Source organism: Haliaeetus leucocephalus, unplaced genomic scaffold (genome assembly GCF_000737465.1).
Source record: "Haliaeetus leucocephalus isolate CR32 unplaced genomic scaffold, Haliaeetus_leucocephalus-4.0 Scaffold217, whole genome shotgun sequence".
NCBI lineage: Eukaryota > Metazoa > Chordata > Aves > Accipitriformes > Accipitridae > Haliaeetus > Haliaeetus leucocephalus.
In genome coordinates this window covers 2,093,544-2,165,632 of record NW_010972653.1, presented here as the reverse complement: position 1 = coordinate 2,165,632, position 72,089 = coordinate 2,093,544, and the positions used below count along the sequence as shown (strand labels likewise).

At 37.5% G+C, this 72,089-nt stretch overlaps 1 protein-coding gene across 2 annotated transcripts; it reads right to left on the bottom strand.

Annotated features, from left to right (window-relative positions):
- Nucleotides 1-15,193: 15,193 nt before the first annotated feature.
- Nucleotides 15,194-56,312, bottom strand: FAM49A (family with sequence similarity 49, member A). 2 transcript variants are annotated; one of them, XM_010566652.1, is made up of 13 exons: nucleotides 56,261-56,312; nucleotides 54,392-54,460; nucleotides 36,187-36,266; nucleotides 26,726-26,847; nucleotides 25,668-25,773; nucleotides 24,488-24,624; nucleotides 24,326-24,403; nucleotides 23,937-24,053; nucleotides 23,762-23,841; nucleotides 21,214-21,340; nucleotides 18,509-18,579; nucleotides 17,153-17,259; nucleotides 15,194-16,129 (listed from the first exon to the last, which is right to left on the bottom strand). In XM_010566652.1, exons 3-12 carry the CDS (start codon nucleotides 36,254-36,256, stop codon nucleotides 17,196-17,198), a joined length of 972 nt encoding a protein of 323 aa, XP_010564954.1. In that variant the 5' UTR covers nucleotides 36,257-36,266; nucleotides 54,392-54,460; nucleotides 56,261-56,312; the 3' UTR covers nucleotides 15,194-16,129; nucleotides 17,153-17,195. The 2 variants fall into 2 exon arrangements, with proteins under 2 accessions (XP_010564954.1, XP_010564953.1); XM_010566651.1 differs by having other exon boundaries at nucleotides 15,194-17,259.
- Nucleotides 56,313-72,089: the final 15,777 nt, after the last annotated feature.

Here is a 72,089-nt window from a genome sequence, read left to right as displayed (position 1 = left end):
GGATGATCATCCTAAACTGGATCCCAATGCAGTTATATGGGTGAAATCACCTCCAGTGGAGCACTTCTTAACACACAGGTAAAAAGTTGGCTTGGTTTTATATGAATTCTGATTTTTGCGGGACTTCTGGATTATGTTTTATTATGCAACACTGAAACAGTAGGGTTTTAAAAGAGAAGATTCTTTTTCTCAAAGTATTTTTGAAGTAAGATGCTGCACACGTGTGCTTTACTAACTGATGTTCACAGGCAGGATTTCAGTTGGTTGGAGGGAATGAGGGCTTTGGTAGTTTTTGGTTTAGTTTTCTGGGAGGCTTTTTTTTTTTGCTGGTTTCTGTTTGAGATGCTGCAGCTCTGGTCACCTTGATAGAAATGGTGAATATTGATGCAAATTACATCTTCTTGTGATTGCCGGGAAATCAGGGAAGATGGTGAGCCTTTTACCACCATGTCCCGCTCACTGTGGTAAGATAGCGTTGCAGTAAAGAAGGGTATACTAAAGCTCTGACTAGCATTAAATAACAATGAATTTTGCCCTTTCCTATTCACAGTGTCTGTACTAAACAGAGCCAAAGCATGAAGTGAAAAAATTATTAACTGATCATCCTTGGGTTATGCCAAATTTAAGGAGTTGTGTGGCCCAAGAGGAAATGGATCTGTAGAGCAAAACTGTTGGTGCTGAGGACGTGATGCCCCCTGTATATGTATTTTGGAGGTTTTACTTAAGGCCAGATCTATTCTGGTGTCATGGACTGAATGCTCATTAGCACCTAGAGCTGTGAAGTGAACTTCTGGAGCACATCTCCTGGCTTAGTATCAGAGGAAAGGAGTTGTTTCATGTGCTCCAAGAGAGCTCCACCACATGGGCAAGAAAGTTGCTTCAAAAACTCCATCTCCCTGATCTAAATTAAAAAATTAATGCATACACCCCCAAATATATAGTTTAATTACTACCATGGGGCCTGGTGTATATGGATGCAAACTTTGCCGTGTCACTCACCCTCATCTTAGATCCAGCCGTGGGCTATTGTGTTTGCAAAAAAAGCCACAACCGTCCTGCCCCCACCGCACACACGTCTCATTTGCAAGAGAAGGGGTGGTAAATGCAACTCACATTTCCTCGACTTAATCTGCAGATTGGATATTAAGGAAGTGGGAAGTGTGTGTCTGATGACCTCAGGCTATGTCTATGCTTGAAAATAAAACATGCCACAGATTATACCTTGGCTCACACCCATACACGTAAGCTCTCTTCCCTCCAAAACCAGGGTCTCCTCAGGTAAAAGCCTTGCTTTCTTGTAATGAAGTTGCACATCTCTCTTAACCATTTCCTGCTTTTTTTGTTGTTGTTTAACATTTTTAATTTGAGAATTGAATAAAAACATCCAGCACAGCCAGATAAATCCTCTCTCTTCCTTCTGTCTTCAAAAGAGTGGCACTACCATGCTACTACAGCTTTTTGTAATCAGATTGACAAAACTTCCAGAAGCAGAAGAGCCTTATTATACACCCTGGCAAAGACTGGTGGAATGGGACATGATGATGAAATGATATTCCTATTTGGGAACTCAGTGTGGTGTACCCATCCCTTATTTAAGCATTCTTACTCTGAGGACCAGACCGCAGAGCGTGCGAGCACAACTTAAGTCTGCAGCACCTAACACTTGACCTCAGAGACCAATGCATCTCAAATCCTCCACACTTTGCACAAAACTAATACAACTCAAGCCTTTCCTGCAGATTCTATGTAATTTGCAAATTGCTTTGCTTCCCTGGCACCCATTAAGATGCTGCTGATGCCCAGGGGCCCCAGTCATCATTGCCTCTAGTGTTGGCACTTCTGTAGGTGCTGTGGTCTCTCTGTTAGGTAAAAATTGCCTTTTATCCTCAGCTCACGCTGAAATCTTCTCTGTCTTCTGCTATTTTTGACATTTTTTTTTGTTTTATAACACCAAAAATGGTGGTATACATTTGGTACACATAACACCAAATATTTCTACGCAGACAACATAGTTAAACAGGGTTCAAGTGTAAACTGCCAGTATTTTGCCTCAGAATGCAGTGCTTGGTATAGTCACATCCTCTACTTGGATAAATTAGAGTTGCTCATTAAATAGAGCTATTCTGATTTGCATTGGTCCAGGAGATGGTTTGATATGATGTGAAGAAAAAGTTCCTAAAATTTAGACACAGCATCCCGATGAAGGAATATATTCCTTGTATTTGGTATAGACAATTTCTTGATTTAAAAATCTCTGCATCTATAAAACGCCTGTCCATGGTCACTTTAAAATTGCACATCCAATACTTGTCCATATCAGGAGCATTAATTCCAGTTAGGAGTGAAGGCTTAAGAACTACCTCTTTAGTCTAACATCTGGATGTTCAGGGGGAAGTATTTATTTAAAATCCATTTGTCTAGTAGACACCTTACAGACAATCAACTTAGCATGAACATGGTTGTATAGACAAACCTGCCTATCAAAATCACACCCCCCCCCCCCCCCAAATCCAGGCTAACCCAATCACTTAAATGAATCTCATAAAGGAAAAACATACTGAGTCATCAGTAGTTCATTGCGTGAAGGAAGGTATATATCAAAAGAAGATTTGCAAAGGCCTGTCCTAATGCCCAGTGTTGTTCAATATATTTATAAAAGTCATGGACAATGGGCTAGAGAATACTTTCATTGCATTTGTAGATAATACTAGTGTGGGAAGGACTGAAAATGCAACAAAAAGACTCAGGTACAGCTTGCTACTGAAAAATGGTCCTATTTTCCCCAGGCCATTCTTTCCCTCAGACACAATCATTCACGTAGCAGTTGGAACTAATGTGACCAAAAAAACCCTGAAAGGATTAGTTTTCAGCTGCATATTGTAGACTGCAAAGTGACATGACACCTGGCTCTGAACAAGGAGTAGGGTGGGAATGCGTGAACAGAGCTGGGGGCGGTGGGGGAGATGCCCTATTCAGCCACAGACATTGTAAAGGGACCCTGCAATTGCACCCTGATAATACCCTGAAGGCTAGAAGTAGAGTTAAAGATAATCTTGACAAATGGGAAATTCACTGAAAATAGGATTAAATAGGATAGGAGCAAAGTACTGTACTTAAGTAATATAAATGACCATTGTAGGTGGATTACAAGATTGCAGTTCCCCCTTCGAAGTTTATTTTATTTCCATGCTGACTTCCAAGTGCACCATCTTGATCCTGTGCCTCTGTGCTACCTATGTGAATTTTGGGTTGTCTTTCCAGTTTGGTTATGATTAAGTATTAGGGCAAACCAGAGAGAAGGCTGTTCTACAAGTCAGTGAGCCGATACTCAACCCGCTGCCAATGGTTACTGCAGATAGCATCTGTAGTAATCCTTGTGTCCTACAATTGTTTCACCTACAGCCTCCAGTTTCTGCCTTTTCAAACAAGGCAGGAGAGAAAAAATTTGCTCTCACAAGCGAAAATCACAACCTAAACAGTATGGTTAGAAGGCTTCATGTCTCTCATGTTGCATGTCCACAGTTAAACCCAACGCTGAGGTCTTTCCTCAGTCTTCAGGTAGCCCTTACTCAGGTGGAAACCTTGTGGAAGGGCTCAGCTCACCAGAGCTCTCAGCTGCCTTCTCCAGGTATCATTCTCGCTTATATTTAGGCTTTATATTAATTTGCTTTTATAGACAGGCACCTCAAAGATGTACCTGTGCCCTTCTATCAACAGGGTACAAGGCCTATATAGTTTCCTACATTGCCCTCGTTACCTTCCCACTATGAATGAAGCAGTATTATGTATGTCTAACGTGAGATTTCTTTTCTTGGGCTTTTACCAGAGGGATAATAATTTATTTTCCTAGCATTTAGATTAAAGGAAAGCTATTTCTTTTTTTTGAAGAATTACCTTCTGATGTCATTTAAACTGATGGAATTACACTAGAATATAAACAATGCGCAAAAGAAGAAACTCAGGCTCCTAAGCTGTGTTTACATAGGCGTCTGAGTGAGGAAACCCTTTTTCTGAGCTGCACACACATCATTCTCCACGGAGCGTGGTTTGCATAAAGCTGTATTGTTCCGTCTTCCAACTCACTCAGAAGGCTTTTTGTGTTTTGGCTGTCTTCTCCCCCCACCCCCAATACACAGCCCATTTTTCTCTTTTTAGCCTTACTGCTGCTGTGTCCTGCTTCTTTCTTTGGCCTCTTTGCAGGATGTCGCAGAGCTCAGACTCCCACCTCTCAGCACAGGAACAGTCTCTCTCTCAAACCAGCCTGCAGCCTGCAGCCCGCAGGAACGCGCCCTTACATCAGCCCCGGCCGGGGACCGGGAGCTTCTCCAAACAGATCCCGAGACCCTCGGCTGCTGGCAGCAACGTGAACCGCAGGGTGGGGAAGGCCGTGGCTCACCATTTAGCCTCTGTCAGCAGTAACTCACACACCCCTGGTTTTGCTCTACAGGCATATAAAAAAAAACCAAAAAACAAAGAAAACATGGAACGTGTAATACTGGATTTAAGTTTGCTTCCAAAACATTGTGCTCAACAGCTCATGCTGAAAAGAGAGAAAGGTCTTCGCCAGGGAGGATCAAGGAGTGGTGGAGCCGAGATAAAGAACGGTTCGCAAAATTCAGCTCTTGTTTGGCACCCATGGTTATTAAATCCATCACTGTAACTATTAGATTTTCTTTTGTTCTTTTCTTACTTATTTTGACTATCTGCTGATAATAATTATATAGCAGCAATAAGAGAGCGAGAGTAACATTTTACCCATATTCAATTATGCCACACTTCACCTTTCTCAGAGTAAATTAATTTTAATTCATGGCTTTAGCAAACCACTTTTAAAGGGCACTCAAATAAGGAAGAAAAACAAATGTAATCTCTCTGTCTCCAGTGTACTCATGCAAGCCCTGTTAACCCACTGATTAAATGATCTAGCCTTGCATAATTATCCCTGTTATATGAACTGGTAAACAAAGGCAAAAACGTGGCTTTCCTAGTGAAAACCAGCACGACGGTATCATATCAATTAATTTCCATTGAAGCTTTAAAAATATTATTGTTAGAATGTTAGTATTTCAATCTGGATAAATTCTTACGTTTGTAATCAATTATGGTGTTTCAGCAGGGGATGAGATGACATGTAAGTCCCTCATATTTTAGACCTCATGGCAGAATTTGTACTTCATCCGCTGGCTACAGTTTTACGTAATAACACTTAATAAAATTGAACATTTTCCTTGATACAAATGAACGTATTCTGGCGTTTGTTTAAAGGCATAACTACAGAAGAGGTATAATGTAATACAAACCAAATGTCTGATGAACCATTTTTTTTCCCCACCCAACATCTCTGTCTTCTTGAACCACAGTTCTCTGGAGTGAGATTCAGAGTGCCTACGTGAAAAGGCTACGTCACTACTAATAAATTGAACGGGTCTAGTTTCTGGCTGGTGGGCTGACTGGCATGATCTGGCTACAACCATACCCTTATTCTTTCTCTGCCTCCAAACCAGCACTGTCACAACTGATGGAGCAAAGCCTCGAGCTGCAGGAGGACCTTCTCGGCTACGGGGCTGTGGGCTGGGACTGAAGCATGCCAGGCACCGAGACACTCTCGGCGCTTACACCCGTGCCCTGGCCCCATGCAGTGGGACAGCTGGAGTGTCTGCATTCCAGAAACGGCTTTTATTCACCCTCTAACAGATCTATCTAGACCACATTTCTTCAGCTCCTTACAGGCAATCAGCGTGGGGTACTATCAAAAGCCTCACGGAGGCAAATGACTTCATATTGCTGCTTCTCCCCTGCTACTTCTTCCTCTCTATTAAGGAAACTATACTGCTTTGACATGGTCTGACATGACCCGGTACCTTACTGGGCTCTTATTTTCACACCCCTTCCTGATTTTTAAGGGCAGGCACTTGCCTCACCTCCCCTTTAGAAGTAACCACGTGCAACTACAGTCTGTACTAAGCCAGTTCATCAAACACCTTATGATGAAGTTCATCAGGCCCAACCTACTCCAAAATACTGAATTTAGCTAAGGCTGGGGCACTGAAGCATGAACTCGATATTTAAGGATATTATTTGCAGCATATCTACTACTTGCTGTGGGATAATGGTGAAAAAACACTACCTAACGGACTGATCAGCAAGCAACACTGCAAAGCTTTTCTATTACTAGGGCTGCGTTTTCTCCTACCAGTATTGTCAGTGCTACGTGCCATTGGAAGCATCATTCTTTTCTCAGTCCATTTTAATGCTTCCATATCTTTAATATTTTATGTTGAGAAAGATTCTTTCTCTACAAATATCTCCACTAATATCAATCTAGAGTCACTCCACTAAGTCAGTGCAGCAGTACCTACGGGAGATAGTATCTGGTTTTAAGTATTCCAAAGAGCTGAATTGCTTTGAAGTACCTCTTGGTTTCATTGCCGAGTTCTAGAGGCTTTTTGTGGATCCTAAATATTTTCAGGTCCCCCTGTCCCTAGTTGTTTGTATTCGCCTCTCACGTTCTATTTCACTGTTTAAAGGGCAAGGAAAGTTTACTGAATGGAAAGACCTTGGAGTCTACAATATCAAACAGCGCAGTGACCTCAAAGGAAAACATATTTCATTAAAAAGAAAAAAGAGTTTCCTTGCAAATCCAGCTTGTTTTACCCACCCAGATCTGTCTTTTTGCTGCCTCTGTGGTAACACATGTTTTATATGAATCTATATTAAGATGAATTTTAACCTACAAATAACTAGATACAGCTATGCAGTAGGAGGGAATTCCTACAAGATGATGTAAAGTTTTTTAAGCAGTAAAATTAAAAATAGCACATAAAACCTGACCAGTAGATTTGGATCTGAACCAAGGCAACACATTTGGGAAACATTATCAAGTTTATCAGGGGTAACATATCACAGAAAATCTGCTTCTGTTTATACGCCATTTATTATTCATTTTTGACATTTCCCTTTTTTCTTCAACCTTTTTTACCCCTAAGCAAATATATGTTAGACTTAACTGAAATGTGAGATAACAGACTGGTCTTTTAATTTTCTTCCCCTATAAGACAAAAGCAGATCTGACTAGGAGTAAAAAAAATTCTATGAAATACAAGTACAGGAAAAAAAAAGTTGCCAGAGTAGCTCTGGTAATAAAGGAGAAATCTGCCTCACAGTGAAAACCAAGAAAAATTAAAATGCCTAATAAGATTAAACTAAGGGCCAAATTCTGTCCTTCCCTATGCTGTCTTGCACTTCATGATGTATAAATAGAGCATTACAGACTTCTGCTTCATGCAACATACCATATCTGTGATAAAAAGCTATTTTTTATATCTGGAACACATACATTAATAGGGTTATGCCAGTAGACTTTCTTGCCCATGATTGTTAGAATGTTTGCAGGTCAAAACAGTTTATAGTAACCAAGTCTAACTCAGGGAAAAAATACAAACAATGAAAGCAAATTCAGTCTTGGTAAATGACCCAGTCCCTCAATTTTACTTACACAAATTCTCACTCATATCATCACAATACACTTTAAATGAGAAAGAGCTATAACTTTACTTGCTTTTGATCTGTCTTTGAAATAAACTAAAATCATTAAAAGTCAGTTTAAACCTGGTATAAAGTCAGCCAAGATTCACGCAGTCTTTCTGCTGAACGTAGTTCAAGTTGAAGCTCAACTTAAATTTGAATTCTTTTATGTTAGTTGTTTGTCCATCAGTAGTTTTTAATTTTCTTCAATGGATTCAAATGCAAAATATCAACACGTCTTTGAAAGCTGTTACTGAACAGTGGTTTGTTCTGATGCCGAGATCTCCAGCTGAGGTGAATGTTTATTTTTCTTTGCTTGGATGAGCAAAACTTCTGGAGTGGTTTCAGGAGCAGATCTTTCCTCTGTGTGGTCTAGAATCCACACTTAGACCCCATCCTATCAGCAAACACTCCTTATATCTCAAAGAAAACAAACACAATAATGGGTATAAAATGGTGAGGACATTTATTTTAAAATGCAAGCAAACCCCCAGAATATAATAGTATAAATATATATTATTTAGTGTTTATTTGTTCTTTAATTTTAGTAAATGCTGCAGTTTGTAAGTAGAGGCTTTTTTTAGAATATGTGAAAAAACAGCTCTGTGATTTTATCAGGTTTTGCATACTGTTGCTGATGTAAATGCTTTCTTTGAGTATCTGCTAAATATTTCCAGTTGAACAATTATTTATGGTAATAAAAGATAACTGTGAAGATTCTTGTAATTACAACATACAATGAGTTTGCAGGTTCACACCCAGACGTTACTAAGGAAATTTTGGGTAAATCTCCACTACTGTGGCAGAGCATGAAACTCAAGTTTTGGCAAATGTAAAGTAACGTGTCTTAAAACACAGAATTTAGAAGATGTCTATTCAAAGTGGATACAGATGGAAGAGACCAGAGAGAGTAAGTCAAAAGGAGTTCCTAGTAACCCAGTAAGGTTGAACTGCTGAACCCTGTTGTGGAAATTAGCATCGCTGGTGATGCTGTCAGGTACCGGAGCGCTACTAGACAGAAAAGGTGATTTGTTAGCATGCATGAAGAAAAAGTTACAACTTGTAAGAATGAAGAGGTTTTGTTTGGGGTTTTTTTTTGGTTTGTTTTCAGCTTGGCAATTTGAAGGCTAATGACTTGAACAGGCTTTGAATCAGATCCTCAAAGATAAACTAAATGAGAATGAAAACCAAGTCATTTATTTATATTGCTACTTGTGTTGCCTCTTTTTTGCAGTTGCAGAAACCCCAGCACAGACACAGCACTAGACACTGCTCAAAGCAAAAAATTTCAGTTACTGGGAACAGATGCTTAGTTGCCTCTCCTGAGGATCAGTGTAGGAGTTGGCATTTCGTCCAAGGTAATAATCCAGGATCTCCATAGTCCGCAGTGGAGAGACAGAATCATTTCTGGGGGTGATTCAGTCCACCCTAACATACAAGTCGAAGAAAGAATGAGGGTCTTTAGCATTCTGTCTCTCCATAGTCTTTGGAGGACTGCACATAGGAAGACATAATTTGCTACCTCAGGCAAAGCCCATGGCTGTTGCAAGTGGTGTCTCTTGAAATGTCAAATGAAAATTAAGGTTGTAACACCTGCCACCTGTATTTTCAGGATGTCTGTGGCAGGCAGGACTCAAAAGTCTATGCTTCAAACAGCGCATCAGGTCAAAATGAACAAAACTGTGGAAGAATTCATCTGCTTCAAGTGGAGGCAAAAATATATTTTCTAATTTTGAAAAGAGATGATAAAAAAAATTAAAAATTTAATGCCATTAAAAAGAAGGCGAGAGGATGTCCTTTTAGAAGCTTTGATGCCAGTACTCTGACCATGAATTATTTTCATTCTGCTTTCAAGATCAGGGAGGTAAATGACCCGTCACTGCTAAGTCTAGAATGCTATCTTTCATTTTTATGCTTCTTGACCCATGAAGTTAATAAAAGATGTCGCAGACAATTCTTCCAGCAGAAGTTTCTAATACAATTATGATACAATTGAATGAACACCCTAGGAGAAATGAACTTTCCAAATACGCACAAAATCCCAGACTGACTTTCCACGAGGGCAAAACCCTGCTATTTCATGGGCCTTTTGTTTTACACAGAACTGGTCCCACTACTATCTGGCATGAAAATAATCTGAATTAAATTGAAGCCTGTACCTCTCAGAGCTAAAAACCACAAATGTTTGCTTGTTAGTGTTTATGGGCTGATTTTTATTAAGCATGGCATTTCAAATTGTTCTTGGGGTCAAAGAGGACAGACTTTTTTTTTTTTTTTTTTTAATTTTACAAGTATGAAAGAACTGAGGAATCTCAAACTTTCCAATGTGAACAGTGATCAGTGGCTTGGACACCTGTGTCAAACTCTACCAAAACTGTTCTGTCTTTTCTCAGCTCAGTTACACTGTGCCTCTTGATTCAAACTCCTTGCATACTCAGGTAACGTAATATCTATAACAGTAAACCCCCAGTTTCTATTTGGAAAATACATATATTAATAAGGACTACTGATAACTTGTTTGAAAAATAATCTTGTCTCAGAAGTAATATTTTTCAACAAAATAATTTAAACTAATTTTTAGATAGCATGGATTTGAGTACTTCCGCTGACTTCATTTAACCTACACTGGATTGTATTATTTAAAATTCTGGCCCATTAATCATGAATAACAAAAATAAAGAAAAAAAATGGTCTTATTGGCATATCTCAATTAAAGTAATTACAGTTACACAACATATAATCAGAATAGTGGGTCTCAATGTGAATGAGAAACCACTGAACAAAAGGAATCTTCATTAGCTTTTTAAGCTTCCAAATTTAATAAGGCAAATGTCACTTTGATAGGCTGTGTAAAACAAATGTGGCATTCACCTTGTAGTTTTAAAACACAGCTGCAAAGAATTGGCTAAGTCAGTGGTTACAAATAATCTTTCGTTGTATAAATATCATAGATATTATTATGAACATATACCTGAGTATGCGTAATCCAAATGTACATTTCATCTGATACACATAACAAACCTCCACAAAATTCCTTTAATTAGGTTGGCTAAATAACACAACTTTTCTTTCTCCAAATTAAAAATTTTCATAGAGACGTAATACCTGGTTCAGTCTTATATTGATATATTCAGTATCTTAGTAACTAGGACCATGTATCCCTGTTCGGTGAAGTTGCTCCAAGAAACCTAATTCAAGTCCACTGTAAGGAATGTTGTTTGGGAAGGTTTCTATTAAAGAGCCTTTGAGCTCTGATGCTGCATGCTATTTAAGTCTGAGTTTAATAGTTAAAGTGCCTGTAATTAATCACAGCCTTGGATGCAATACAAAAAAAAAGAAAAGAAAAAAAAAAAAGACATTAAATGGATTTTAACTTTTTTTTTCCCCAGCCACCCTAAACTAAATCAAACACAAAAGACCATAGAACTACCATATTTCACTATCAGACATTTTTTTATTATGAGTTTATAAAGACACAAATAGGAAACACATAGAAAGTTCCTGTGGAAAAAAATTAAAATCATATAAACCCATAGCATTCAATTTAGAAATATATCTGAAATTGTCAAACATTAATACTGTTGAAAAACCAGTGTAAGATCACTTTTTTCCAATAACCTACTCATAAATGTTACCAAAATGAGGTTCAGTTCCCATCTCTCTGAATTCACTGAGAAAACTGTTTACAAGAGCAGAAGGCAGATGGAGGCTGCATACAGGTGAGCTAAGGTGAGCCACCTCGCATTCTCTCACACACTGCTTTACATTACTCGATAAAGCCAAGCATCAAAGAGCAGAGGTTACAGCCTGAGGTGGGCTCTTAAGCAGCCACTGGAGTGGAAACAGGCTCTGCACAGTCCTGTGCTGCTGCCACAGAAAGGGACGTAAGGTTAGTAAGAGCTTAAGCTTCCTCCTACCATGGCATCCTAAAATCATGTCTGTAAAGAGACAAGATTCTTCAGTTTGGGTAGAAAACTTTCCTGGTCAAAGCCCTTCAGAAGTTCTCTGTACATCTAACATGATTTGACCTTCAGACATTGCCACGTCACACAACCCACCGGACAGGGTAGTTTCTGAACTGCACGGGGACTGCATCCATGTCAAGTCTCCTGCTTTATCCTTGTGTCATTATGGAATATCTAAACCAGTTGAGGTTGATCATCTTCCACTGTCCTCTTCCAACTTCTTTGTGTGTCTAGAGAAGATGGACAAACTCTTCCACAATTTTCAAGGCAGTAAGAAAGAGCTGTTTGACACATTACTAAAATCCATGGGAAATTTCTTTGAACCCTAGGATTTCACTGAAGTGGATGCAGAATCATGAAAGAGAACAATCACTGTAACAGCAATTTTGATCCAAGCCACATACAAATATTTTAACCTTTAAGTTCTGTTAGCAATTTTAAAATGTCAAGAGGTACGTCAAATTCTTAATACCCAAGCCTACATATTTAATTGTCAACAGCCCAAATACCCAAGACAAGAGAGTTGTATTAAATCCAGCTGGACCCCAAATTAAGATCTATTGAAAAATCGTGATATATCTTCCTCTTAAACTAGGGATTAGCACTTGGTTGGTCTACTTTTTAACTATATACTTATCGATTTTCTAGAACACCTACTGCACTGCTCATTTTAGTTTTAATTTCAAAGTAGTCAAGGGCAAGAGATCTCTGCAAGATTATCATGTTACATCATTGATCTGCAGCAGCAGAAGACTCAATTTGCTCAGTAATAAGCAACTTAGGTCAAAGGCCACAACAGAGAAAAGACAAAGGGTATTGCTTACAGCCATGTCAATCAAAAACAGCTCTACTGAAATCAATTGAGTTACATTTGTCTCAAATTGGTGTGAAAGAGAATTCTGTGTTTGCAGAATTTGGATTGTGTACCAGTCACGAATTCATCTTTATTAGTCTGTAGCAGGAAGCATTTACAGACTACTAACTTAAAATACTAGATCTGCTATATTGGATTTTTAACCAAAATGGTTTTATTCTCCTACTGGCAAATCAAATTCATGTCACTGTTTCAGCTCACTGGCTTCCATTGTGTTATCTACCACTGCTTCACGGTATGAATTCACAGATTCTGTAATCTTGCATTAGACAACTCCTCTGAAGTAAGAGAATAGTAATTAGTGTCCTACTTTTTAAAGAAAAAAAAAACCCACAAAAAACCATCTCTGCCAACTATTTGCAACTATTAACAAACTTTAGAATATGCCAGATTTTGTATTTCTTAACTTTTGATGTTCATAGAATCGTGCACTTCTAACAGTCCTAGAACACACGCAATTTTAAAAGCATATTCCTGACTATACAACCACAAGATGATTTACAGGAAAGATTTGGGAATTTTAATTTGACTTGTTCAGGGATCTGGTTGGAAGAATTGCATGGGATACAGGCCTGGAGAGAAGAAGAGCCCAGCAGAGCTGGATCATTTTCAAGGATCACCTCCTCCAAGCTCAAGAACGGTCCTTTCTGATAAACACGAAACCAAGCAAAGATGGCAGGAGGCCTGCATGGATGAACACGGAGCCCCTGACTCAACTCAAACATAAAGAGGCAGCATGTGGGAAGTGGGAGCAGGGACAAGAGACCCGGGAAGAATATAAAGACACTGTCTGAGCATGAGTGGTTGGGGTTAGGAAAGCCAAAGCTCTTCTGAAGTTAAATTTGGTGAAGGATGTGAAGGCCAACAAAAAAGGCTTCTACAGGTATATCAGCAGCAACAGGAAAGCTATGGAAAATGTGTGCCTGCTGCTAATTGGGGTATAGGACCTGGTGACAACGCAGAGAAAGTCAAGGAACTCAGTGCCTTCTTCGCCTCAGCCTTTAATGGTAGGATTTGCCTTCAAGGAATCCCAGGCCCCTAAGACCAGAGAGAAAGGCTGGAGCAAGGAAGACTTACTCTTGGTGGAGAAGGATCAGGTTAGGGAACATTTAAACAAACTGGACATACACGAGTCTATGGGACCTGATGGGATGCACCACAAATGCTGAGAGAACTGGCTGATGTCCCTGAAGGCTTATTTATCTTGACTTTAGCAAGGCTTTTGACACTGCCTCCCATAACATCCTCATAGACAACCTGATGAAATATGGATGACATAAACAGACAGTGAGGTATATTGAGAACTGGCTGAACTGCCAGGCTCAAAGGGGTTGTGATTAGCAGCACAAAATCCACCTAAAGGCCAGTCACTAGTGGCGTACCCCAGTGGCTGATACTGGGACCAATACTGTTTAACATCTTCATTAATGACCCAGAGGGTGGGACAGAATGCACGCTCAGGAATTTTGCAGATGATACAAAACTGAGAGGAGCTGTTGATACACCAGATGGTTGTGCTGCCATTCAGAGGGACCTTGACAGACTGAGAACTGGACAGGCAAGAATCTGTACCGGTTCTGGCCAAAACCAGATGTGGCATGAAAAAATGATGCAGTATTTCCCAAATGTGCATCCACCTAACTGGCACTGTATTTTTGTAGGAATATACTGATTCCATTAAACTTCTCAAGAAGTAAATGGGGAAGGGGGAAGAGAGATCATTTGATATCAAGAAATTATATCCTACTTTAATTCAGAGTAAATGTAAGAACACAAATTATCTTACATACTACTTATGTCTTCCAGTTTAAATTTAACTGAAATACAACACAGAAAGCAACACAGAGAAGACTTTTTGTTGCTTTGTAAATTTTAGTAGACATGAAAAACATTACATAGTTTATCTGAGTGATGTGGTCTATCACATACCAGTAAATATAATCTTAGTAACTATCCTTCATGACAGCCACTTAGTAGCAGCAGAAAGCTTAGAAGTCATAAATTACGTTTCAAACCCATTCATTTGTTTGCAGCAGCATATTCTAGTCTTTCAAGTTTATAACACCCTAAAATAATATTTTCTTCTACCACAAAACAAGCAATTTTTTTTAGGGCTGTTTTGACCCAAACTAGTCACACTCATTTATGCACATTCTGAAATGCTGTCATTATGAGGCTTAAATATTTATCATAATACAAACATGTATTCTTACATAATGATGAGCCAAAATAAGAAGAAACACTGACAAAATGGAGATCAATAACTTTAACCATTAATCTATATAGCTCTTCTTCCAAGAGCAATTAATTTGCACTTATCTTAAGATTAAATGAATCATCCTCTGGTGACCTTACTGATTATAAATGCAACCCGAGATGGCCACCATAGCCTAGGATGACTAATGTGAAGATATAAAAGCCACAGAAGGGATTCATGCCCTCTACTCTGTAAAGAAGTATCAACAATTTCCTCTGGTCAAGACGACAGACAAGTGCCAAGAATTGTCAGAAAAAGCCAGGAATTGTTTAAGTGACATGAGGTTATATTGTTGTGGCATACAAGTGAAACATTTTAAATGCTTTTTAAATAAACTATAAACTATATATATAAAGGTAAGCCTACTATATCTCAGATCCAAAACTTCAAATGAGATATTTCTCAACCTGTTTATGTTGTCTCTAAATATAGACAATCCCAGTGCTTACTGTACCAAACTTTTTATTATTTGAAACAAACTTCTGTACAAAAACATCAAAGCAGGCAAAGAAATTCAGTGACTTCGGCAAACAGCACATGACAACTCACGGAATGCTTTAAGGTTTACATTTTTATTATACAAGTGACAAATAGCTTTCCTCTGGGCTACTTAAAGATAAGACTTCATTGTTTGACAAATAATTGCAGGTAAGTGTGTATTAACTTCAGTTACCAAAGCTCAACAGAATGACCTGTTATCCACCTAGATTTACCTAACTGGAAGTGACTCTGAACACAGCAGGATTTTTCCTAATATACATTTTTAAATGTCGCCCATTAAAAATGGAGCTGTAAACAGTGGATTTACTACTGTGAAAAAGCAATGTGATCACTGCTTCCAGGAAAAGAAAAAAAACTAGCGTGATTTCCAATTCTGTTCCTGACAACAACATAGTGATCTGCTGCTACAACTGCAGATGTGTGACATGAACACTGGAGTTGCGGTGCTGTCCAGTACCACGACACGTGTAACATTGGTGCCTGTGGGTTCTGATCAGGCTTGAGAAACCTCACAGTGGTCGTTCTGCTCAGAAATAAACTCTAAAGCAATCCCTACTCCAAAGAACTTAGGATATTAAGACTGTTTAAGGACTGAGTTCAATGACTCAATTTGTCACAGCGCAGCCAAATTTCAGCAGACCAAATGCATCTTCAAAGTCTTAAGGTAATGTTTTTAGAAGTGATATGCATGAAAATTCCAGTGAGAGCACATAAACTCTGATTTACGTACACAGGAATAAGCAAATACAAATCTGAATCTGTGCACAAGCACTGGAGTTTTCACACATACATGCAAGCAAAGTACACAAAATTGAACACATTCTCAGAACATGACCTCTGCAAGAATATGTACAGCAACTGCAGACCACCCAGAAGACACACTTAACAGAGCATGAGCACTTTGCTGCTTTTGGCAAAGTACTTCTATTCCATTTACTGGAAAAATTACTAGAAAGTAAGAACAAACAACTCAGCAAGGAACTCAACTCCTTCAAGCATCAATCACATCTCAAAAACAAAGGAAGAGCAGTCAGCTGATATATATTTCTGTGTTGACTCTGAATCATCTAATGAATAATACTATCAAGGAACCTGATGGAGTGCCTAAGAACAGCTCAGCTCTTAAAACTTATTTATATCATCCCTAGTTTGATGAGGCCAGTTTGACACTAGGGAATTTTGCTGCTACAGAAGTGTGTTCTGCTTTATACCAGTTTATATCAGCAAAAAAATTACTTACTGGGTAGAGCTGTCTGAGAGATAATGTTCATCGTGATGTATTTACATTGACAAACCCTTTCTAGTTAAGTCAAGGCATTAGTATATTCCCTTTCCTTTCTAAATCTAATAACATTATATAGAATTTTCAAAATCTAGCAATTGTCTTAAAACACATTTTCTGTTTATTTATATTGAATCTGAAAAAGGACATTAATTTCCTCAATTGTTGAAAGGTACAGGTTATACTTAATAAGGTAAAATGACCTCTTTGCAATACCTTTTTGGATGTCAGCCAGCACATAATCCTTAAAATTAGGTGGATCTCCACTTATTACAGGAAAGACAACGTATTTTATGAGAGTGATGACTTTCAGCTATTCTCCTATTCATACAAGTCTGAGGAGATCCTAAAACTAACTGACTACAAAACTGTGCACATGTTCTTAAAACATATCCAGTGAACTTTACTTTCTCTTACACTAACTTTCTCCTTATTTAAAGTTCCTTTTCTGTGGTATCTTTGACATTTCAGTTTATTTGATTTCCATTTTGTCTTCACTACTACTTACTTCTCTGATAGAGAAGATGTTTAAAGATTAAAATGCACAGATAAACTGTCATAGCTGAAGTATCTAAGTAAAAAAGTATTTTAAAAGTCAAAAGATAAAGGCTAGCATAAAAACTTAGGCTGCACTATATAAAGTCAGTCAGGTTATGAACAGATTTATGTATTTTAGCAATGTGAAGAAAATGGTTATGTAAATACACACAAGTATTAACATCAAACCGTATTAAATTATGTAAACATACACATCTTCTGTGATCAATACAAACATCTACTTGTCTCAGGATACTACTGCAGCATAGCTCGAATTTGTTTTGAAGTAGATTCATCATTCAGGTGTTTTGTAGTGAACCTAGAAAGTACAAGTTAAAACAATACTTTATGAAATGAACAGGGATTAGAAAAGTCTGAAAACTTCAGTGCCTGTTTTTGAAATCACTGCAGTTCAATTACACAAAGGAGGAACTTACATGTTCCTCTAGTCACGGATCACTGGAATTTAACTGGTAATAGTCTGGTGCTCTTTATCTTATAAATACCCCTTGCAATAAATTATTCCCTGTTAATAATGGAGAACTGTGGCTACATCCTGGCTAAAATACTGTTTGCCATCTGTCTATGACATTGTCACCATTTTGGGCCAAAATTATCTTTTTTTCCAGTTAAAAGCCTCCAAAGAAGTAAAAATCATGCAAAGACATAGAAATAGGGTAGATACTAAAAGGACTTAGGAATCTAGATTTTGGCATAATCTATAAACCTAATTTTAAGCAGCTTTCTTAAATGTCCTGGGAGGACAGAAGAGCTTTAGTGTGTTTTTTTCCATGTAACCCCAAACATTCTCCAATGCTTATGTTCATAGGGAGATTGATTATCACATAAACTCAAAACACACCTGATACCTGTAGGATTTAACTCCACAGCGATTTTAATTCAAAAGACATGATAAGCAAATATGGAGGTGGTTATGGCTGTAGTTCTCACTCTATCCAAGCTAGAGATTTCAATACAGTTCTGAAAAACTTGGTACTAAGACTACCTTCTCAGCTTCAGAGAAGTGTCAGACCATTGTGTCTTGCTTCCCAAGACAGCACCTTAAACACTTAGCTACAAGATTGCGATTTAGGTTGCTGTTTTCTTGAAGTTGTATAATTTAGCAAAATTAAAAAAAAAAAGTCTTATTAAAAGGGAAAGAGAGAAGGGAAGTATCAAGGATTTGAGAAATTCTACTCTTTGCCTCTAAAATGTTCTAGCTGCTGGGGTATTTTATATAACAAATCTTAGCTCAGATATATCGTTTTCTTTTGAAGTATTGATTACCTTTTAGATGGCTAAGTTTTAGGTGATAAAACAAACTGTAAGTGTCTCTGAAGAAGGACATTATGACTTCCAATACTAATAGTCATTGCTTATCAAAGTGAAATGGAATTGAAAGAAATTAATATTACTTAAGAAAACCCCAGGTGATGAAGGCAAACCTGAAAGGACAATTCTCTTAATAAATTAAGCTTCTAAGGTGAAAAGTCTTAAATATAAAGAGACTGGGAGAAAAACAAAGAGGAATTTGTTAAGGCTGAATCGAGTAATTATGCCACACATACCTGAGAGCATTCAGAAGTCCCTCCACAGTGTCAGGTGGTTGTTCCTTTAAAACTTTTATGCATCCCTTCATCTGGGAACAGAAGCATGCCACTATTGAACAATAATATATGAATTGCACTAGCTGAAAACAAGGAGAAATTTCACCATAGACAGACAGGTTTTTTTCCTACTGAGTGTTAATACTGCTTTATATATGACACAATAAAAGCATTATAGCTTATTAAAAATTATCTTAAGTTAAAAACCTAACTTTTGAGAAAACATCTACTTCAGTAAGTGTTTGTAGATAGTAAATTATATATCAAGTGTATGTATTTTAACTTGCACATGATTTCTCCAATTCCAACTTAAAAAAATATCAAGAACAGCTGATATAAGCTAAAAATAGAGATTCTGGAAGATCGTTCCATGCCATTGCTGTTAGCAACTATCAGAAGACATGTTTCAACTTTGACTTTTATTTTTATGCTTGCATACAAGGAAGTAATTTTCAGTATTCAGTTTTTAGTTGTAAACCTAACTGGTCATAACTTATGATTTGTTTCATAACTAGTGGTTACAAATTTAATCTGAGATAAGGAGTCCATGATGTTGATTTTAAACACCACACTGAATGAACACCTTCACGGAGACTGTAAAAAAACGCACTGAAACTCTGTCCAAATTTACAAAAGGGGAAATGAAGCACAGAAAGCAGAGGTAGAACTCATTTGACCCACTATACACTCCCTATCTAGTCCATAGAGAGAAATAAGAAATTCCTCTAACCTATTCAGAATATAATCTCATACGCAATGAATCATGCTCCAGAAGTACCTATTTCTTCCCATTGCTATGAAGACATCTAATAGCTATCCAGAAATTAGTCTACATTAATTTCATCTTATTTAAAATGACAGATAAAGATATGGCAGTGTCAAGATTTGAACCTTCTAATTTTCCAAGTCACATTACAGTGCTAAATCCACATGCCAGTATTTTCTTTGCAGCTAAAGAGCAACTCTGCCTTATTATGGAAGTGGCTGATGAAATTGAAGTCAGGGTCCACGTATTTGCCAATAAAAATTATTCGGAAAATGTAGCTCAGCCTCCTGCACCATGACCAGCCTAACAGTCACTAATCATTGCTCATTTGGCTCATTTCTACCAGGAAGACAAAACTAGCTTTGCAAGTAGCAGATCAGATGAAATTCTCAGGGTAGCAGCCCATGTTTTGAAGTGACACAGTTACATTTCCTGAACTAGAGAAACTCAGGACTATATTCACGTCACTCAGTCCAGGTTTACACGCCCCATGAAATCAGATCAGACAAACTCAAAGGGGATAAAAATTCAAACCATTCTTTTCCATTGTTCTTAGAATCAGAATCCCTAAAACAGTCAAAAAAGAGAAGCTGTTAGGATGTTCAAGCTAGGAGCCTGTAATTAACAGCTTGAAATACAGTCTCCAGTCTTGAAAGAATAAGGAAAGGCTAATTTGTTCCACCGTCCCTGACATTCTCTTGAAATGGCTCCCAAGACTAATTTGTGACTAATTTGGAGAAAAGAACTGTTTTCCACAGTAAAACAAACTCATCATCTGAATTTTTTTTTTTTTTTTTTTAATTAGAGAGGAATCATCGAACTGATTAGGCAAATTAAAACTTGGGACCATGTACTCATTTTTAAAAACTGAGTCATACATCTCCTGTCTCCCATTTATATCTAGCTAACTTTCCTGTAAGATTACAGGGCTTTAGGATAAATGTGAGAAACAAAGTACACACATCATATGTTTGGTCCTATCAAAATTTTACTTGTGGATTGTCTCTGTAGGCAAGAGACTGAATTAGCAGTCAGGAAGTCTGCATTCAATTCCCGGGCTCTATCTGCTGCATGACCTTGAGCGAATCAGTTCACCTCTTTGTGACATATCTTTCCCTCTGTAAAACAGAGTCAAAGAGGGGATGTGGTAAAATACTGATATCTGCAGATGAAAAATGCTAACAAAGACTCAGTGTCATGGAGCACAATAATACATATATATTTTTTTCTTTTCTTTTGATGTAGGCTCTCTTGTAAAGGGAAAGACTTTGCATCTTTTTTCATGAATTACAGCTGATTTCTACTGAAAGATGTAGCGTGTGACATCTAGGTTTATAAAAAACACGTAGCAAAAATAAGAGTACGTTTTTGTGTGTGCTTGCAGTATCTCAGATGAAAAAATAAGGTTCATTTCCCTGTCACTGGTCATGGCAAAGCCACAACTGAAGGCTCATTATCAGCATTACAACAATAACATTTCAGTTCTGCTGCTTCAGATCTCGGACAAAAGGGAAAGAATGTCGAATATCTGCTTATTTACAACAGAACTACTGCCAAGATGAACATTTTAGCATAAATAAAGTACATGATTAATAAACAATTATGACTATAGAACTTATTCCAGGGTAGGTGTAATACAACATTATTTTAGTGTAACCATACAGTTGGCAGGAAAGCAGAGCTAAGACAAACGAGTATCTGTGTCTGGAAGAAAATACAAAGAACAAAAGACTGACCCTTATTTTAATTTCAAACAAAGTACACAGGTGAAGATAAATTCTAAATGTTGCCATTCAAAAGTAATTAAAATGATGTATACAAAGCTGTAAGCTTGTGCTGAAAAAAAGCTGCAGACTAGTATTCTCAAACCTACAGAGTATTAAAGAAAAGTCACTCTTACATCAATCTTTGATGTCTTTGAGAAAGCTCCCACAGGATGAACATGATCATACAGAATAATAACTCCCACCATTACTCGCATGCAGAACATAAGGGTCTCTTCACTGGTGAATCTACTCCTGTACTCTCTGGAAAACAGAACAAAAGAAATAAAGTTGACTTTTTACTGGTCAATTTTGCAAACTAGACTATAAGCACGTGAAATCTGAACTAAAACTGTATTTTAAGGTTGCAGATGCATCTTAGTAAAATTTTAAAGAATTTTGAATTGCATAAGGCCTTGTCAATTTAGAAGAATGGTTAGAAAGCAAATAGAGATATGTAAACCCCTTCTAATAACCCTTCACAGTTCAGATCCTCACTTCAGCAAAATGTCTATGACGATGGCTTCACAGAAGACTTCCACAGTTCATGAAATATAATGGAGACTGATCATACTTCTGTTTAATCTTAGAAATACAACATATCAGGACCTCAACGGAAAGCCACTCTTTTTGCTTAAACTCCTACTTTGAAACAGTTAACATTTAAGTAGGATCTAATTTCAGCAGCTAGTAAGTTCAGGGCTTCACCTAGGTGGATCATAGTCATTGCTCTCTCTCTCTCCCTATTCTAAGTCCATAGGCAAGCAACTTCAACAACCCAGGTTCACTGAGCATCTAAAATGTGGAAGCCTACTAAACAGGACTGGACTGAACAAAAAGTGTTTCTTTGACTTTTCAATACCAAAATAAGAATATGGATGGCACAGTGTCCTGGTTTTGGCTGGGATAGAGTTAATTTTCTTTCTAGTAGCTGGTATAGTGCTATGTTTTGGATTTAGTATGAGAAGAATGTTGATAACACACTGATGTTGTCAGTTGTTACTAAGTAATTTTTAGACTAAGTCAAGGACTTTTCAGCTTCTCATGCCCAGCCAGCAAGAAGGCTGGAGGGGCACAAGAAGTTGGGAGGGGACACAGCCAGGGCAGCTGACCCAAACTGGCCAAAGGGGTATTCCATACCATGTGACGTCATGCCCAGTATAAAAACTGGGGGGAGTTGGCCTGGGGGTGCTTGGGAACTAACTGGGCATTGGTCAGTGAGTCGTTAGCAATTGCATTGTGCATCACTTGTTTTGTATGTTCCAATTCTTTTATTATTATTATTATTGTATTTTTATTATTGTTATTATTATAGTTTTTTTCCTTTCTGTCCTATTAAACTGTTCTTATCTCAAACCACGAGTTTTACTTTTTTTTCTTTCCCAGTTGTCTCCCCCATCCCACTGGGTGGGGGGGGAAGTGAGCAAGTGGCTGCATGGTGCTTTGTTGCTGGCTGGGGTTAAACCACGACACACAGTTAAGACAGCCCCTATTGGCTCTAATCCTTGAAACCATCATCAGGAAATGAAAAATGAACTACAGCAGAGAAAACCAGAAATTATCACCATTTTTCTAACAAATATTATTTTGAGTAGATAATACATAGATTTGTCTGTCATTCATTGATTTTCAATATAAAACTTGATTTTTTCACCTAAATGTATCATTAAAAATTCTAAAATCTGTGCTATACTACCTCTCAATTTACAGTAACTTCAACTTTTATTCTTATACAGCATCATAACATGAACAGTTTTAAAGGCTACAGACATTTTGATGTGAAAATGCTTGATTGTCCCAAAACTAGAACTAAGTTATCAGATAATCTTCTGGTAGATGACTCACAACTTTCTGTTTCTCTACTTTTGCCAAAAAAATGAGCTGACACATAAGGTTACTTTTCAGTCACTACTTCTATGATCTCCCGGGATTGTGAGATGAGTCCCACCTCCTACATACACTTCTCCAGAATTTTCATAAACAAACACAATAACCTCAGGAGTTCTACCCCCTACATGGCACCATGAACAAACAATTCAAAGATGGGAAGACTACCTTGACTCTATCTTGTATGTGTTTCCCACTCAAAGAGACCTCTAACCCCAAAAATACTCAACTACATGCATACCTAAACAATAGCAACCCAACTGCCTCTATCTATGCTAGTAGATAGGAACACAGTTGTACAGTTTCCATATAGCTGAACCTTCTCATATCCAGAATAAGACGGCTGCATCCAAAAAACATCTACTGAAATGATCCTCAAAATAGTCCCTGTGTATCATTTGCAAAAGCAGTACTTGGAAGAGCCAGAATCTTGCTAATAACTGAGCAGCATGGGCAAACAAGAGACAGTAGCTGGCCTATGGCCCTAGTTAGAGAAGACACAGACACTGAAGCACAAGATTACACTTGTATTTTAAGCTTCTGATGAAATGCAGACTGACCACGTAAAGTCTCCCTAACAAAACTCAATGCTAATTCATGAAAAATATCATAAAGCGGTTAAAATAGGAGGCAAGGCTTTCTAATACCAGGTCATGCTTTGTATACAAAAGTGATAATAACTTAAGGCAAACATATAGGAATTCATTTGGAAAAAAACTGTGTTTATCCCAGATGGCTACTTAAAATACAATACAAATTCTCTCATACAAGAAAAACAAGATTTAAGGTAAAACTTACGGTGTTTCCAACATGACTTTACATACACTAGCCATAGTACTTAGACAGTCCGTTGTATTTTCAATTGGTAACGTTTTGTTCTAGAAGGGTTAAAAACAGCCAATGTTCAGTAAACCATCTTGTAAAATTAAAATCAAGAATGTCTGTGTTAGACCTTTTCTCCCCCATTACCTACTTCTGATACAAAATGTGTAGTTGCATTACTGAGTGTTTTCAGCATTGGTGTGGCTTCTGCATAAAACAGGGACATCCTATTGGCCATTTCATTGTTTACTTCATTCTCAATGTCTAGCTGATGAAAACATGAGAAAAAATAGTCAGTAAAACTCTTTAAAATCTTGCCAGCAGCAAGAAAAAGGTACAGTATATGCTCATGTCAGCAAGCAGATTGTTGCATGAATAGTTCCACTCTAATCACTTCATCCGGACTGCTGATTAACTCTCAGTGTGAAGGAGAGAACATGACAGCTAGCGTATCAAAAGAAAAAACATTACCACAAATGGTATAAATGTGTACTGATAAATACCTCAGTGTGAACAGCAGATCAGATTTCATTTACTTACATGCATGTTGTTTATTCTGTTGCGACTTATTGTCCGCCTGTAATAACTGAAGTCATTCTGAATTGCTGGGTTTCTCATCTTCAAGGAAGATAAAAAGGAAATAATCAGTTTCGGTTCAAAATACACAGAGAAAATCAGCATGTATTGAAAGACTTTGTTAACCTTGAGTTCATCAAAACGAAGAGTAAAATGTAAGATTTCTGCAAACTCTTTCGCTAGAGCCTGTTCCCGTTCCAGGTGCTGAGTTGGAGTATAAGGTGGGCACGTCAAGGACTCCAGTAAGCTCTGCAGGGCTTTCTCTGAGTAAAAATCAGAAGCAAAAATTCTATTCAGTCCACCTTATAACAAAGTTTTAAGTATTGGGAAGGAAACCTCCAAACATGCAGAGCCCTAATAGAAATGCTTTTTCTTACTATTCTAAGGTGAGAAACATTAGTCAAAGACACCTGTCTCTTCAGGCGCCCTCCCATTTTCTCTCCATTTTGTATCACTGAGATATTTCCACTTTTTTATCACCCTTTATCTGGGTTCCCTATCAAAAATTCTAAAGACAGCATTTTTCTGGCATTCAGATATTCAACTCTTTCTCTTTCATCTTCCCCAGTTAGCCATCAGCTCAGTACAGAGATTATTCTGGCATCTCTGTTACTAAAAGTGTACTCTTAGGTACTGATAGCAATGTAATTCAGCTCCTGCAGCTATAATTACTAGCATAACTCAAAAAGTGAAGGACTTAGTAAGCAGGATGTTGTAGAATTCCCTTGCATTGGGAGCTCTCCCACTTCATACATACATTTTTGCACACTGGTTCTCTTCCAGAGTCCTAATTCAAGGAGTAATTACATCATTTTGGATGCTTGTAGGGATGACAAAGTCAGTGTAAAACCTGCCCAACTTTGGATTTTCACCCTGTGAGAGAGTTTATTGATCCCCTTCTCCCCGTTATCCCTGTTTTTAAAGTCTCACAATGTTATTGGTTTACATTCTTTTTAAAACTGAAAGATCCAAATTAAAAAAATTTAAATTGCATTAATACAATATGGACCAGTGAAGTGCTGAAGAGTGGCAGGCACCAGAGAGAATACACAGTTTTACCACATTCTTTGCTTGTACTCTGTTTAGATAATACAGATCTATTTTCAGTGACAAACTAACAAACCATGAAAATTTTGAAATTAAATTAAGATTAAAAATATGCCTTGACAAATGTAATTGCAGTTAAATGTCTGTTGATATCAAGCAGAAAGAATAATAAACCTTTAATATCTGTGGAAGAAGCAGCTTTCTATTTTTTTAATATATAAAGTAGCCTAATAAACAGACATACTAAACCAGGGCTCACCTAATCTGAGTGAAAACTCATAAAAGCGCTTCAGCCTTACAACCAGAGGACATACTGAATTCCATGCTTTTTCTTGCAGCTGGATATCATTGGGATTTTGTATTGCCTGAAATGAAAATATTACTATAAAGAACTGTGATACATGAATAACAAGCAAAAGGTGGTTTGGCATTTTTCTACTACATTATTTTAGAAAGTAACTATTGTAAAACATAGAACAATTATGAGAAATTACATTGCACAGGAATAGGAAATTAGTAAGTCCAAAAATGCCATGTTTTCCACCTTTCCTGTCCCCCAATAACATAGTGATTTAAAATTACTCATTCCAATGCACCACTGACATACAGAAACACGTTTTAACGTATTCTTTGGGGAGCAAAACTATTGTAGAAGCATCAGGTAAAACCTTTTGTATGAAATAGCAGAAATGGCAGAAATAGCCTTTTTTTAAGGTTTTGATGCTTTTGAAATCTTCAACATATTCAGATTCTTAAGTAACCAACAGGTCACACTAAACAGTAACTGCGAAGCTGATGCGGGAAAAAGTTTGGTCAGCTGAGAAAAATTTTAAGTTACAGTTCAGAATTGTACTTTGGGACCAGTTTCATGGAATAGCATGCCTGTAAAGTGGATGTAAGGTTATAATTTACTGTGGTTCATTATTTCACTTACACAAAAGAACAACTATTTTCAACTTTTTTATAGTGTATTTCTGACATCTGAGTATTATTTCTTTTATGTCCTGAACTTTGACTTCTACCATGAGATATATGAAACGAGGTATATGAAATGCTGTTTCTTAAAATGGAAAATAATTACTAATTACTAATAGTAAACCTAAAGCAAGTTCCAACAGCCATCATTTAATGATTTCACATTAGAGCTCTACATTCAACGTTACACATAATCTGTAACATATTCTCTAAATACAATTTTAATGAAGATTTTTGTATCATTTCATAGAATGTGCTTGGATACAGAACAGAAGCAAGAAACACATCAAGTTTTGCTTGATTTTGCTTCCAAAGAACTGTCATTAACTTTAACAAACATACATCTCTAATTTCTTGTCCAGCTCCTTTGTAAGCCTGAAGGTCTGCAAGCATACTTTCTGAGTCTTGTAAAACCGCACTGATCTGATTCCATACCTCCCTTTCTCCATCTGTGGGCTGTGCATCTAAGAAACAGAAAAGCAAAATGCAAAAAGTCAAAAGGTAGCTGCAGTACAAATGGCAAGATTACTCAGCTCTACTTAACAACATTATGTCCAGCTTGACTATGTGTAACTCTATTCTGATGTGCTTTTTTAAAATATGCAATTATACTGCACTGCCATTCTGCTAACATCCAAGTTTCTGCTTTCTATAGCAAGGAAGGAAAAACAGTACAGGTTTTGCATGCTCTGAGTCATAATGCCTCTTCTCAAAATGCAGCATCTTAAAGTGAAGCAGTATCATAGAGCAATGTTATTAGAAAACAGGATAATGCATCAGTCCTTTAGTAAAAATGTCCCTCTCTTTCATGAGCTCCACAGCTCGATTACAAAGAATTGTTCATTTTTCTTGCAGCTTGGGGATAAAATCAGGCCTTTCAGTGGATGGAGCAGTGGGGTATTATGCCACTTTGACTCTCCTCCAGGCTTCCGTAACCAGGGTAATTTATTTCTCCTTTTGTAAAACACAGATACAGTACTGTTAAAAATAAATATTTTTCTTATGTACGTCAGAGAGCATTCCTGCTACTAAAATAAATTCAGTGCTGTCAATGATCAGTTTTCAGAGTGGGAGTGACCTGTAGACCTTTATTGTTCAGAGAAATGACATTTGGAAGTAGATCAATTCTCCCATTCAAATCCCATCCGATGGGATTTTCACAGCAGTGTGACACCAGGGAGCAATGTTATCCCTAGAACATTGACATATTAGATGAGGTAGAGGAGATCTGCCTTCTTTTGCTTTAAAACATAAAGATGACTGGCACTGACTAAAGAATGGGTGACCTATATATAGAATTGTAGTCAGTATTTGTAGAAACAATCACATTGTCCCAGCAGATTCCTACAGAGACGCAACTTCCCCCCCCCCCCCAATTTGTATTCTCTTGTAAAGATAGAATTTTAATTTTTATGGAAGAAAAAAATATTCTGAAGGTGAATCTTAGGACTTAAGGACTACTTGTTTGAATTAAAAGCAATGAAATACCTTCAGTTCAAAACTCACTGATTAGGAAGAGGTACTGTATGCATCTCTACATTAATAGACAAGAAATATTAAAAATACTTCTTCTATTTAGTCTTCTCACTCTCCTTAAGAAATGAGACACAGTTTTCCACCCATATACCAGTATGTGATTCATTTACTCACCCCCCCATTAGAAACAAATGAATGGGTTCACCTTGGAGAGTACGGAAAGAGCGGGCATTCTCTCCATGACGTTTCAGGTTGGGATAATTTGTTTAAATGTGTCAAGTTATCCATGGGCCTTGCACAAACGACACACAAATGGCTGAGATTTACATGTCTGTAGCTCTGAAGCAACTAGTACTTAAAATCTTTCGCATATTCCTATATATCACCATTAAGTCCCTGGTGGCTGGGCACATGAAACAACCCTGATTTGACTTTCCTTTTATTCTGGAAGTTTTCCCTAATCTTGTTTAAAAGACAGAACAAGTGAATAAGCTGGGCTTACTCAGCTGGGTTTTTTATCCAAAATATTTCATGTAACTAAAAAATTCCACTATCCTTCAAAAAGCAAGGGAAAGTAGCACCAAGGGGAAAAACTATCCCAAACAGGAAAATCCCAGCTGGGACACGGCAGTTCAACTGACCTATTAGTCACATTAAGTTTACAGTGTTACTGACTGGTTCTTTCCCCAAGCTGCAAGAAATCTCAGGTATACACCATTAAGGGGTCTGGCACCTTGTGATAAAGAAACAAAACCAGTAAATGCTGCTGAGTTTAATGAAGAAAGTGGTAATCTTGCTAAACCGTTACATACCACAGAACAACGGAGTAGGGGCAAGGTAGGAGTCACCTATAAATCAATATCTATATTTTATAGTTAAACAAAAGTTAATTAAAATAACATTTTCAGCAAATATTAAGTCACAAAAGAGAATAAGTAATTTATTAGTACAATTAATGAGTGTAAAATTTGCATGTTCAGCTCACCTGAAGCATGGGTTGGTTAACAAGGTACTTCTATGTTACTTTTTACAATTTATTCGCTTTAAAAAGTATTACCCCCTAATAGAAATGTAAACAGTATACACTGCTCTGGGACTTAAAAATGGCCTTTAGTAACACCCTTTATTGTTAGTCTTTTTCAAATTTTCCCAATACGTCTTTTGGGAGTTGGGGGACGGTTGAATATTTGAAACCCATTAAGCTTTCTGTAGTATCCCAGCACTGGGGGAAGTAGGAGTAAGAGAAGGTAGGTGGGTGGAAAAGGGAAAGAAAGGGAAGGGAGAGGAAGAGGGCTGCAAAGGCTACACAGCAACAGGCTTAGCTTGCATTTGCAGAAGCGGTTTATATTTATGCTGAAAGTGTTTAGCTTAAAAATAAAGGTAGGGAGGATGATTCAGGCTTTTTTTAAAAAAACATGCATCTTGCTTATGAAATATATGTTATGCAAACAGATGTTCTGGTAAGACCATGGTCATGTTTCAAAAGGGATTTTACATGAAGATCTTGCCAAAAATGGTCAGCTAAAATACCTCTAATCGATCACTTTGAAAAAGATTTCATCTTGCTGTCAACAACAATAATAATAATGGCAACAACAACTAAAAGGAATACAGACTTGTTCATAACAGATTTGGGCTTTTAAAATTGGTTTTCTATCCCAACAATACCAAAGCTTGTTTCTCTGTTCTGAGTAAAAAAAAATACCATTCCTGAATCACAGTGAGGAATCGCTGCTTGGCAGTGCTCACCTCTTATCCCCATACCACCAGAGAACCTGCACATGCTTAAGCTTAGAGCCCATTTATAAATAAAACCACAGCCACTGACTAATCCATGTTGAATGCAAGCCCTCTCCATAATAAGTTACCATAATCACTGGACTTACTGCATTTCAAGTCTGAGTTTTTAGAGTACTCATGATTAGCATTCAGAGTATGCGGTCTTTAATAAGACAAAATAGGAAACCCTTGCACCTCCCTTTGCCCAAATGTTTCTAACATGAACCCTAAACCCGACAACTAAATGAATCCTCTATCAAATTAATTCAAGAGTCAGACCAGGCTTGACTCTTCCGTATACAGCAAATTTCCATTTAGAAAGCAAAAAATTTAGCTCTGGAGAGAAATGTAATTCCATTGGCTCCATCAGAAAAAAACAGGATATGAAAATTCATTCATTGCATGAACAAATGCTCTCTTTCATCTTTACACATGGTCTATTCCATGTTTTGGATGGGGCTTCAGACTTCATTAAAAAAGGGGGAAAGCTGGACCCACCACAATCCATTTGTGGATGCATTAAGTATTTCAGGTGCATGGTGGGGTGCGAAGGTGGAATCATCATTCTTTTCTTAGAAAAATATCTATTATCTGTTTCAGAAAAAACCCTAACAGTGCAAGGTGTCTACCTCATTCTTCACCAAGCGTGCATTAGAAAAACCGTAGAAACTGCTATGTAGGTAAGACATTAGTACTCATATGACAAGATCAAATACAAAAAGGATATGAAGCCTTTACCAATACAAAATCAGTTATAACAATATCTCAGGAATTAATTTTTATGAAGAGATAACAAGACAGTACTAAAAGAAGTACTCCCAACCCACACACCCTTTCTGTATCTGAAATGCAGACCAAAAGCACAGAACTTTATTCCACCTTCAGTCAAACTGCACATTAAGAGGATTCCCACTGAAGCTGGTTAGTGCTTGCATTTCAGTGAATGTGGAATCGCATTTGTCAAAAATACATCACACCCTCCTGGCCTCAACTGCCTAGCAAAAGAATAGTGAGTAATACAAGTTGTCTTACACGCTCTGCTTTCAGCTTTTCTTGTCCTGTCCACTGCTGAAGGTGGCCAATAATTCTGCCAGCCACTGACAGCAAGTTAGAGAGCAGCACATGTATTTTACTGTATAATGCTAAAGTCCTATTTCAGGTTTGTCACCATGACAACGATTTTTCCCATTCCAGTCTGGGACAAAATTAGATGAAAGGCTAGTTTATGTCCTTAGAAAACACAAAAGGCATTACAACTACAGGGAATAATGCATTTTAGAGGGTATCAGAACCTGCTATACTCCATATCTTAAAAGTAATAGTATGAGGTAGAAACAGTACCCTTATCCAGTCTACACTGGATTTTTTAATTTCATCCTTTCTAAACTAGCTAGAACAAAGTGAAGCTCCCTAAATGGCTAATAACTTGCTATGTGCATGGTGCTGTGCCAGGGATATCAGCGCCAGACTTCAGCTCCGTGGCGGACACAGAGTGGACAACTTTTCTCCGACTGAGCCGTAGCTTCTTGCTTAGGGCACTCTCTGCAGTGCAGGAGACAAGAGTTTAACCTCCTGCAGGCTGGATACAGATTACATCTCCAGCCTTGCCGCCTGTGGAGTGAGCGTATTAATTAATATCCTATTACGCAAAAAGTGGGCAGTTGCTCTGCTGCCAGACATGTTCTAATAATAGACACTTTTAATCATACATGAACAATAACTGAAAATTGCATGAATCTTTCTGGGGATGGTGGGGGGAAATCCTAGAAAGCAAGTGTCCTTGATTCTTCAGGGGATGAGGGGGATTAAATTAGGATCAGGTAACGAGCCCACCTAGCTAACCTTTAGGAAAAAAGGGAACCTGCTCAGGTTAAGGTTGGAGAGTTTGGTCTTATAAAAGGTATTTGTATCTGAGGAGGATGGGACTGAAGGTGTCACTTAAGGACACCTCCTCCCAATAACCTATAAGCGTTAGTCTATTAGGTTCAAAACAAATTGTTACCTCAACCTTCAAATTATTTCCAAGAATTCATGTGGAATTATTTGTTTACTTTGCCTGAACAAGGCCTTCTACAGGCAGCAGTAATTTGACAATAGATTTTCTGCAAAAAAGAGCACTCGTAAACTGCTGTGGAAAGAGCCTCAAATGCCCAGAATTCATTTACCTGTGACTAATTTAAACAAGGTCAACATCTAAAGAACAAAACAGTTCTTGAACTGACAAAATCAGTTTCAAGAGAATTTGCCCTATGGGCTTGTGAAACCCTGAAATCCACAGACTCTCAAGGCTTGCCATGTACTCACTCTTCCTAACATTATTTTCGAGTTGAGAGCTAAGAAGGAATTAAAGTAAGTGGTATATAATCAAATCCAATACGTAGCAGTTTGATTAAGAATACCCACACCAGGATACAAGTGTCAAACAGCAATATGGTTCACTTTCCGGGAATGAAGAGATTCTTTTTCTTTATGTAAACCTTTCAGCAGACCTTAAAAAAAGAGTAATTTGGCTGAATGCACATAGTTTGCATTTCACCTCAAAGAAAAGGCTTTTTCACCTGCATAGGAGAACGCTATTCTCCATATCACTCGCTGAAGCTACCACAGTCCCCATTTGTCCCTGTTTGCTTTCAAGGCTGGACTGAATGGTTCTTCAGATTGCTTCTCCTTGCACAGATCCAGAGTAACCGCCTAACTCTAAAATGATTACCAGAGAGCATAAAGAACTGCTTTTGCTATACAATATTAACTGAAATTAAAGCTGGATTCAAGCTTTTTCAAGTATGAGCATGGAGTAATGAAACTTGGCTCCCAGTTTGGAACGAAGAATAATGACAGTAAAAGGTGTCCTAAAAATTGCAACTGATGATATAGACAGCTGCAGGAGAGGGGAGAAAAAAAGATGATTTTAAACAATTTTTTTGGTAGCCTAAACTTTTCTAGGGAAAAATTAAAATAGCTATCTAAAAAAAACCCCCAAACAACTGGGAGGTGAAATTTTGAAACTTACTTCTTCTTCTCCTTTCATGATTCTTTCCCATTTTCAAATATAGCACAAGGGCAGAATTTGAAAGAAAACACAACTTTGAATTAGGTGAAAAAATTTAATTTTTCTACGCATTTCTGTTTCTACCTGCCCATTTTTCAAGACTTCAAGAATTGCATAAAAGAGATGCACTGGAGGGACTAAGGCTAAATATGAAAAAATCAGGTTGGTGAAAAATACGTAAAAGAAAAGTGAGCATGCAACTGATGAAAAGTAACTTGTAATTAAATGTATTTTAAAACAAACAAAAACCATAATGGAATTTTTCAGAAGGTGCAAGACAAGATTGTCCTCCTCAAATTTTTCATGAAAACAGAATTCTGCCCTGGAGAACAATAATTCACAGGAAAATAAATTTATTTTTGTTGTATAGAACAACTCATCCTTACAACACACTGCCTATAAAATGTATATTAATTAAGGAGGATAAGGGAAAACAATAAAATAAAAACCTACTATGGTGACCTTACTGTGTAGCTTCATGACTGACCTAAGATCTCTAAATCTGTACAACTGCTTGCCATCCTCTCCTGCATTTCTGTTCCCATTCACGTGCCACTGCTGGGGCTCTTCCAACCATGCCATCATCCACATCACCCTGCCCTGACTGGAAGTGTAGTTAGTAGGTGGGGGAGAGAGGTAAGGTGGTAGTTTGGTGGGGGTTTTTTTGAACAGCTAGTTCTTAGCAAGTTCATTTTCCCACATAGCTATCATTCACAATGGGTGCAATCCTGTGTACATTTCAATTCTAGCGTAAGGATCTGAGACTATGTGGCAAAGCATCACCCATGGGATGACCTCCTTGGAGCAGCACAGATTAAATCGACTATCAAATGAAGTTAACACCTTAATGTCCTTTTCCCACTTTCTTTACATACAGACTTGTATTACTTCTGACCAACATCAGCCCATAAAGCCTCTGACTTTTGAAGCATGGAGACAGATTATATTTGTTCTACTCCTGCATACAAGGAAAAAAGCTGTTTCTGTTTTTTTAAGCAATGTTTGTGTTGCACACTGTATGCATAGCATGCACACACCCTCCTTTCAGGTACAATACGTACCAAATGAAGACCAGAAAAAACAAACAAACAAACAAACAAAAAAAACCAAAAAAAACCCAACAAAACAGGACAGGAGAATCCAAAAACTCTGTAAACATTTTGGAAGTAGTGCTGACAGATTTACTTTGAGATTTCAGCTTACGGCTAATGAAAAAGTGCACAAAAACTAGAAAGCAATATGCTGATGCAAATGAAATACAGTAAACACATCAACTCAACATACCCCTCATCCTCTGAATGGCCAACTGTAGTGACCATTTTCATCCACAAACTCAAACTGAAAGCTCAGGCCACAGAAAGTCACACGTCCAGTGAGCATGCAAGCAGGCTCTTACCTATGTCCACTAAGAGCGTCTTTTTACACTGTACGATGGCTAATTAAAGGAGACCAAAGAACATAACTACAGGTGTCTTCAGTCACATCCCTTTGACACAACACAGATTTTGTGCCATAAAAACTCCAGGACTTTATTTCACAAGTAAAACATTTTAACCTTTCACTCAGGAGCATCAAACTCACTGAAATTTGGAGATGATAGTTTTGGTCCTCTCTAGGTAGATGTGCCTGACTAGCGTGGCCACGTGCTTGCACTAACCACTGGTCACCTCCTGTGGGAGCGGGTGCTTGGCAATGCACTTTTGCAAAAGAACCCCCTTTGCTGCCAAGGCAATAAAACATGTGTTTTCTCCTCTCACCACCACCTCCACTCCACCAAGGCTTCCCACTACCAGACCACCCGTTTCCTGTCAAATCTGCAGCCTGGGTCAGGAGTACTTTCTTACCATCCAGGACATGATGGGGCTGATTAAACCTGGAGGCTCAGAGCAGCTGAAAACCTTCACGATAGCTTGGCAAAGCCACAGAGCGCTACTGAAGCCTTCAGAAGTTTGATAGAAAAAAATTACGTGGTGGTTTGGATAAAGGTTTGACATCCCAGGTTTACAATAAAATTCTTAAATGATATAGACAGAAGAGAAAAAGGGATACACGGCTTGCAGTACCTTCTCCTAAACCCAAACTAACCAATTAACTTTTTTTCATTATTTAAAACTGATTCTTCATAATGAGGTAAATAAGATATAGATGAGAAGATTAACATGTGTGCAAAGTTATAGTCATACACTCTAGCTCTCATCCAAGAAAGCATGTTTGAACAATTTCAGTAGATGCAAGTATGTGTTTAAATGACTTTTTGAACCAGTGCTTCAGAGTGCATACACACATACAGTCTCGTATCATGTCACTAACATTTTTCAGAAAAATACTTCAGGAATAAATGACTCAAGAAAACTATTTCAAGGTGATAAAATGTGTGTCTCATCACCTGAAATTCTCTTTTAAACCATGCTTCAAAGTTATTTTAAAAACACTGGCTTCCCTCAAAACTTTTCTGGGTTTGGTTTTGGTTTTTTTGTTTTGTTTTTTTTTTAGAACAAAGGTATTAATAGACAAAACATCACACACTGTTAGCATTTTAAATAAAAACCATTTCACATAAGTAGTGAAGTAAGATTAAACTCATATTTAAGGATTTGATGACCAGTTTTCAAGACAATGTCTAGAAGTACATGCAGGGAAACTGTAACCAGCAAAAGTGAAATATCTTTGAATCAGATATAGATATGACAAGGAAATTAGAATGTGAAACACTGTTTTGCAAACTGATAACCATGCAATTAAGAGAGATGCAATCAAGCACATACACTTTGACCACTTCACTACTTTTTAGAAACTATAATAAACCCAGTTAAATCATCACTGAACAAGGCAAAAATAGTGCCACCCTCACTGCTTTTATTTTTTCAGCTTTTTATTTCCAGTATATATTTCCATTCAAGGAAGCAACATAAAGAAATCTTTTTTTAACCCTGATTTGTTAAAGAAAGCTGAGGCCAAGTTCATTCGTATGTAAATTTAACAATGGCTCATAAATGTTTTGAAATTAATTAAAGGTAAGGCTTTACTTGCATATCTATCTTTCTGCCTCTACTCAGAATGAATTTAAGTAATTTTGTATGGTTTTATAAATATCAAAAGGCAATATTTAACTGAAGTGTAATTTGATTTGTTTGCAAATCCCTTTTGAATTGCTTTATGATGCGTAAGCACATGCAATTTATTAGGAAATAATAAGCAAAGAAGGCAAGCCAGGCAAGAAGCTTTGCTCACTTTCAAAGTCAAGGAAAAAATTTGGCCCCTGATCAAGCTCTGTGCAAGTGAGAACTTTTAAAAGATTTCCCATTTGGTTCCTGAAAAATAGAAAAGGAAGAGAAAAGGAGTCCTGAGTGAACAAATGATTTTAGAGACAAGGACTTGGACAGATTGTTTGTGCTGGAAAATACACACTGCAAGCAATCAGATTTTAAAAGTTTTTCCTCAGTTCGCTGCTAAGTCAGGGAAAAGATTCTCTCATTGTCTTGTAATTGTTTGAACTTACTTTCAAAATCCAGGAAAAAATGTGGATAGTTTTCAATTTCCCTGGTAAGGACCTTAAGAAGATTACCCATCCCAGCAAACCTAGTAAATGCAACAAAATCGTAAACAGTTATATACGTAAACTTAGAATACTACAACTAAGGGCTTGACACAGTCTGCATCATGTATTAAACATCTTGGCAAGTTCTGGACCATGAGAAACATTTTGATGGTCAATTGTGTGATATTTATGCATGGGGACAGAAAGAGTAAGACCTTGGATAAATACAGAAATAATTCTATTCAACAAATTGGAATTTAAACATCAGTATAGCATCACGGAGTACAAACAGATATTTATGAGTTTATTTAGCAAGAGAAACAAACTCAGAACTATATCTGTATTTGTAAATCCTCTAAATTGTTGGACTCAGTATTACTGAATACCAGTCCAGAGTAAAAAATGAGGTCTTAATCCTTGGTTTGGATTCTTTAGCATAAATCTCTGTTATTTCATGAAAATAACTCAATTTAATGAAAAAAAAAATCTAATTGTTTCTATCAGTAAGGTTTTATAAAATATTACTATAAAAATCTATCAGAAAGAAAAGCTAAAAAGCTTGTTCTTTTTAACTTTTAAAAATGTATGGATGCATTTAAAAAAAAAAAAGAAGAGGTTCAAATTCTATCTTTTTATCTGTTATTCCTATCTTTTATCATCTTGGAAGCCTTTGCATTTCAAGTTATTACCCCCCCCCCCAAACAAAAAGTGACCAATTCTTAAAAAAGCAAGTCTCTATGGAAGACAAAAAGGAAGGAAGATTTGAAAAGTTTTTTACCAGTACAGTCCTTAGGAAGATACATTATTCTAAAACTATGTAAAAAGTATAGCTTTCTTGGGCAAACTTAAAACTTTTTTCTCAGAAGAGAGAAAAATTAAACCAGGAAAAGCACATAGAAGGATAAAGAGGTCTGCCTGGAGGTATGTAGAAAAATGTAATTTTAGATTTAGAACTCAGATTGAAAAGTGATTTTTGCCTCAAAGATAAATATTCTCAGTTCTCTAAACCACGGCTCTTGGGACTCACATCTGACGCTCATCTATTTTTCAGTTTAACTCTTTTCCCACTTAAGAAATGAGACCACAAAAAAACTTTTCCTAAGCATGTACACGGCTGATATTCCATATGAGGAGACAAAGTTTTTTTCAAATTCTCCCCCAAGCATTACAGAAGAAAAAGCATCACCAACCCTAATTTCTATATGCATATAAGAGATATATTCTATAGCAGGAAAACCTAGGAAGGAAACATGAGGCTTGGAGATTTCAAAGCACCCATAGTCATTCCATAAAATGACACAAATTTAATCAATAATCTGTTCAGAGCACGCAGCTTCATGTAAACCAGGTTTTTGTTAGACAAATGGCTTTGTTTTGCATTAACTACTTCAAAATTTTCTCTCCAGAACAAATCCAGTGAGCAGACTGTCAAGCCCTTTACAGTTAGCAACATCTTGCATATACAATATTAAAACATGAAGAAACATTCTCCATTATTCATAAAGTTACATTCATTTATATGCAGGAAAAAAATTTATAGTTTTACTTTCAGAACAAGTTCTGCACTGTATGAACTGAGTCTGACTTTCTGAGTAGCCTACAGATGGGAAAAAACATGCAAACAGAGCAAAATAGATTTTATACAGCATTAAAACTTGTATCTTCAATAATTTAACATTTTCATCACCCTGGTATAATACATTTTATCAGCATCAGGTAAAAGGGAGAAGATAATGTGCATACACTTATTTTCCTTGTCATAACCTTGAAAGAAACAATTTATATTATTATGAAATACTATCACAATCTCAATTACTGACTCAGTTTGGATTCTTCACTTGCAACTCATTTTAAGCCATATCTTACCTCATTGCCTTCAATCTTCAGAGAGTATCCAACCATTTCTTCTACTGCCAAAGTTAGCACTGCATCCAGAGACTGATTTAGTTGGGAGCATGCTTCGAACAGCAAGGGAGCCTTTTTGCCAAAAACCTGAGGATATGCTCCCTCATTTGCATTGAGTAGCTTGAGGTCATGTGCCTAAGCTCTGGTTTCTGATCCTTCTTACAGAAGTACAGCACATCAGAGCTCTGGAGATTTCTGAGTATTTTTCCTGAACTTTTACTATATTTCTTAGCTTGTTTTTCATTTTATTCCCCTCTCCTTCAATCCCTGTGTAGAAACTGATTCAGCTATTTAGGTCACAAGTATGAAACAAGAACCCTGCCACAAACTTCATACCCGTTTTCATGGGTTTTCCAATGCTCTCAAAGCATTTTCCAATGCTCTCAAAGGCACTGGTTTGACACATCAACCCAAAACCCAGTGATATTCAACATCAACATCTAGAAGATACGGTTCAGGCAGCTGCTAAACACGCTTTACTTCTTTATGATTGGAAATAATTTATTTATAGTTTCCTAAAAAACAAAACTAAAAGCAAGACCTAGTTCCAAGAAACTTTTACTTTAAACTATAACTCATGATTCAACACTAAGTTTTTACCTCCTTATTAAGAGGCCAACCTTCACCTTAATGGAAGTGCTAATAAACATAATTCCTTGTCCCAAACTGAATTATTTTATTCTGTATAGCTTGCTGCTTCCCAGTACTTGGATCTTCCAAACTCTTTCCCTGAAAACTCTAATAATGTATTCCAAGCCTCAGGAACTGTAAGCCACTTCCAAGAGAATTTTTAACGAGATTTCAAAGTAACAAATGACATAAATTCTGAGCAGGTCAGTATGTATACTGTGGTTGCAACAGAAATGCAAATAAACAGCTGATGCACAGAAGCAAATCAGAAAGGTTTAACCTAAGAGCATAAAATTCCATTTAATTAAAACAGGAAAGCATTTTATTTTACTTACTATAAAGTTAGTTTAAATGTTGAAATGAGACTCAATGCATATATAAAAATATTGCTGTTGAAGCACTACTGAATGATAGTGTCCAAATCCCTTGAAATTCCAACTTTTAACAGTATGTTTTAAAAATTATGACATGTTGACAGGACAATGATGTTTGCACTTTCATGTTTTCTACTGTTTTCCAAACCATTAAAGCTTATCCTAAGATATTGCATAAGCATATAGAAAGCACTTCCTAAGCTACTGTTGACAGTTTAAAGCTCATTATGCAATTTTTCATGCTCAACATGTAATTAGTGGCACACAGAAACAAATAAACCATAAAACCAGTAATGAACAAGAAGGTACATTTAACATTTTGCATTTCATATACCATTATCCAGTGGCATACTTAAAAATGTTGAGCTTTAAACAAAATATACAAGCTATTTTTCTAACACATCACTTTGTTCCTAAAATTTCATTAATTTAGTTTTGACATTCTAGAGGCATTATCTAGGGTGGGAAAATAAATTCCTTCTCCCCCACTAAACCAATCAGTTTCTTTTTGAATTGTGGTAAATAAAATACTACCCCCCCCCCAAAACAAATCAAAATGCAGCCCTTCAAATCTGCCATAGATTTTATACACATATACTGAAAATATACTGAAATATCTATTTATTATATACTGAAATCCAGTTTTGAAAATGTAGCAAGTATTATCAACTAAATGTTGCATGTCCAAAGCTAGTATCATGTTATTTAACTCTTCTTTAAAATCTTTGTTTACACACTGTTTTAAGCGATTACATAATTTTGAAGTGTGGAGTTTTTTAAATGATAGCTACAGCACTATATAAATGGCTAGAGAAGTACTAATTTATTTCTTCCTTTACAGGACTAACTTAATGAGTACCAGCTCAAAACCATCAGCATCACTGTAGCCACACTGAAGGTAGAACAGACAGACAAAGCATTTAAACCTCATGTTAGTGAAAAAGGACACATTCACCAGCTCAACCCTTTCCTGCTCATTAGTACTCCTTTGCCAGATACTATTTCCTAAATCTGCCTGCTTACATAAACGTAGTCTAACAGGCTTTTGTCAAACTGAGCTGTATCAGCAAATGGCTACTGCTTAAACTCATTTAGATCACCCAAACGAAGTGGGGCTGGGAGTGTTCTCAGGAGCAGTTCCATTAGGAGTTTCAGGAGAAAGAGGCTCCGAAGTTCAGGAGTGGCAATGAATGATTAGGAATTGTAACTTCTAATGGCACACCTACATGAGTGAAGACAGCATCTAGTCCGCAGTCTGAGGGAACTATATTGTACTAAGCATATTAGCATCATTAAAGCAGCAGAACTGACCTCACTATGTGAATAATTAACTGTGGTTTCAAAAAAACACCAGCATCAAAAGCAAGATTCCAAATCGTTGTGATATTCACCTATAAAGTTTGTTGAGGTGCTTGTAAGGAAACAGAAGAAGTGCAAGACTCAGAAAACAGTTTTATTCTATTAAGGAATAAAATAAAAATGAACAAAGATTAAAAAATGCAGAAGTTTCTTAATGATAATCTACTTCGTTTTCTGAAGGAAATCCTGTATCACTGTTTTTTGTTTGGGAGAGGAAGGAAGATATAAAAGATCATTTTTAATTGCATTTGCCAAATCCACTACCCATATTTCTGCTTTTTTTCTACGCAATAAACATATTAAGCCCACCTAATCTCTCCAAGTATTTGTGTAAGACTAGCCCCAAGAAACCTAGAGTGCTGCAGTGCTGGGAGTCATGCACAGAAGTGCAGGTACAGGCAGGACTGGAGCACTTTCTCATGGGTGCCCCATGCACACATCCCCTACCTTACCCTTTCACCACCAGCACCTGAAGGAGTTCTGCAAGGCTCAGGCAACAGAACGGGTTTTATCGTAAGTCAGAAACTGGGAATATTATTGCTGTGAAAAGTACAGTGCTGAGGTCAGGAATAGTCAAGGAAGCATTTTGATTTACGTTCACAGCAATGCCATAAAATCACTGGAATTAGGGGTGGGGTCATCTAGATCCCAAACCAGGAATGGCAGCAGCTCTGTCATTCTGCACAGATGTTTGTCTAAACTATTCTTAAAGCTCTTCAAAAAGCTCTTTAAGCTCAATCATGATAGTTCATGTTTTATTACACCTGACCAGTCTCACTGCCCTTCTCTCTCCCCCTTCTCAGTGGGTCACTCAACTCTAGGTACAGTGCTTCCAAATGGATCCAAGTATTGTCCCAGATATAATGAAGGAATTGTGTCTTGCAGAAAACTGTGCTTTACACATCCCTCAAATATTATCTGCATAGTTTTATTTTACCCACTGCTTTCCCTTCTGCATTCTGGCAATTCATTAGTTGTGCTTCTATACAGCACCTTATATCTATCCCCATCAAACTCCACAGTAGGGGTTTTTTTTTAATCATCTCTCCGATTTTCTTATAGGTAAGAATATTTTTGTGGACATGGTAGTATCATTATCTTCAGTTGTTTTACCAGTAAATGTCTAAATTTTATAAACTGTAGCTGCATTGATAAAGAGAAATATAATAACTGATGTTTAATAGTCTCAGTTGTGCAAATAGATGTTAGTTTTGAAAAGTGGTATTATTCCTCTATGGACTTTATTTCAGAAATAAGCATAAGACTCAGGAAAAAAATATGTAAAAATAGTCATACATTTGTGTTTGTGATGCTGATTGCAAAAAAACCCCGAAGATATTTCACTGTGAAATACCCACAGTATTGTCTAGCAAAGCACAGATAAGGGAAAAACACACCCAAGTTTCTTCAGAGGGCAAACTATATTCATTTTCCAGAAAAAAATCAAATTATCCCCAATGTTGGCCTGTAAATACTGTATTTATAAGATTCTTGTAAGTAACATACTTGCAAAACAAGATGCACCAAGAAGCAATTTACGCACACAAGCGCAGAAAAACCAGTGCCACACATTCTTTAGGCAGGTGAAGCATAAACAGACAAAAAAAACCCCCCAAAACTGAAACCCAAAAAACAGATGTAAAGAAGTGAAAAGTGGAATAAGAGAAGAAAGTTGCTCAAGGTGAAAGTAACCCAAGATAAAAGAATCATTCCTGCTTTGAACAATTATTTTATTACAGTTCCTAGATAAGCAACACTTCAAGCCAAGAACTTTTGCTGTTAACTGATACGCAGATTGCAGGACACAAAACCTACAAAAAAGGGGAGGCAAGTCAAAGGGAGTCAATAAATGGTTTGTAATGACAAACACATTTTTCATTAATCAGAAAATGTTACAAGAGCTGGCCAACAATATGAGTACCTGTAGCCCCAAGGATTAAAGAGCTTGGCTCATGGTTTAAAAAAAAAAAAAAGGTTAAAAAAAAAAAAAAAAAAGGATTACCTCAGATGAACTTACAACTTATTCAAAGGGGGGATTTTTCTATATGCCAACCCTCACACCTGAACATACTTTGAACAGAAGTCCTATATATTTTCAAAGTGCATAATGTCAGAAGAGCCATTATAAAAGGATAAAAACCAGGCAACCAAAATATCTGGATTCTGATTCATAGGTCATAATAAAAAAAGACCAAAACAAAACCAAACCCCAACAGAAAAATGTAGAATGGAAGCCAATTAAGTAATTAGAATAAAATTATATCTGAAATTAAGAATAACACTTGCACTTTGATCCTTCCACCTGAGTGTATAGTAACTACAGTAACCTAACTTGAATATGGCATCACATGCACAGATGCTTATACTCAAAACAGGGACAGAATTTCCACGTACACAATAAATGGAGCCTCTATCAATTGATGCTGTTAGGTAAGCAAAGCAGGATACTAATGTTTACCCAACTGATACACAGTAGAGAGATGCCTTTGACAGAAACAGAACAGGTTTGGCTAGTTCAAGTGTTTCTTCCTTCAAAACAAAACCACTTCATTTTTTTCCAGGTGGGGTTTGGCTTCGTTCTTCTGAACTCTTGCAAGAGAAGAGCAGCCACATCACCCTCTTCTGCTTAAAATTTCCTTGTCCTTGTCTTCTCTCACCAAAATCATGATGAAAAAGGAAATAAACCACCCTAGAACACACTTAATTTTGGAAATCTGGATTTGGGCATTTGATAAGGTATCTGGTTTCAACATTTTTGGATATAATGAGTGAAAAATCTATTACTGATCATAAACAGATACAGAGTCAGAAACAGGACTTTCAGATTAAATAATCAGGAACAGAAAAACATGTTGCTGCTCCTTTCTGCCTGTGAATGACTACCAATTATTCAGCCTTCTGACTACACCATACAGAATATTTTGTACTATGCTCACAGAAAATCCAGTGCAAGTGCCCGAAAAAACCAAGATGAAAACTCTCATATTCTAGTTCTTCGTACAACTATGCTAAAGACTTTCCTCAGAGTAACTTTATTTTCAAGGTATTTCTTGTGCCAGTCGATAATGGGAATAAGTCTTTGCATTTTAACTTTATTCTTTATCTATTTTACTACTCTTTTTAATACGTAAATGCCAAAACAGCACATCTAATCTCCGTCAAGCCAGACATAAATCCTACAGTGACTGGATTTCTTACTGCGTATTTGCTAGTGATCTGCTCTGAATGTGTCAGTATGTAGGACATAATGCATTTTGCCAGCTAAATTTGTATTTCTGGTTTGGAGGGTAATAATCTATAAGGTATGGATCTGACGCAGTCTTTACAAGTACTCTTTTCTGGAAAAGCGAAGAGAAGTCAAACACTATCTTAAAATACTAAACAGACAGTTCTGATCAAAGAAACATATTGACATTACTGGAATTAAGACAGCTGTGGCTGACTATATGTATCGATAGCTCAAGATTTGATGAATTAAAGATTAAATGTGGATCTTTGTAGGGGTTAGTTGTTATTAGTTTAAAATACTTCCAGTTGTGTAATACTGGTCTTATTAAATATCTTATTACACAAAATAAGAAAACTTGCTGACCAATTTGCATTGGAGTTCCACTAGGAAAAAAAAATTATTCAAAAAACCACTGTAAATAGACCGAAGGACAATATATACCTTTTTTTAAAAATTTAAAATTTCAGAAAAAAGTAAAAAAAAAAAAAAAAAAAAAAAGTCTCTGGGTGAGAGTAAAGGAGGAAAGAACAGGTATGATCCCAAGACAGCAATTTGAGAGATCACCTAATCCCCAAAAGGTTGTAAAGGAAGGTTTTGCTGAACTGTGGAGGCATCTGAGTAACAGAATTGGGGAAGAAGCTTCAGGAGGGTTCATTAACCATGCATCTGTACAAGCTCCTGGAGTGATAAATGTTCTTTCTAGAACATAGAGGAGTTTACCAGAGGAATGGCTATTTTAGACTTGTTTGATACTTATGGGGAGAATTAACTGAATATAAGGATGGAAATACAGAAGTTAATTAAAAACAGCAGAGGTTACTTAAACAAGGAGAGAACAGCAAACTAAAGATCATGATTTCAAAAAAGCAGTTTTAGTAAACTCAGATATATGGAAGAATAGGTTTCTTGGAAAGTTGATTTAAGGGATAAGGGAGTGCAGGAAACTCGACAGTTAAGAAAATACACAACAGGTTACTCCAATGGACAAAACAGAGACTTAGAAATCAATATGCCTGTATAAGCATACGGAAGAATTGAAGGAAGTGAAGAAATATATAAAGGAGGGAGCTTTGACAACTGACTGGAGATGAGAAAAGAGGAAATGCTATTTAGTACCATAAATTTGCTGCAACACTGAAAATCTGCAAAAGTAGTTGTCAGTAGTTTACTGGCAAAAGAGAGGATGGTATTTTTAAACCGTATCTGGTATCTGTTGTATAGATCTGGTTTTGTTCAATACTTTTAATTACTGACAGCCAGAGAAAAAGAAAATACACTTTTAAAATATGCACTAAGCTAGAAGGGAATTAAAATATTCTGGAAAATAGGATCATAATTCAAAATCACTTTGATAAACTGCAGATACTATCCAGAAGAAATTAAGTAAATACAAATGTAAAATACTCAAGGAAAAAAAACAAATCAATCTCACAAATGCAGATGGACCGGTAAGCAGAAAGACTGAGGAAAAAATACTTAATCATTATACTGGAGTATAAATTAAACATAAAGCAGGTTAGAAAGCTGTTAAACTCCAGAATTTTTCAGATTGCTCTCACAGTTAGGGGACGAGAGGACTGAATATTGAACAAGAACAGATCTTCTCCAAAACACTAGTCTAGGAGTTACAGAAAAGTATAAATTCCAATAAAACTCCTCTTTTTTCTTAATTAGCTTTGCATCATTTTTTAATCTCTTCTGATATTATTTCATGAACTCCTATTCTTTCACATTAGACACTCGATTCATTAAAACGTACAGGGGCAGATTGTGTCCATGGCATTTTTCTGCACAACAGCTTGCCTTGACAATTGCATTTAGTTAACAGGCAAGCACATTAGCCCTCTTAATGATGTAAACATAAATGAGATTCTTTATTTTGCATTGTGCCTAATACTTTAAGAAGCACATTCCGTAGTAAATCTATTTCCAAGCAATGTGTTTTACTTACACAGAAAGCCAAACAAGGTTTTGTCCCCCAACGCAAGCTGCAAAAAAACTTTGCAATTTTTTTCTGGTATATTAACAAGTCTGCTATCTGCCTGAGATGACAAATAAGGAGGAGTACTATGGGTGGTGCTGAATTACAACCATCCTTTTAATTAAAAATTAGGTTTCTTGTCAGTGTACATGAAAATTCAAATAACGTACTGACCCTGACAGGCTCCGCAGTAATTAATTCAAATCACTACTGGAAGCTATTCCTAGTTTAGCAATGAAATTTGCACAATAACTTTTTATTAGGACAATAAAGCTGATGCACAGTAGTGACTTTATATCCTACTCCTACTCTGCTATAAAATCTATTTTTAGCTAATTGACAAATTCGGATGGCAATTAATCACAAGCCCATTGATGACGCAGTTTGCTCCCTTCCCCACTGCAAGATGCACAAGCCTATAGAGGCCCATTATACAAAGAAAACAGAGCATTGTTCAACCATGCGAGCAAAGTTAAACCTATGCACAAAAGCGGACACTGTACAGTTGTTTTGCAACCCTACAATGCTGCTGTGTGGATTTCCTGCCAAGGAGACCCACGAAGCCGGCAGAGGAGCCTGCGGACATGTGCTCAGCCGACACGGGCGGGGTGGGGCGGGGCAGGGTGGGGCCGGGCATTTGGCCACCCAGGCTGGCACCACGCGGGACTGTCAAAGGACAGGCCAGAGGTGCTGACACAAAGCACAGGAAAATCCACGCTCTAAGTAAAACCTGGTTGACTCACCTGAAACGCTCACTGCCTTTACACCCAAGGAAAAGGCCACGACTAGAGCCAACCGTTGGTTCGTATTTGCACTCGGTCATTGGTGCTACCTCACTTCTGCAGGAGATGCATACCCCAAACTGAGTTTCTGCAGGGACTACAGCTCCAGTTATCAGCGGATGACTTTCTCCTCTACTCTCACTTTTCAAACTGAAGCCAAACTAATCCAGACAATGTTTTAATAACCACATTTCAGAACAAGTACTGATATTAGAAAAAAATTATATTGCTTTCCCTTTCCTCCCACTGAAACTCGGAATTTAGTTTAAAAGTAACTGTGACTGCATCTAAAATTATGAAAACTGACATTTCTACTCAAAAGGTAAACAGCATATGGCTGACCAGGTGTAGCAGGGAGTGAAGTCCCAAGGCTGGTGAGCGTTCTTAGCAGGGCATTCCAGACCAGCATCTAACACACGCTGCATCAGCCCCTGGCAGCAGTCCTGTTTTCTCCATGTGAACTGAAATACCATTTTTATTTACACTTGTTCAAGAAGTTTCGATTAGCATTATTTCTTTTGAAGTTAAGAAGCAGACTAAAAGTTGAGAAAGAAGAAATCTGGTTTTCCTTTTGTAGTCTCTGACTAAAAACCAGATACACAGGATGAGATATGCTAACTTCAAAATGCCAGCTATCTGCAATCAAAAATGGAGGGAGGTAGTTACATCCAAGATTTTCTTATTGCCTTTGTGGAATACTCCTGTTTGAAAGGCAAATCATGCCTTTCAGAACTAGAAAAGATAGAAAAGACACTACATTTAGAGCTTTATTTTTGCATAAAAACGATCCAAGAACCTTGTTTCATTTGCAATTTTAACTAACTCTCCATTCACACTTCCAGGTGACACAGGTCACATGGAAAAGAAATACACCCTTGTAAAGGCAACATTCATTAGTTTCCAAGAAAATTTTAAATTATAAACAACTATTTAAATAGTTAATTTAACAATATTTTTAGAACGTTGCTGAAAAACTTAAACTACACATGCGCACACACACAAATGCACATAACGTATGTACATACACAGAGACTTGCAAATGAGCATGTTTAACCAAGAACTGAGAATTAGTTGCTTGTTACAGGAAAAAAATAGATACATGAAGATGAAAACTGTAAGAAAATCAAGATTAAAATAATTTACTTAACCAAACCTTTCTGTTTGCTGACTCAAAGGCATCTACTCTAGCTATCCAGAGACACAAGCTGTTGTACAGCTGTTGTACAGTGTACGGAAGTACGGGGAGGAAGAATGCCTGTGTGATTTCAGCAATAATGGAGTCCTAAAACTCAGGTTCCTCTTTGCTCATGACTTAGATGATGTGAATTCTCTGGAGGATAGGATGAGGCAGAAAAACCCCTCAATTATTCCCAATTTCATGATAAACAAATGGAAGATAGAGATTTTCTGAAAAATATTGTTACTTAAGCCAACAAAAGTCTTTGTATTGTCTTTCAATCTTCATCATTGATACAACCAGCCTGTAATACAGCACTGAAACATGTCTGGAAATTGAATTATGCTTTCTTCCTTCTCCTCTGAGCCAATCTTTATTTTAGTTGCAATTTATTCAACTGACTTACTAATAGAAACAGCGTAACTGAAAATTTCAGAAAAGCCTGAGAGATCAAGGAAAAAAATGCTCAGTGATTGAAGATTATCAGGGTTGATGGGAAGTAATGGAAATTTACTTAGGGGAAAAAAAGTTCAAAGAACACAGTTTAAAGACTGGAATGGAAAGGAAAGACCTAAATCAATATATGTTTCAACAGTGCAAAAAACCTTTGCCATACAAAAAGCCATTAACTGCAGAGGGTAGTATTCTTTTAGTATAGAATGGATTTTTTTGATACACTGATATTAGAAAAAAATATACATATATACACAATATAAACTATATATACGTATATATACATTGGTCTCAGATAAAAAGTTTGAATTTTTATATATTTAAATTTTACATCAAATACACCAAGATATTAATACTACCATCCAAACTACATAGCAAAAAAAGAGTCTTTATGAAAAGAATATATTCGGGAAGTAGTAATTGTAAATGACAGTGATAGAAGCCTGATGTCTATTCTGTCTCACCTTTCTGATCTTCCAAAGCAGAATTATTTGAGGTCTACAAAAGTCCAACTAATGCAGGACCCAGTCCAGTCCTATACTCCCCTTTTGTGTATGCTCTCCACACTGTCATCCAAGAAAAGGCACTAACTACTATCAGTCAGGTCCTTTTTAACTCAATTCCTGAAGAATTGGCTTCTTCTAGTTCAGAGTTTGCCCAGTCACTATCTTCCAACCATAAGGGCTAAAATGAAGCATTGCCTGAAACACCAACATTATAACCATACTACCAATTAAATTTCATTAACCTAAAGAACCGGTGCAAGGAAGACCAAGACTGTAGATTAATCTTTTCAATCAAATCAAATATGCAAATAAGAAGATCCTTATTTTCCTAGAAGACAGTTAAAATTATGTAATAAATGATTCCTACATTTTAATACATTTCATCCAGAAACTGGATATCATAAGCTTCCTAAAATGGGGTTGATAATAAAACGTTCCTTGAATACATGCTATGATCAGCATATTCTAGCCAGGAGGAAAACTCAGATATAAATCAACATAGCTCTCTGCCACCTGATTTGGTTTTGAAAAAAGGCTGCAGTTAAGGCTGTTATCCACTAAGTGGCATTATCAACTCAAACACCTGAATTTGACAAAAAATAATCATAGTACCGTGCATTTTAACCTCCTACAAGCAAATTGATGGAAAACATTTTCTTTGGATGATTCATTTTATTCAAGTTTGTCATAAATTTAGGCATTGCTCCAAACAGTCAAATCTACTAGTAAACCATCATTACCAATTTACTTTTCATATCAAGACATTTGCAAATATTTAGCAGGATGGTCAGGTTAGAAATAAAACTATTGTGACAGACACTTTAAACAAAGCAACCAAAATACTGGAGTAATATGAGCTCAAATTAGACACATAAAGGTATAATAAGGTATTTTAAAAGTAGCTGGGTTTTCAGAAGTGCTATACATCAACAATTCTAGTATTTCCTATTGTGAAGTGTGAAAGTACCAAAAGTCACACCAGATATTTACTTTACTTTAGAGAAAACACTTTAAAAAAAAGTAAATTATTAGATGGACTGATGCTACAAGGTATTAAAAAATTACAGTAATTGGGAAAGTAAGAAAAGTACTACTTTTCACTAATTATTTAAGGATTGGTTTTCAAAATGTTACTTAAGGATTAATGACTGTAAATACAGTTTTTTGAGAAATGTTTACTGGAAAAAAGCATTTAGGAATAATAGAAATACAAGAAAAAAGTATCAGAACAGAACTCTCATTTTAAAATAGGTTTCCCCCTCCATTCCTATTGTTTGTCTCTGGTCTTTTATCACTGTCAATTTGTTCATACATAAAGATCTACTGAAAATAAAGGGGAAAAAAAATCAGTATTACTGTATATAATAGTATAGGAAAATTAAATGAGCAACTACTTCTGTCTGCCTCATCAAAGCACATATTTTAAGCTTGTGAAATGTCCATGTATAGGACAAAAATTGTATAGAACTGAAAATTCTGAGCATACTTCAATGCTACAAGGATCAAGACATTCCTTTTTTTAAGTGATTTTTTTTTCCCTCGCTAGCCACAGAGGAATTGCATTAGGACATAGTCCTTTTTCCCTACATCCGCCTATGACAAACATTTGCTGCAAGTCAGCGACTCCAAAACCAAATTGTTTACAATTAACTCAAAAAGCCATTAAAAAAAATTGTTTCTTTGTTCCAGTTGGAAAGAGAGACAGCCAGATGTGCGGCTTGTTGATCTTGCTCTTTTCTGACCTCTTGAGTGTAGGAAGAACTGCAGCTGAGGAAGGAAGTCAGCGAGTTGTGTTAATGAAGGTGAACATTGCAAAAAAAAAAAAAGTTTGCAATTTTTTTCATGAAAGAAAAATTTACTTGGAATTTTTTAATTAAAAAAGATAATATAAAGCTTTACTTTTCGCTATTGGTAAAAAATCAGAGCCTTTGTTTCAGGATAAGTCAATAGAGTCTGTCTCTGCTACTTTTGAAAAATTCGACCCTTGTTTCAAGAACCTCATGAAGTTTCACTGCTGTGAATTAGCAAACACCTCATCATTAACACCTGCTGGGAAACCATCCTCCTTTGAGGATGCAAAAATTCAAGAAAAGCATTCTAATTTTAGGCTCTGACTGAGTCACAGTCTACCACTACAGACTAAAATCAAGCCTAAAACTGAATTCCAGATTAAGAATGTGCTCACTTCTTTGGAAAACACATCTGGCAAACACCACAAGGCAACCAACTACGGCTTCCACAGTACCTTTCTTCACATTTCTCCCTGAAACACGTTTATGCATTGTATCTGTAAAACACCTGACAATGAATTAACTAGTAATCTGGTGTTGAAAACTTCATTACATGGTACTCCTTGCGACAGTACAGAACATGAATGGACAAGACATTCTGCTAGCATAAAAAAGAACAATCTTTCAAAAACTGCACAGTAACAGACGTGAAACATGATCAACTTGTTTCTGAACTTTGTATTACTTTCTAAAATGCATTCTGAAGTTCTATGACCACACTGCTCCTTATTTTATCAAGGTAGCTGAGAAGATAGTCAAAGTTATCAAGGCCTGAGGTGATACCTAAGGACACATTTGCATGTGAAGCACAAATTCACTCCAGAGATTCAGCTATTAGATATTGATTCTAGCACCTGGGCATCAATCCAGACTCTTTATGCAGTTAGTGAAGCTTCCCAAATGTACTCCAGGCATCCAACTTAATTGTCTGAATTAGGTCAAATTTTTTATGTTTCTCTCACTGCATTGCTAACTTAATCTTAACAGCTCACACCAGTTTTCGTAGAAAATGATGCCTAATTCTTGTCAAGCAGTTACTATTTTACAGATGTACATCCAAAGACCTGACTATCATCCTCATAGTTCATCTTTCAACTTACGTTTACTATCATATTATTTAATTAAGAAACTTTCCTATGTATTCTTGGAAAACAGGAAATTGAAAATGAAAACTAGTTTACTTTCTTCTCACTCCACATTCTCCTGCTCCCTAAGGTCATTTAAAAACCAACATTAATAGATCACCATATACGTGCATGTGTACACACAAAACCATTTCTGCAAACAGTTATACAAATATTTAATCTGATAAGAAAATTCAAATTCTGGAGAATTAAAACAATATTTCATGTCATACTTTTTGAAACAGTTGTAAGGGATACTAGTTATTTTAAAAACAGCCTACGAAATTCAATCTTTGTCTTTGTACTAAGAGAAAGGAAAAACCTTATCATGTAAGACTTTCAGCACAGCTCAAACAGCTCACAGCTATAAGCACAAAAAATTGCTTCTGCTGCATTAGTATTTAGAAATTATTATTGGCTTGTCACTCTCATATTAAGATTTGATTTTCAGAACCTTTTCTTTTAGAAAAAAATTGTTTAGATGGTTCTACAGCCCATATTTTGTCATAGCCTTCTGAAAGAGTCAATCTTTAAGGTCGTTAAAGGCATATTTAAAGGGCTTCATTTTGAAAAAATAGTTTGTCTTAATATCTGTAAAAGGTCTCTAATAGCAAACAGTTAGGACGTCAAAAATTTATCAGGTAAAAAAAATATTACAAAATTTTCCTACCAGTTGTAGTTCCTCCCAGTTTATTATTTCCTACCAATGGAATTAATAAAAGCAGTGAACTACACTGTAGTAATATTAACTTTCTATGGACTACATTTAAAAGAATCAATAATTTAGCAAATCTCTATTTCTTCTTTTCACAGTCTTTTCTCATAATTTCCTGTTTCTTCTAACATGTTAGAGTGTTCCGTCTCCATTCCTACCATTTTTCCTTTTATTCTTCCTTTTCACTCTACTTGTCCTGTCTCCAAGATCTCCCTTCAGCTCATCTCAGTCCCCTCCACTAGCATGGATAAGCCCATGAGGAGCACTCATTTTTGAGATCCTTTCCTCTCAAGCTCAGAAAGATCATCCTTCATTTAAAAAGTAGAATGGCCTTAAATTTAAGTTGAAATGCTATCTTTATAAAATTTAATAGGTATGTCATATACATAATTCCTATTTTAAATTCCATACAGTGTAACGTAATAGAAGGCTGGAAGGCCTTTTAAAGGAGAAAAGAAAGTGTAAAAACAAAACACACAAAGAAGCTTCACTGGTTAAGTATACAGTCCTTACAAGTATCACATCATTAGTTTACAAGGTAGAGAAGAGTAATTTCTTACACTGCAGAAACTGTCAAGCTATGATTATAGCCTTTAATCTTAATAAGTCTTTTCTTCCACCCCTCACACCCACCTCCTCCCATGGACCTGGGTTTATCTGCCCATCCAGTGAAATGAAACGGGAATACTGCTGTCTTTCAACTACACCAGTTCCACATTCACCAGAATCCTTTGTGGCCTCTAAATTAATGAATCTCTACACGTTCCAAACTCCTCTGCAGGCAGCTTTATTTCTTTTGAACAAACATCCACATGATTAGCAAACACCTTTACTTTGACAGACTGCCACTGCGATCCCTGGGTTCACTTGGGTACTGCAAAGCTGCTTTGATAGAAAGCCAGTCAGGCTGCTGCCATGTTGGGATTGTTTTTACCTGCAACAAATTGAAGTTTCTGTGGTCATTTGTCCACTGCATCGCTTGTTGGATGCATCTCACAGCAGTGGAATTAATCACAGCATTCACTGTCACTAAAGCAGGGTTAGCTCAGAAAGTCCTCTCCATACTCGATGGTTTCCATCTCTCCAAGAAACCACCAGATTTAAGTTACCATCTCGCATGGCCTTATTTCCCACAATAAGGTAAGATATTATTCCCTTTCAGACTTAAAGTGTTACTTGCTGCAACCACCCTGCTCAAATGTCACGTCTGCTTCACGTTTCCCAGCAGTCCAGAAAGGGCTGGTGAACAGCGGCACGTTTGGGTCAGAACCACCAGAACCGGTGTACGCAACTTGGAGCCCTCGGGTCCTGGCACAGTGCTGACTGCAGCTAGGCCGCGCGAGAAGTGTGACACTGAGATCTGCCTCCTGTTCCCTGTAATCTATGTGCTAAACATGAGTAGCCAAATTGTCACGACCTCTAGTATTTCACTAAAAAGAAGGTAATCTTCAGTGACAAATTCTCCAGTAATGACATCTACAGATTAAAACCTCCTCGCTCTTCCCTGTCGCCCTCTGCTTCCTCCTCAGATATTGAAGCCTGCAGCTGTTCACAACCCCTTCGTGGTCTTCCTCATGTATCAAACCTTTTCGTGGAGCAGAGAGAAGTGAGAAGTTTAAAGGCAGTAAAACAACTTGTTGATGCAAGTACTGGCACCGATTTCCTTGTGTTGACACCAGTACTTGTTTGAGTCCACAGTGAGCTGATGCAGAGGTCTAAACTGACAGAAAAGGAGTCCTCCAAGAAGTCTTCACAATCCTGTAGATTTTCAGCAGCAAATTCCCTAAACAGCACATCCCAGATGAGTATAGGTGTTGATGCAAGAGAAGGGGCAGACAGAACTGAACTACCTCTTTGAATGGCAACAAGCTAATCAAACGACGATGCATGCAATCATAAAATTCAATCCTGTACTTAGACAGACCATGCAGAGTTGCTGGTGTGGTTCCTCTCAGGGAATATAAAAATTTAGGACAACTGAACTGTTACTATGTAAAATCTCAAATAACAGTGGACGCATTCAACAAAGACATAAACACCCCGTACAAAGTGAAGTCCAGCATATTGCACTCTTCAGCTTTCTCACAATTAACGTATAAAAGAAAGGGGGTACTAAACACAAACACTTGGTTATGTCTTACCTAGAAATACAATGGTTCCAATTCACATTCAAAAATCCACAGATGCGATGCTAAACATTCAACGTCCGTCTGTGATAAAAAACATTCAAGATTACACTTGGGATCACTGTGCTTTTCCCTATCTCAATTTTTAGATGGAACTTTCTATCTTAAAAAGGAAACACCCATGAAAAATGGAAATTTTCTTTGCAAAGTGAAATTTGTAGCATCCAAAATTTTTTTGAAGTAATACCATTCAAAAATGCTGTTGGGTTGAAATGATCAGGTACTTAAACTAAATTTTATCCCATGTAATTCTGCAGAACAGACTCAATTTAATTTGGATTTTATAATAAGCTGTTGCCAAGACTGGTACAGCCAAAGAAAATAATGTTCATTGATACTGGTATGCATTATATTAGGAATTGAAAGAAATAATAATGAAATAATGAAAATGCGAATACATTTCCAAAACGTTTAGCAATTTATAATAAAGGCTATATCTATTTGAAACAATATTTACATTGAAAGAAGTCTGGTTAAAGCGGTTTTAAGTTCAGAAATGAATTTTCCAATCTTTTGAAACTACTGAAATAAAGAATGTAATTTAGATGCCTAACAGTGATCATTTCATTCTGCAAGTGTTGAGGGGGGAGGCCGAGAGAAAAACCAAGGGGACCAGGTTCTTCATAAGGATCTATAAGGACAGCTGTTCTTATGTTACTTTTTCAACTCTTTAAATAAAATAAGTTACAGAGACACAAGTTTGCTCCCAGAACAAAGGTGAAGTCAACTTAAGAAAAAGAAATCCACTGCAGAAAAGTTTGGAAGTGATCTTCCATTTCAACCATAACCTCAACAACACTAATAAAACTCCATAAACATTCTTCCCAAATATTCTGGTTCACTGTCCTCACAACTATGGAAAAACAGAGGTCCATAAATCAGATGAATTAAGCTTTGACTTTGAAAAAACATGTGGTTGTGTTTCTGCAGCTATATTTATAAAGTTATGACTAAAAACTAGTTCTAATCTAATGATGGATTTTTATTCATTTAATTTCAAAATAGTAGGAGTGCTTGATGGCTGTCTAAAGAGGAATTATCTTTTAAAACTCACAGGTGGCATGGTGCAGATTTTTTTTTCCTTCTAAAAATACGTTCCTTACTGCCAATTATAACAATTCATTATAAAAGCATATTAAATTAAATCAGAATGTAACACTAATTTCCCAAGTAGAGCACCCACATAGGGAACTAATTAGGAATAACTCCTCTGTGTAAACAAACCTTTGTACCAATTAGTAGCTGGTCAAGTCAGGAAACTCCCTTTCTCTAGGGGAAAAAAGTCTATTTTCAGCATTGCTTTAGTTTGCTGCTGGCTGCACATTCTCTCCAGTTCTGTAGCAACGGAGGGGTTTTAGAACTTATATTTCAGAGAGTTTAATGGGAACCTGTTCAAGATTTGAAAGAAAAAAAAAATGGCAGTAGAAGGCGTAAAAAAAAAAATAAATCACAGAATTAGGACTTCAAAAGGGATGAGAACAAATCCTGTTCTCTGCCTAAGCCAATTCTGTCCCAAGGGTTTTCACAGACCAGAACACTTAACAGTGAAATGATTCAAAACAAACAGTGGAGTAAATGAAAAAGTACATGGGAAGAAGAATTCTCAGTTGTTGTTCTATAATAAGGAAAGCAAACAAATAAAAACCTCAAGGTGAGAATATTATGCCCAGATAGCATTTTGAAAACATCAGTTAGGTGCAACAGTAAAACTACGTAACAGGATGCCATTCAAGGGAGGCTGAGTATTCATTTATCATTTATGACATTCAAATCTGCTAGACAGGTGTTCTGTGCAAGACAAAAAGTACTGAAGTTGACTCTTACCTTGTTGAAGATGATCCAGAGCCTCCTGATAATTAGATAGGGGCTGCAATCTGTGGATTTAAAAATTTTTTAAAAAGAATTAGTAATTAAAACAGTTTCATTAATAACAAGTAAAAATCAGAAAAGTTACTTAAATGCCTTCAAAACGTAGTAATTTCCCTTTTTTTTTTTTAAAAAAAAAAAAGCAATGAGTATTGCTGCAAGGTATCTTCTACTGTGCCTTATGCCCAGAGCAAAAGGTCAATTAATCTCATAGTACAGCACATCACAGAGAGTTATGCAGCTTACATGGGAAAGAAGCCAGGAAGGAGGCATCAGTGAACGGGCAAAGCAGGAACACCTCAGGACAGGGGAAGAAGTGGAAGCACCTCACAGAACCCAGAAAACCACCATTCCCTATGGAGCGGTGATGTAGTAAGAGACAACTTCTGAGCCTCCAGCCCTACTGGGTTGCAAAACCCAGCTCTAGATACCATCATTTTCTACAGCATTTTACTGGTTGAAGATATATGAAAACATGACCCCTTCCCTCTTGACCCAACAAAAACAAAAATGACAAGTCTGAAGGACTCAGGAACACCAGCACTAATTAAATGAGCATCAGTGAGAAAGTTTCAAAGAGGGTATCCCACTTACCAGACCATGTTAACTCCCAAGCTACTAAGCGTTTAGGTATTTTGCAAGCTTCATGTAATTAAGGTTAACTGGAAAGAGTGGTTAAGCAACAACGCAGCAAGATTCATGTTAAACAGAAACCAAAGCAGATTTACTACCAGAAATGAGAGAAAGTGAAGGTGATAGATAGAACAGAGTGGATGAAAATGAGGAGAAAGGATTACCGGTGGGAGGAAGAGACTGGAAAGAACAGAAATGGAAACACTGCAGGTAAAGAAGGAGGACTGTGAAATTTAGGTGGTTGTCAGAAATAAAAAAGGTAGAATTAAGCTTTGAAAGGGCAAGTCTAGCACAGACTATGCTGACATAACATAAACTGGCTTTGGAGGAATATCACAACACAAAAAAAGACCCTGCGTCAGTTTGAGAAAGGGGAGGAAAGTATTTGTTAGCTAAATACCTTAAATACATTAATTAATCAATTAAATATCTCCTACCAAAGCAGACACCTGCAGAACTGTATTTATTTGAGCCATGACCTGATCCATTTATTTGATCCACTCCAGAAGGAGTTCATCAGTGTGAAAAGATCAGTTTTTAGTCACTGAAGCCACAGGCAATACAGTTTAATTGAATTCACAACCCATTATCACAAGAAAGAAAACAGAAGAAAAGGGAAAAGGGGAAAAAGGTACTAAATTTCCACTTCTTTCTGGAAGTATTAAATGGATATACAATTTCAAAGATCATAATTTGAGAGTGAACAACCACTTAATTCCCTTCAAATGCACAGGACATATCTCACCAAATTCTACAGAAGTATTTGAACAGAAATGTTTTTCAGGAGAATTAATTAATTATAGACCAAGACTTACAAGTTTAATTATGGTAAAAAATTGCCAGAAACCTTTAAACTGTTTGCAAGTGGAACAGAAAAAAATCCAGGCTAAAACTCTATGGAATAAAAATGGAAGATTGCTATAAGAAATGAAATAGCATAAAAGCTGTGAAGTAGAAGCAAGAGCAGAAGATAAAATATATTTGATAGATACTGTAGAATTTGTATATTGCAAAACAAGACAATGGGATTGTTTAAAAAACCCTGTATGTTCATCAGAGCACATAAGCCTAGTGAGCTAATTAAAAATCTTGAGATCTAACACAGACCAAAAGAAAGGTAAATGAGAATTTTCTTCAGTTATATTCATAATTTCTGTATTTTTATGTTAGACCAGTTTGTTCTGTTACGTAACTTAGCTTATTTGGAGAAAATTAACAGTGCTGGCAACAATAAGCTCTCATGTAACAGGTGCAAAATATACCCATAAAAAGCTTACAGACTGTGGCTGGGAAGTAGACAATAGCACAATAACTTTGGAAGTCGAACTGCATTTTTATATAGAAAACCTAAATTTTGGAAACAAAAAACCAGCAACTATCAAGGAGTATCTCCTGTTCAGCTGAACCATGAAATTACAAAAATTTTACAACTTATACAGCATAGCTACCCTAAGCACAACTTAAGTAGTAGCTAGCACTGAATTAGATTTTTAACAAAATACGCATTACATTCTGGAAGTCTGTTCTTTAACCTTTTTAAAAATTTATCCCAGATATCCGAATTTCTTTCGGTCTGAAACAAAATCAAACTAAAACAATCTCAAATGAGAAGTAAAAACAATGTCAGTCCAATTCATAGTTAATACAATGAACAGGTATGAAACATGCATTAAAAGAAGGCTATGAACAGATGCCAGGAAGCACTTGTTCTGCAAGCAATAACTCCGTGGAACGGGCTGCAAGGCAAGTTCATCGAGGTAAGACATTTGGACTGAGAGAGATGCCATTGAGTGGGAAAAAGCAAGTGCCATGGGAGAGAAAGAGGATAAACTACTCTGACTGAAAGAGCTTCAAATTTCCAGTTTTGGGTCTTTAAAAAGGAATATTCCTTTCAAAGTGGAGATAAACAGTCGAAGATTGATATCACAGTCTTCCATAGGAAAGCGGGGCGAATGAAGAGGGACAACACTGTTTATAAAATAACTAAATACCAAGATATTCCTTACAACAATCCGACCTAAACACGGGGTGAAGGAACATGTTTATGAGCAACTGCTCTTCTCCTCAGGAGAATCATTTCTGAAAACACCAGCGTGATAAAAATTGACAGAAATAAATAGACACTCTGGAAACCTTAGCAAAAACCTTAATGCTGTTTTAAAGGAAGGATGTCAACAAGGAGGCAAAGCATCACATGTTCATGCAGAAGAGAAAATTCTCTTCTACTGTTTTGGTAACATCCAGTAAGTCAATTTATCCCTAGTTAAAATGCATTTATACAATGAAACACAGAAGTCAGTTCAGTACCCTCAGCACAGTAGTCTGGGTGACCTGCTGGGAGTAAAGCTTATTATCCACCCAGGGATTTGAGCAGTTGTAGTCCACAACCAATTTGACTTAAGGCAAAACACAGCTGCTACTTTGAAAGTTTCCTGCTGTGTAAGAAATAATTAAGGCTGTATGATCAGTATTCAACAAAGCGTAAATAGCAAAGATGCTAAATTAATTCTACTTGCAAATAAAGAGTTAAGTGAAGTTGCATTACAGAATGGACTACATAATTTTGTAGTTCAAAGGTGAAACAGAAGCGTTAAATAAGATGTGTGCGTCAGAGGCCAGACTCGAATCCTAACTATGCAACCACAATATTACTTCATGTTCTAGAAGTCCTTTCTCAAGAAGTAGAAAGTCTATGTTCCAGAATGAAGTAACAAGTCTATATTTTGATTTAAGATATAAAAAATAAAAAAGGAGCAGCAGCAGAGCACACTTATCAATGTATGTACTGAAAAAGCACAGGCTCATTAAAGCCTTTACTACCAAGCTCGTACTATTTAAATATTATGCAGAAAGATGCAAGAGATGTTGATGGCAATACAGGTACTTCAGGACAGTTCATCCTTAGAGCATCCTGACCAGAGCTTTGATTCTGTCCCCACGCAACCCGCAAACCACAAACCAAACCAGGAATTCCCAGCCCAGGAATGGCACTTGGCCTGTCACTGTCCACGTGGGGACCAGGAGCTCAGTTTCTGATCGCTGGACCACTTCCAGGTGGAGGGATATGTGGCCAGTTCACCAGGCAGCCTACGTCATCCCAACAGCTATTCCTCATCTCCTATAGAAGAGAGGTGGTGAGACAGATGGAAGCGCTCCACGGACTAGAGTCAACCCATAAGTTGTCTCTTGGATCAGACTCTGCTAAGTCATTAGGATGCCAATAGCTTTAACACTGCTTCAAAAAAAAAAAAACCCAACACAAAAAAACCAGACAAAAAACCTCCCACGCCCTACAGGTTTTGCTAAATATAAAGTTAGATTTGCACCTCCTTGAGAGGAGGCAATCAGACAATTAGAAGAGGACCGAAACATCTGCTTGAGACAGGGATTCCCCAGACAAAACTTCCTAAGGATCATGACAACTCAGGTTTGCGCAAGCAGGTTGCTACTGCTCCTTTAGTTAACAGAAGGCAAAGCTTAGGACAGGGATAAATTTTACACTACTGCCAGGATATACATCCTCTGGTTGAGGACACTGTAGATGCCATCTGCTTACATTTCATTTATTCATTTTGATTTAAAATGCCAGGCCTTAATTCTTCATAATTTTTTTTTTAAACGAGCACTTTCCAAATGGCTAATTACACCTGTGTATTCCCTAGGGCTTTTCTTATAACAACAATACGAAACTCAATTATTCTATGATTTCAAGTTGCTCTGGATTATTTTTCCAGCTTTCCAGACACACCTTCTCACTTTCAGGTTTGACAGAATTTTTTTCTCTTACCTTTCTAAGCACACAAAGAAAGATAATCCTGCCATTGCCTTACCAAAGAAGCTGCTGAATCCCAGCTTCCTGGAAAGCAGGATCTGTGGCCACATATATGTCAGAAAATAAAACAGATCAGGGCACACAGACACACTCTGAGCTTGGAACCAGTGAGCATGGTAGAGCTCGTGGCTGTACAACTAAAATCCTATCCCTCCAAAACAGCCTGGCCAGATCCAAAGAGCCTTTTGGAAACAATCCATCGTCTCTCCTAACCCCAGAACTATGCCTGGGCATTATCTGGGAAAGCGTTAGTTGGCACAGGACAAAACTGTGTCACGAACAGTACTAAAAATGTAACAGTACAGTCGCATGCCATATCCATTCCTTATTTAGTTCCTACTATGAAAATGCATCACAATTATAGTACCCAGTTCCTTCTGGAGAACATAATTTTAGAAGTTAACTCCATATGTAGCCAATACATTTCAGAATTAACAGGTCACCTTTTCCAGGCATTATAGCTTCTGCCTTTAATATCACATCTTCACCTAGGTGATAGTTGCCTTCAAACCAAGAGAACAGAACCAAATAAATGTGTAACAGTTGAGCCTTTTTATTTCTACATGTATTATATGCAGCACACGTGAAAATATGTACTCTCTAGGTTTTGGAGTTTTTTAATGTGTTCAGACAGACTGAAGATGAGCATCTGACTTCTTCATTTCAGCAAGCCTGGACTGCTGCCAGTAGAACATTGGTCCTGACTGTCAGCTGGTATAAAGCAGGCATAGCTCTACTGACGGCATCCCAATGCACAGCAGCTGAGACTGCTTCTCCAAACTTTACCCACATCAGGGTAGCGGGCAAGGGAGAAATTCACTTTACAAGATTAGCATTTCAGGAACAAATCTGTGGTTTTTTTCAATAATTCACATACTTATATATGTCTTCACAAATTTGTTTTCTTTCTTCTAAGTCGGAAATCCCAACTTATTTACTTCAAAAAAATTCATGCAAACCTGAATCAAAAACATTTACTCTTATTTTGCACAAAAAGAAACACAAGCAAGAAGTCTTTGTAAATGCAACAGAGGCATATAAAAATTTTCCAAAGGAAAACACAACTACCATGGTGCAAATGTGGATGTAAATATTATACTTAGCAAGAATCACTGTGTTTAAAACTTTGTATAGATCTAAGTGATTATGCAGTACCACAGGATACTGAAAAATTACACTGACAGTACAAAAACATACACCACTTTCACAACCCCTTACCTACAGATCATCTCACTACATGCTTCTTCATTCCCAACTCTGCTTACCTTGGAGTATTCTTAAAAATGTGATGAATAGTATTGTGCGTTGGGTTTGCGTGGCCAGGTTCCAGCAGCAGGGAGACTACAGGGTTGGCTTCTGTGAGAAGCTGCTGGATGTTCCCTCCTTGTCCGATAGTGCCCATACCAGCCGGCTCCAAGATGGACCCGCCGCTGGCCAAGGCCGAGCCCATCAGTGACGGTGGTAGCGCCGCTGGGAGAACAGGTTTAAGAAGGGGGAAAAAACTTCTCAACAGCAACTGCAATTGCAGCCGGAGAGAGGAGTGAGAACACGTGAGAGGAACAGCCCTGCAGACCCCCAGGTCAGTGCAGAAGGAGGGGAGGAGGTGCTCCAGGCGCCGGGGCGAAGATTCCCCTGCAGCCCATGGGGAAGACCATGGTGAGGCAGGCTGTCCCCCTGCAGCCCAGGGAGGTCCACGGGGGAGCAGATCTCTACCTGCAGCCCGGGGAGGAACCCACGCCGGAGCAGGTGGGTGCCCAATGGAGGCTGTGAGCCTGTGGAAAGCCCGCGCTGGAGCAGGCTCCTGGCAGGACCTGTGGCCCCGTGGAGAGAGAAGCCCACGCTGGAGCAGGTTTGCTGGCAGGACTTGTGACCCCGTGAGGGACCCACGCTGGAGCAGTCTGTGCCTGAAGGACTGCAGCCCGCGGAAGGGACCCACATTGCAGCAGTTTGTGAAGAACTGTCTGCTGTGTGAGAGACCCCACCCCGGAGCAGGGGAAGAGTGTGAGGAGGAAGGAGCAACAGAGACAACGTGTGATGAACTGACCACAACCCCCATTCCCCGTCCCCCCGCACTGCTCAAGGGGAGGATATGGAGAAATCAGGGGTAGAGTTAAGCCCATGAAGAGAGAGGGGAAGGTGTTTTAAGATTTTGGGTTTATTTCTCATTATCCTAATCTGATTTCATTGGCAATAAATTAAATTAATTTCCCCAAGTCAAGCCTGTTTTGCCCGTGACAGTAATTGTCGAGTGATCTCTCCCTGTCCTTATCTCAACCCACAAGTCTTTCATTATATTTTCTCTCCCCTGTCCAGTTGAGGAGGGGAGTGATAGAGCAGCTTTGGTGGGCACCTGGCATCCAGCCAGGGTCAACACACCACAGTATTGACAAAACTGCATATTCTTCTGTAAAACCTTGACAAACCATTTATAACTGTTGGAGTACTGGCTGCCAATCCGGTCCAGTGAGTCCACCTAATAACCATCTGTTCCAGCCTAATAGTCCCAGATGATGAACTCCCACGCCCCAGTTTACGTGGGAATACTTTAATCATAGTGCCTTGAACTACAGGTACAATTTCTGTCTTTCAAAAAGATGAAAAGATGACAAATCCACCCAACAGTGACATCAACAGTCGACTAAAGACCATCACTCCAATTAACCAGAAAACTCACTATCAGATCTTCCAAGAAAAACAACCAAAAACCTACAACACACCAAAACCGCTCCCACATAAGTGAAGTAACAAATTTATTAAATCCCAGCGATGATAACACTGCTGGCATGCAACAGACATCTGTTTCTCACAGATCTTGGCCTACATCCTAGTTCTGATGTGGAAAAAAAATAATTAATAAACCATCTTGAAAGAAAAAGTGACTTTAGATCCAGAATTAGCATGGTCCTTTTGCTCTGTTCCCGGGATACCTATGGTGACACTAGAAAAGGATGACGCTAGGAAATGACTGCTCGTTACTGAGAACTTCATTTTCTCCAGCTCCCTTTGGACTCCTTGACAAAATGCTTAATTTCATAAGAAAGTAAATGCTTGGGTCGAAGTTCTCCACTTTTCACAGTTGCCAAAGAAAAAAGTCTGGTTTCCACAGGTAGATCCATTCTGCTGTGATTTCTAAAACGTCTCGTGTTAGACTGAGCAAGAAGAGAGACAGCTGATTTACATGCCCCCATGTCAAATCGTTTCACAGCATCAGTAAGTAAAGGGAACGTACAAGGCTGACGAAACCCAAGCTGATCAATACTGTGAATCATTGACTCGGAGACAGCTTTGAATGCACATGCAGGACATCAGCAGGCAGCACAGTTGAAGCTGACAGTTCGAGACCATCCTGGTGCTGGCTGCACACTCCGATGCCCAACCAGGAGCCCATCAAACACCACCTAGTAACCCACGGCAGAAGCAGGATCTTATTTAGAGCTGTTAATTGCCTTCGTTCTATGGAGAAAATGTGATCCTCATCAGTGGGAGGGCTATGTTTTTTGTTAGAATATATCAAAGGAAGTCAGGCAATTCTTGCTTTACTGTACACTGAAAGTCACCGTAAGACTGCAGAGCAAGTGGCCTCAAGGACTTCTCCAGTCACGGAAAGGCACTGAGATGTCCAGATTTGAATTCTGGGCAAGTCTTCAGAGAATCACCTGAATAGTCTGTTTTCTGGAAAACTGGACATGAAACTTTTTAACAGTGAAAAATTAAGCAATAAACTTAGGCATGCCTACCTACAGCCACTGGCACAAGATGGGAAAATACCACCCACAGTTATTCTTTGACCACCAGCAGGAAACTGTCTGCAGGTTTGGAGGACAGCCTAATCCCCGAGAACTGGGATTTTTATCTTCTTTCCAAGCTCATTTATATCCAACTTCCCTTCAGAACCTCTCATCCATATAGAAAAAAAAAAAAAGTTATTAGAAGAATGAAATGTTTTACTTCAATGTCAGTTGAAGGGAATACTACCACATACTCTGCTAGTAATACCACATTAAACACAGAAAGCAGAATGTCTTGTACCACGTACAAGAAACAAACCTACCTGAATAACCTCCCCCCCGATCCTCATCTTGTGATTCTCTCTAAAGCGAGTCATATGGCAGCACTTTTTTCCTTTTATGGGCAAAAAAAAGGAGAAAGGAAGTCAGCACCCGAGCGGGACTGCATTGCCACATGAATCAAGAAGCTCAGAGCTGTACTACTACTCACTCATCCCTACCTCAGTGCATTAAGAATATATACCCTCAGAGAGGGATACCATGAATCAACTGCCATTTACTTAATGCATATATAACTACATGTCACCAAGTGTTTCACGCTGAACTTGTCACTAGAGAATGTATTAAAAACTAAAGGATAGAGGGCATGTAATATATTTGCATTTGCTTATCTACCATCTCCTTTCTTTGTGTGAATGTCCTGTCAATAGCATGCGAACTTCTTCTTTGGGAAGCAGCTGTAGTGATAGTATGACGCAAAGCAGAAATTGAAATTATAGTACTTTGCCGCATGAATTTCCGCACGTGTCCCACACCACCCCAGTGCCCACCACCCACACCCAGCTCAGTTCACCTTCCTTTTCTTCAGCAGCTCTACAAGATGGAGTCAGGGAAAGTTACTAATGACCTGACTTACCAAATTTGGCTTTTTTTGAGAGAATTATGGAACTTTCATTAGCTCAACACTAGGGAAAGGTAAATGACATACAGAATTCGTTATGTATCAGGCAAAAAAGGAATAAAAGCCTTGTTGTTCTTTTATCAAGAGAAAGAAAGAAATCATTGTTTCTGCCTCAATAACCGGTATTAGAGTTAAAAGCCTAAATCATGAGGACTCCCACCCATAAATAGCTAAAGAAAAGAGAAATTACAAGGAAACACATCTCCTCTCCATGCATGGGTGATGGGATCAGCAGTTTGTAAGAACTCCCATCTCCTGCCCAAGCACAGGCAACACGGCGCATCAGCCAGACCACCACAGTGTGCGCACAGCCACCCACAGGACACCAGCAGACATCTCCCGTGCAGTCAGGGAACGTATTTGTCAGCCTTACAGGTACCCATCATTGATTCAGAACCACCTTGCTTTCCCTCAGCTGTTTATGTATAGTCATTCGGAGTTCTGTTTGAGTATTGCAACTTAATATTCGACAGCTTGCTTTGGGAGTGATCCTGAAAACAACTGAATTCAATTACATGAGTTATGGTTGCTGGGTCACAGCCCACACATCAAAGTCAAAATACAGATAAGCATTTCCAGGGTCAGAGTCTCTGTCCTTAAAAATTTATTTTTTTTTTTTAAGGAAGGAAACAGTTTCCCTGGTTATCAAGATCATTATCACGTCAGATCATATGGCCAAAACAGCAGAGTTCACTAAGGAGTTTAAAATAATCTCATAATTTTTTGAAGTCTAACATTGCTCTTACACAGAAAATGGAATTTGTTAAATGTATGTGTGTATATATATATTTCTTACTGTTAAAGACTACCATTTGCTCCTTGGAAGCTTTGAAGTGCTACCAGTGCATATTTAATTCTCTTTTGACAAATGTTACTTCAGTATAAACATGGAATATTTCTTTAAAAAGTAGTATCTTAACTTGTAGGTGTCCCTTTTTCTTATGAATAAATTAGAAGACACTGAATAACAGCAACCGCAAAAGTACAAACACTTTATTACGATTGTGGTGACTCAGACTGCCAGGATTTGGCAGCCCACAGTGTTCCTCAGCAGCAGAACAAAAGGGGATTTTTTTTGGCGGATTTACTTTTAGTTCAGTAAAGGACAACATGATACTGTCTGTGCCATAATGAATCAAAACCTCAGTAAAACAAAGGCGTAAGTAGTCAGACCCCAATCATTTTTTTGTCTCACGGTATAAAAATGGACAAGCAGATTATGTATACTTCTAAGGCCTCTAATATGTGTGCTCTCTCCCTGTCTTTCAGGAAAAAAAATAACATAAATAAAAGTAGTAAGATTATCTAGTTGCAGAAATACGATTCAGTTCTACAGGCAACACATTCCCAGAATACTTCGAGATCAGGAAATATTTTCTGTTTTCCTCTTGAATACAAGAGATGTTGATACAAAATAGCAAGTGGATTTTTTAACACCTTCTCTAATTAAAAACATAAACCCCGTAGACCTAAGTATCTCACTCTAACAAAACCTCTTGAGTATTCAGAGCATGAAACACATTTTGAGAGAGACTCGTTTTCCAGCATCCCCATCATGATCTCATTTGGAACAGCAAACCATCCCCGCAGTAATTGGTATTACAGAGCTCTGCTGCAGCACAGCCTTGTTGAGAGGGTGAGGGAAGTGTTCCAGTCCTACAGGGCATTTATGCTTTAATAATAAAAACATAGGAAAAACAGTTACACAATATCAGCTCCCATTTCCTCTGCCGCCATCAGTTATTAGGGAGATGATTACAAACTTATTTCCAGAAGCTTCTAAAGATGCCAATGTCTGTCATGAAATCTTTATCTGCAGGAGTCACCAACAGTCTACAGATGATCCTTGAAGCAAAACACTGTGCAATTACAAAGCAATAGAGTACAAGGAGTCAGACTGTGTATATGTAGGTGGCAGAAAGTATAACTGAGACAAAATTAGACCGTTCCTGGAAATAAAATATAACAAATTTAACAATCTAGCCTTCCAAAATCTAAACATCTGTTTCTAAGATCTAAAAATATCTAAAGTTTTTAACAACTCTGAGGCATATTATAAAATTTTCCCCTCACCATTGCCTCCGTCGCTCAATTTCCACAGCATTAAACGAGCCCCTTCCAAAAAATTGGGACCAGCAAATCATGTGCCAAATAAATACCACTGCACATCTCTTCAGGGAGGCTATTTAAACACAATTCTGGAATCAATTTACTGGAGATAGGATCATATGGACCAGTTACCAGAGAGAATTTTCCTTCTCCAAAACCAATTCAGCTCCGTAAGTGGCACCATCACTCAGTTTTTTCGTACCAGCTAACAACCAACAGTAATGAAGTTTTGCCCCACAGCTCCGCATCTCTATTAACATGCATGAGAGAAACCAGAAGATGAACTTTCTCCCCCTCTTCCCAGAAAGCCATTAACTCAAGCTAACCTTCCAGACTTAATCCAGGGCAGCTGCAAAACAAAAAGTATAATGATCAGGCTAGATACCAAATACACTTGCAATAAAGAAAATAAAACAGAAAGCAGATTTTCTTTGAAACGTCTCTGAAAGACAACAAAACAACCCCTTCCTCCTGCTTCCCAGTCTAACCACATTCAGCCTAGATAACAACAGTCTTAGGACTCTACCAGGCTCAGTTCAGTTGCAGAGGCAAATAGTACCGAGCTGTCTTAAAATACCCCACCTTTCCAGCAGGCGCTAGTCCATCAGGACATCGGTCTTCTAGCCGTCTTGCATCTGCTAGCCAAGCACAGACACGGTGGATGTTGTAAACCATTTCAGCAAGGATGAGATAGATGCCTATGCTGGACAACTGAAGCAATCAGCCTCAAATTGTGTTCTAACCCCCAAATAAGGGCTTTCTCCTGAAGGGAACCTCAGTCTTACCAAATTCTGGCCTTCGTCCCCCCCAGATCTACACTTTTCTTAGATTTACTAGTCCATATGAGACTAGAAGCACAAAATGGACACATGGGAGAATTCTGAGCATGGCTACAATAAATTTGGGTATACAATGGAAATTACAATAACTGGGATAGTAAGCAGGAAGCCATCTAACCTAACAGGAAACAAAGTTGTGAAGTCTGTACCTTAAATGTCACCTGTCCTGGAAGCTCAAGAGGTACCTATGTTATTAAAAAGGGTTGTAAAACGCTCAGGTCTCCCCAGGAGCAAGATGCAAAGTCACCCCTTTCACAAGCTGATGAGGAAAGGAGTCATGCAATTTTGAAGTTTCAGATGAGAAGGTAAGAGCGTGCCCCCAAGCACCATTGAGCAATATAAAAGCATCAGGAAAGCAACCACAGAGGAAGTAAAAGTGGGTGGTAGGCTCTTTCCAGGTTGAGAGGCTGGCTCACAACCACATCTCTGCACGCCAGGGTAGTGCCCTAACCCACAGACTATAGTCTGTCCTAGACTATTCCCACTCAAGCTATGAAATGGAAAAATATTTATCGAATGAAAGAATGAAACACCCATAGAAACCAGATTTCCCTCACCTGAATGCCTTAATTACAGGGCAGGAGGCACTCTCCCTCTGGCCTAATTAATTCTTTTTTTCAAAGTGACACAGTTGCAGGTGAAATAAAGGACAGCTTATGACATGCTGCTTGTTGCCCTCTCCTGGGAAGAGGGAGATGTGAGCTCAAGTTACTTCAAGCTGAAAAGGGCACAGAGAATCAAGCTTCATACTTCATAAGTAAGGGATGTGACTAATGCACCATCAAATATAAGGAGAAGAGGGAGAGATAAACATCATTGCAAATGCTTCTTCCTCAACTTTGAGTAAATAGCTTACACTTACTTATTTCTTAGTAAAACAAGCTTTCCAAATCCTGAGGGAACATTCCCATCTCAGGATGCCAAAGACAGTTAGGCAGGAGAGAGATGCCACTCTCCAGAACAGTCACGCTGTAACAGCTCTGGATGGACGCAGAAATGAAGCTCTGTGCGTCTGATTTTCCTCACAGTAAAAAATGTGCTTTCAGACATGAGTTTTATGAACATCAACCTTAGCTTTGAGGCATCTAATTGTAAAATAGGCCACTAAAATAATTTATGAATTCAGGCTGTAATACAACAGGGAGAAGGATTCCCCCCCCCAAATCCCATAAATTATATATAAAAAAAGCTTCTAACAACTATTTAAATTTTAAGTTAAACCTATGTGCATCAGAGAGTTATAGGAGAGTACAGAATGGCTTTTATCTAAAATGTTCATCTACACATCCGCTTAAAAACATCGAACCACCTCCAGAGTGTTATTAAATTGTGCGAACTCCAATGCCCATATATGACTCGGTCATCCAGAGCTCATCCCAGACAAACAGGGGACCAAACTCAAGATCCCAGTATGCTCCATGCCATATTCTAGACATGACAACTCCCGTGCCATATTGATGCTCTTCAACAGGTCTGAGGGACACACGCTTATAGATCACATTTATTAACCTAAGACTTTACCCAAACTGGACTAGCACTTGTGACAGGCACACATAACACCACAAGTTGCACTGCTACTGGAACCTTCAAAATGAACTTTTCACATTTTACAAACTTCACAAATGCCTTACACAGATTTACTCAAAAATAAGCCTCGGACTTACACATTAGTTTCACCTTTTGCACTGCCAGTCATCCAAACCATGGTGTTAAAAGTCGACCTGTCCATTGCCACTACGAACAGCCCTGTAGAAGTATTATCACGGACAGGTAAAAAAAGGATAAAATGCACAAAGAAGTCCCACAGAGCACTAGTTTTGTAGTCTATTGACAAGTTCATAAATTAGACAAGAATATTTCAGCCATTGGCATGCAAAAGTAATCATTCCTTAATTAAGGTAAGACTGACTGATAAATATCATTTAACTTAATGTCAACATGAAGATACCAACTATGAGATTATTTCTAAACATTTAAAATCCACAATACGAAATAAAAACCTTTCAAGCACCTGTGTCAGTGCTGCACTGGGTCATACCTGTCTTAAAAAGTATTTGTCCTACATCTATTACTGTTATTTTTCCTACAGAAGCAACTACTGCTACCAGTTTAAATCAAGAACTTGTATCAAGCAGTATATAAAGACAGAAAATAAGACACGTTTTTCATTTTAATTGCAAGTGTGAATTGGAATTCTGTGAAAGTAGAAGAATGGTAAATTCAGTACTTCACAAGAATTAGGACCTGTACATCTCACATCATTCACATCACTCTCATCATCATTCACACGAGTGCATAGCAGCTTCTATTACAATTTTAATTTAAACAACAAAATTCAAATTTATGACTGTTTTTTGCAACTCTCAAGCTGCCCCATATATTAAATATTTTAATTCATGCCTCTCAAACTGTCTTCTCTGATTTAACATTACTGTTTTGCATTCCTAGATAACGTGAGTAGAAAGCACTGCTAAAAGAATGATTGATAATACTGAAACAGATCCAAATACATACTGAATTCAGCACGGAGGAAACACTAAGAGGTTTTGGCTCCTTCAAATCAACATATATTATTAGCATGCATATTCCTCTGTCCACTGATGTTATAGGTCACATTGACATACTCAGTTTGTCTCCAGGGATTTAACAGGAGACCTAATGACGTCTGGATTGCATACAGGTTTTGGATATAGAATAATATTTTTCTGTTTTGTATGAAACGTGAACTGAACGATCAAGTTCATGTGCTACTGCATGCATTAGGCACCTAGTGCTAAAGAATGCCAGTGATTCTACAAAACTCTTTTACAGTTTCTCTGAAAACTTTAATTAAAAGGGCATTTGGAAATACATATAAATGTGATCAATTAAAGAGGTCTTATTTATAGTATCTGTACACCTATAAAATATGATTTCTGTTAAAGTATGGGAATTGTTAGTCATCTAAATAACATCTAGTATTTTTGACACACATTTTAAGCTCTCATTTTGTGTAACACACGACATGTGGAAATCTGCAACATACTGCACATGCAAATCCTCAATGTCTTTGTGAGACTACCATACTGCTGAGGACAAGATATTTCAGCCTGACAAAACAGTGTCAAAAAATGATGTCACGAAGACAAGCCAAGCACAGTAACAAAGAATTATCTTCCCAGCACTGTAAAATTCACTAATAGACTCACTATTATGAAGAAATGACATCTGCTGACAGTAACTATGCAGTAGTATGCAAGATGATCACCATTTTTCCTTTGTGAATTAACCAAGTATTTTTTATTCTAATTACTGGCATACATTGTCTTTTTAATCACTTGTGGTTTGGTTTACTTTCTGTTTTTAATAAAGAACAGAAGTTCACAGAAAAAACCCTAAGTGTCACTGCAAAAACAGCACAGGAGTGTAGTGAAGAAGTACAGAGCAGGATCCAATAAAAGATTAGAAACCATCTAAATAACCCTGAGAGCCTCACTTATACTTGCCATAGTTTACATTTAAGTGAAACCTTAAAGACCAGATAGACTATACTATAGTGGTTCAAACTGAATAATTTTATTCTTAGTCGCTACTTTATGCTTTTTATGAATTTAAGTCAAACCCTTCATGCTATTCCCATAATCTGTAATTTCATTTCATTAAAACATTTTTTTTAAGTCTACCCTAGGAAAGCTAAATTCATGAG

What these genes read in the sequence shown, in the direction of transcription:
- FAM49A (XM_010566651.1), bottom strand. Translation starts at nt 36,256, where the DNA reads ATGGGTAATCTTCTTAAGGTCCTTACCAGGGAAATTGAAAACTATCCA. An exon ending in TGAGTTTTCACTCAGATTAG is followed by an intron (nt 24,625 to 25,667) that starts GTGAGCCCTGGT and finishes ATTTTTACTCAG; the next exon opens with AGAAAGCCCTGCAGAGCTTA. An exon ending in CTACACATTTTGTATCAGAA is followed by an intron (nt 23,842 to 23,936) that starts GTAGGTAATGGG and finishes TAACCCTTCTAG; the next exon opens with AACAAAACGTTACCAATTGA.